General features: G+C 39.0%; 1 protein-coding gene across 1 annotated transcript; it reads left to right on the plus strand.

Annotated features, from left to right (window-relative positions):
• The first annotated feature begins 12,658 nt into the window (after positions 1–12,658).
• Positions 12,659–47,432, plus strand: LRRN1 (leucine rich repeat neuronal 1). Its single transcript, XM_059387879.1, has 2 exons — positions 12,659–13,127; positions 44,821–47,432. The coding sequence occupies exon 2, from the start codon at positions 45,094–45,096 to the stop codon at positions 47,242–47,244; it is 2,151 nt and encodes a 716-aa protein (XP_059243862.1). The 5' UTR covers positions 12,659–13,127; positions 44,821–45,093; the 3' UTR covers positions 47,245–47,432.
• Positions 47,433–72,089: the final 24,657 nt, after the last annotated feature.

Here is a 72,089-nt window from a genome sequence, read left to right on the forward strand (position 1 = left end):
TTTTTTAAAAAAATGTTTGTGCTTTTTCTCTGTGCCAGGTCTTTTTACCCATATTATCTCATTTAATCTGTTCAAACACCCAGGGCATAGGTATCCTTGCTTCTCTAGAGGAATGAGCTATGGTTCAGAAAGGTAATTTGTTGATGGTCATCATAATAGGGAGAGCTGGGGCCGTTTTTAGTTGCTCTCTGAAAACCCACTCCACATCTCTTTGCACATCACAGCTGCATCCCAGGGCAGAGTTCCTCAATTTGAATGAAGGGAATTAAATTCTTCAGAGGTAGAGAGACTGTCCAATAGGGGCTATAAAACCTGTTAATAGGACCAAGTCATCCAAGTTTAGTTAGAACCTTCCTGATTTTAACACCAAAATACCACATCCTGAGAAATAACTCAGTCCTGGTTTAAAACAGAAAATTGTGTGCACCCACAAGCCTTCAGTCCCAGGCAAACTAAGATGATTGTTTACTCTCCTTGTGGTGTCCCCATACACATAGGGACACAGTGAATCCTACTATCTGCTTATTTAACATCATTTCTCCATGTCACCACAACAGCCCACATCAGATGCTCTAGTGAACCCTCATTGGCAAAAATGGCCCCTAGAGTATAGTAGAAACCTAACAAATATTTGCTAAATCAGTGTCCATATTTGTCTAGTCTCCCAATTCATCGGCTACAGTGCTTTGCATGTATGCAGTCAATGCACAAACAGATTTGAACCAAATACCAGTGAAATCAGTCCCTAACGAATTGCAAGAGTGATCTTAAAGAGTTAAAGAAGACTTGGGGGGAAGAGAGATGATCCATCGTGGTGGTGATGGTGGAAAATGGATTGATTGCACGTTTATGAATATCACATCTCTCTGCCCTGGAGAATCAACTGGTGGAGCCACTTTTTCTCTCCTGGGCAGCAGCCTCCCCGAATCCCTTCTTGGCTGCCAACACCAGCTGAGCTTGCACAGGACCAAAGGCCAGTGTAGGTGTCCTAATGACTACACTAAACAACATTTCTTAAATCCCAGTGAACATGCCAGTAATTGAACATATATTATCCCAATTTAATACTTGCAACATGGTGCAGTTACTATCATTATTTCCATCTTCTAGGTAAGTTAGTTAAAGCTCCACAGGGGCTAAATCCAGAGCCCAAGCTCTTAGGCACAACGACATAGTATATCCTAAGTTATCAGACAGTTGCCAGACATACCATGTCTAGTAATATGGTATCTCACTGATTTATGATGTCTTCAGAGTGCCTTGGTGTTAACAAGAATGTTATTATTTTCTGGTCATTGAAGCATGTTATATTCCAAAAGAATATGTAAACAGGTATGTGTACAATTTAAGGTAGCTTAAGTTCGCTTGTTCTTTCTTCTGATGGTTGAAACTTTGTGCTTGGATTTTGTAAAGCTGAGCTTATGCCAAACACTGCAAGCAGTTTCCCCATAACGGCATCTGCAAATACTCGCAACATAAAAATGTTTCCCTTGAAAGTCTCAAAATACACCCTTCTGAAAAGAAATCCTATCCACCTTTGTCAAATGTTCCCTTTTTCTCTTACCATTTCCCCTCCTTTTGTGTGAATTGGATGTTCTTGTACTAATATGCCTAATTGAGGGATTCAACTAAAATGCAAATGTACATGAAGGCATAGTCCCTGGGTATAATATTCTTAACTACTGATAATTGCAGAGAATATATTGGAATTAGCCAAGCACGACAGGAAAAAAAAAAAAAAAACCTCTTTCAACACCTCTACTTTAATTTAATCTTGGAAATGCATAGAATCAAGGAATTTCAGCCCAAGAGAGAATCCTAGAAAAATCTAGTTTGGTGGTTTTCTAACTTTGGTCTACAGGGGCCTTGGGGCCTATTTAGTAAATGACCAGCCAACAAGACCCCATCATCATCATCAAGGAACTGTGATTGGTGAAGGTTGAGTAGGGGCTCAGGTTATTCTAAAGGAGCACTGATGGCAGAGACTGTGAGTTGGCCCACCCAGCACCCAGTCCAACCCTCTTCTAAATATGGCTTCCTGTCTTAAACAAGGCCTGTGTTGAGTCAAGCAACATATAGGTACAAGTGAGCTACATGAAAAGGCAGCCACAGGCTGGGGGTTCAAACATGGAAAGGACCATAGCAACATCTTAGGGAGGGCTGTGTAGAGTTTCTAGATTCCAAACCACAGTGTAGTAGGGATCGAGAGATGGATAGCAGTGACAATGGTGCTTTTACTAGACTAGGTGCCTGATGGTAGGGAATGTTCTCTGGCAGCTTTGTTCTTGGATGTAAGCATCCATGCCCAGCTCTCCAAAGACCCAAAGACTAACTGGTACTTCTTTGTAAATCTCTTTCTACCTAAACTATCTAAAGTAGATTTGATTGACATTACCAAGAATCTGGACAAATTTGTTTTTATGTACTCACCTGGTGTTTCCTTATGATTTAATTTAACTAAAGAATTCTGGGGGGAATTCACACATTTTATCAGCAACCGCATTTTTCACATAAAGAAATAGAGGTTCAGGGCGCCTGGGTGGCTCAGTGGGTTAAGCTGCTGCCTTCAGCTCAGGTCATGATCTCAGGGTCCTGGGATCGAGTCCCGCATCGGGCTCTCTGCTCAGCAGGGAGCCTGCTTCCCTTTATCTCTCTCTGCCTGCCTCTCTGCCTACTTGTGATCTTTGTCTGTCAAATAAACAAATAAAATCTTTAAAAAAAAAAAAAAAAGAAATAGAGGTTCAGAGAAGTGAAACTATTAAGGGTAAATCTTAGTCTAGAATCTAATTCTTTCTGTAGGCTCACCAAGTAATGTTCCAGGAGTGACCATTACTGGTCCTTGGCAAACTATATCCCATATGATTGTTCAGCCCTTAAGAATCAACTAGGTGGCCCATGGCTGGCCCTTCATGCACACCTGTCCAAAAGCTCTACTGTTACAAACTGAAGTTTCATTGCTTTTTACACTTCACCAATTTTCAAATCCCTAGCTATTTACTTTCAAATCTTATTATTTTGTGAATGTGACTGTTATTCTAATAAAACCTGAACAGTGTTCCTCATATTCTTCCTTTCTGAAAGTATTGAGATATTTGGGGACAGTTTCTTGGACACTACTTCAGTCTGTTTTATATTTTAATTTTAAAAATGTTTTCCCAACAGGTGTTTCTATGTCAACATAGTAAAATGATATATGCCTTTCATATTATATTATTATAGCATAGATACGATTGGACACTAGAGTATACCATAACTACCATAGCTAAGAGCAAGGGCTCTCATACCTGGGGCAAATTATCTAGGATCTTTGTTAAAATCTCAATTTTACCTTATCTTAAAAAAAAATAAAAAAGAATGATAATCATACCTATCTATTTCATGGTATTGTTGTAAGAATTACATGGAATTCATGTAAAGACTGCACCATGTAGCTATATTTGTGGTGAGCATAGCATAATATACAGAGTTATTGAGCTACTATGTCATACAGCTGAAACTAATGTAACATAATGTGTCAACTATACTTGTGCCAGTCTAGCATATAATACATGCTTATAATACATGCTTACTAAGAACTAGCTGCTATGTTTATTATTACTGTCTCCTGACTTTCAATCCTAGACTCTTAAGAGACTTTGAGAGAAACTATGCTATAGGACACTAAACGATTGTCCCAAGGTCTTCTGTTACCTGTTCCACCCAGAAATAAGGGGGAAGAGAGCAGGAATAGTTGGTCAGTGCACTCTATGTTAGACACCACCCACATCATGAAGGCTGTCACAATCTGCGGAAACCTACTTCTCAAAGAGCATTCCACTATCATGGCATCATGAAAAAATAGTCTACGTATCCCATAGTGTGCAAAGCTTTCTTGAACAGTTGATTTGATCTAAAAAACAACTCTATGAGGAGGCAAGCTGGACAAATGTCTTTACTCTGACTTTCCAGGGAACACATTCAAGCTAAGAGGCAGTTAGGGCACACTGAGAGGAATACCATTGGTCAGGGGCACACTCACATCTTCTGACGTTGGTCCAGGGCTCTGTAGAGATTTGTACACACATAATGTACGAATAACATATCTGAATAGCCAATTCTGAATCAACTTATAAATGAGAGGTTACACACTTAAAACCGTACAGGTGAGTAACATAAGTGTGTGAATCAAGCTGGGTATAAGGCAATAGGCATAGTGTGACTGAATCATCTAAAAGTTCGTACCTCCCTAAAGGGACTTGCCTTCAAGAGATTTTTATGTAAATGTGAAGACCAAGTGGGACAGTCATACACTACTTGTAGGAATGAAAAATGGTACCAGCACCTTGGAAAGCAGTTTGGCAGTTTCTCAAGAAGTAAAATATATATACAAATATTTATATAAATATGTACCGTATGATCCAGTCATTTCATGCTTGCATATCTACCTAAGAGAAACAAAAGCATATATCAAGCCAAAGACTTGAACACAAATACCCAAAGCAGGCTTATATGTAACAGGCAAAAACTGGAGCAACTCTAATGCCCATCAATGGTGAATTTATAAATATACAGTGGTATATCTATACAATGGAGTTCTATTCAGCAATAAAAAAAAAAAACAATTAATACAACAACAGGATGAATCTCAAAATAATTCTTCTGAGTGAAAGAAATTCTAGAAAATATTTTTTCATTATTAGTGACAAAAAACACATGAGTTTACTGAGTCGAGGGATGGGCAGCAAAGAAAAGGACGGAATTAAGTACAAAAAGGCACAAAGAACCCTTTGAGGCTGAGGGATGTGTTCGTTATCTTGATTGAGATGAAGTTTCCTCAAGTGTGTATGGTCAAAATTGTATGATATGTGTAGTTTATTCCATGGCAATTGTGAAAGTTTGTAGGGCAACTAGTATAAGTACTACAAACTGAGAAGCTTCAACAACAGAGATTTATTCTCTTATTGCTTTGAACACTAAGTTGGAGATCAAGGTGTCAGCAGGTTGGTTCCTTTTGAGGGCTATGAGAAAGAATCTGTTCCGTGCCTTGCTGCTAGCTTCTGGCAGTTTTCCAGCAGTCTTTTGTTTATTCCTTGGTTTGGACAGTGTCACCCTGATCTCTGCTTTTGTTCTCACATGGTGTTCTCTCTGCGTGTGTCTGTGTCCAAATTTCCCCTGTTTAATATAGATACCAGTCATAATAGATAGGGGCCCACCCAACTCCAGTAGGGCTGATCTTAACAATTATAGCTGCAATGACCTTATTTCCAAATAAAGTCACATTCTGAAGTAGAGAGGTTAGGACTTCAGCCTATGAATTTGTGGGAGACACAATTCGACACATACCAGCAATTACACTTAAATAAAGCGTTTTATGAAAAAAACTGCCAAACCAATTAAACCCAAATGCAACTGTCAATTTTATGTAATAAAAAATTAATTAATTAAAAAATAAGTCATCTCTCAAAATGTGAATATGGTACTGATGCCCAATCTCTCTTTCTTTCTCTTTCATTTTTTTTTACATTTTTACATGCTTCGACTACTCTATATTATAGGGTGACTCAATTTTCTATCCTTTGTTTCCCCCATCACTTTTAACTTGTGAAATTTCTGTGGACCTTTCTTTCTTAAAATGTGCTGAGACATCATCTGGCCTTCACTGGTGAGAAGACATCATTTATACATCAAATCCACTCTGTTTTTTCTCATCAACTCCAAGTATTTTAAGTGGCACTGCTCGGCATCCACATGTTCATAAACACAAATGTAGAACACTGGCACTAGATATCACTTCTCTGCATTCAATTATAAGAAAGTCACTCAGGTATTCAGAATACACTTATATTTATTTTTCATATTATTATTATAATTAGAACAAATTCAGATTTCTGATAGCATCCTAGCAGACTCTTGAGAGTATATCCACACACTTCTGGAAGGTCTGAGGATTCCAGGGAAGGTTACACTATATTAGAGAAAGATTCCTGATGTGAAAATGTAGAGAACTAGATTTTAGGCTTGGTGCTCCTATTAACCAGCACTATGACCTTGTGTAAGGGTTTAAATCTACCCAGATTTCCCAGATGTTCTCAAGTTCATGCTCTCAAGTACATTAGTGTTGTTGAGACTTGGATTTGCTCACCTGTAAAATGAAAGGGTTGAGCCAGATTATCTCTAAGTTCTTTTCAGTCATCAACTCCGATAGTACTTGCTAAATTGAACTGCAGTATGGACTTGCTTCTCATGACTAGCATAAGTTTATACATCACATGTCTTTCTGCAGGTTTTCTTTCTCCCAAAGTCACGGAACTCAAAAACAAAGTCCCTTTTCCAAAAGACAGCATGCGTTCAGTGCAAGGTTTTGGGCAAGGATAAAACGTCAAGGGCACAATGTGAATCAGATTTCAGAGAATAAGGTATTCCAACAGATGATCAGTCTGGTAGATGGGTACTTAGTTATCCATGAAAATGGAATTTGGGCAATGCCTCACTCAGAAGAGACTGTTAGCATGCTCAAAGATAAAAAGTGTGAGCATCTCTATAATAAAAATTAAATGAAATGAAGGCAAAATGCAGACAAACCTGACAGAGAAAGGTGTTCGATGAAATGTAGGGAAAATTCTGTGAGCTTCCGTGTTTCTGCGGAATGTATATAAACCGGCTGTACTTACTCTACCTGCCAATCTCTCTTTTATAGCCTGGTAGGCCCCCTAGGGCCAAAAGTAAATGTGGATATTAAATTTATGATAATAGGGGCACTGAATTCCAGTGCAGTCGTCTCTAAGCATTTTCTTAAGAGGAACGATTGTGAAGTCCCTTAAAGTTTTATGATTGCTGAAAGAAAAAGGGTGTTACTGAAAGAAAAAGGAGTATAAGCCGCTGATGAGGCAGCTGGATGGTCTTCCTCTCCCTGCTGGAGGTCTCTAGGAACTTCAGAAAAGTAATGTGTGACGATATTCAAACTGGCAATCACCCAAGACCAGTTTTAAAAGGAAAACGATCCTTGGAAAGCCCTGCCTAGGAGTTGTTTCAAGTATATTTTGTTTCCTATAATGATTGCCTCTTACGTGCCATATGATGCTGATAGAGTCATTTCCTCCCTCCTATTTTATCAGACTTGTGATTCGGACAAAGTAAGAGGAGAGTCCTCAGTAGGACAGAATGCTATATTGCTAACATATGTAGCTATATTTTAATATGGATCTACAGATATAAATCTATATAAATTTTTAATATGTTGCAAGATTTGATATGTTGCAAGATTTCTTCCATGCCCTTTCGGGCACATACCTGGTCTACATTCCCCATGTTCTCTGGCTTCTCTGCAGTCTTTCCTCGGGAGCTCTTGCTCACAGAAAGTGGGTGGAGGTGATGTAAGCCATTTCCTAGCCTGTTCCGTAAAATTTGTCCATGCATTCCTCTCTTCTTTCTCTCTTTCCCCAGCCTCTATGTGAAGGGGAAGAAGTCTGGAAATAGAAGAGGAAGAACCGACTGATGGAAACAGCCTAGGCCCTGAATGACCCTGAGGAGTCCACTCGGCCAGGAACATGCTCCCCTACATGAGGACAAAAAGACTTGCCTTCTTTAAATCTCCAGAGTTCTTTGGTTGATTTGTTCTAGCAGCCAGCATTCTATTACCTAATTTGTTAATATTTGGTGAACGCTTGCTATATGTTAGGCACATACACACCTCTTTAATTCTCACAAACCCCATGATATAGGTACTGTTATAAACGCAGTGCTTAACTTGTTCAAATTCACACAGCTGTGTCAAGCTGGCTTATAAACCTCAGACACACAAACCAGGAGCCCTAGCTCGTAACCATTGTATGATACCCCCTATCTCAATAGAGGAAACATTACTAAGTGTAGTACCTGGCACAAAGTACTTAATTTATGTTAGCTCTCTCTTATTATACAGGGGAAAAGAGAAATCAAAATGGAGGGTGAGTAACTGAAAACAAAGAAACTTGATTCTAAAATCCTGTTATCAATAAAATATTTACAATATAAAAGCAAAAAACCTATACGACCTTTTATTTTTCAGTAAGGTCTGATTGCCTAAAGGTAACTAGTAATAAAAATAGAAAAAAAAGTCAATGTTAAATTGCTAATCCAAACTATTGTATATGTTTTTATAACTCAATAACCAAAATGGGCATTTGTAACATGTATCTTATTATAATATGTCATAGCAAATAACTGATAAAGCCCTTATTTCTCATCAACAGAAGACTGGAATTATACAGTCATTAAGCATTATAGTTTCAAAGACTTTTTTTTAATGATATGAAGAAAATGCTTATGATATAATGTGTGCTCCAGTTACATAAAGACATTCATTTATTTAATTTACTCAATTCAGTGATACAAAAATGTTTAATGAGTACTTAATACATGCTGAATGCTGGATTAGGAGTTAGCCATCCCGGCTCTGAGCTCTGCCTTCAAACAGTATATACAGTTTAGCTTTTTAGTGTAGGCTCTATCTAGGGCTTAGTTGTCTTATCTATAAAATAAGGAAGTTAAATTAGATGCTCTGCAACAATTAAGTTCTGCAAGTGAAAATAGGATACTTGATCCCATCAGGTGTCCTAGTTCTTGTATCTGCAAGGTTATAATTCAACTAAAACGATAACAGGGCCATACACTTACTAATGTGAGTTTCATTTAGGACAAAGAACCATCTTGGTCTGCCTGGACTGAGGGGTTTCCTGAGATGTGAGACTTTTGGGACTAAATCCTGGACAGTCCCAGCCAAACTGAGACAGTTGGTCACCTTAGTTCCATGCCAAACTATAAGACTTAACATACATTACAGAAACCTCAAGTTTGTGTTTTGTTGGAATGATTTTGTGTTGGAATGACTTGATATGCAGAACAAAACTGGAAGAATAAGAATTACATATGAGTTGTAAACCCACTCAATTGTCAAAAATTTTTAGAGAAACAGGGGCACCTGGGTGACTCAGTCAAGCATCCAGCTCCTGATTTCAGCTCAGGTCATGATCTCATGGTCCTGGGATCAAGCCCCAAGTCAGGTTCTGAGCTCAGTGAGGAGTCTCCTTGGGATTCTGTCTCGCCCTCTGCCCCTCCTCCTGCTCACTCATGCCCCACCCTCTCAAATTAAAAAAAAAAAAATCTTAAAAAAAATTTTTTAGAGAAACAACACTTTTGGTATGAAATTTAACAATAATCACATCAGTCACATAATTATGAGCTGTAAAGTCATTATCCTCTAAGAGCTTTGTGGTGTTTGTTTTAAAACTACAATATTAATTCAGAGGCTGTAAAGAACACTGACTACCAGCACTCTATTAATATTTCAATTAGAGAGAGACATATTTTCAACTTTTAAAAACTGTCATTTTAAATGGCATATTATAATTTCATTCTCAAAATACAGATGTTCTTTTGAAGATTATTCTAATATGATCAACCATCTACAGTTTCATTTTTCTTTTTTTCCCCTCAGTTACCACAGAGATCAGTACAGTTAGGCTAATACCAATTATAATGTTTCTTCAAACCAAAGCTAAAGAACCTCAAGCGGATGTTGGGGGAACCCAGAGGAATCTGTAGGGTCTCAACGGGGCAAGAACTCTTCCTTACATCAGTAGTAAGATCCGGCTTTCTTGGGAATTCATAGGTCCTGCTGTGTATTTCCTCTGTCCTCCCAAACTTCCAAGATCTTCTACAATGCCCCAAATAAATATTAGGATAAAGTCTTTTTCCACTAATAGATTTAGGACCCCAGGACTGGGTGAGTTCACTAAGAGTAATTCAGATAGACTTCTTTTTTAATTGTTTTTAAAGATTTTATTTATTTACTTGACAGAGATCATAAATAGGCAGAGAGGCAGGTGGGGTGGGGGGAGGTTGTTGGGGGGGGGCAGTAGGACCCCGGGACCACCCCCTGAGCCGGAGGCAGAGGCTTTAACCCACTGAACCACTCAGGCGCCCCTCAGATAGTCTTCTTCTTCTTCTTTTTTTTTAATAAGTAGGCAGAGAGGCAGGCAGAGAGAGAGAGGGGGAAGCAGGCTCCCCGCTGAGCAGAGAGCCCGACGTGGGGCTCGATCCCAGGACCCTGAGATCATGACCTGAGCTGAAACGCAGAGGCTTAACCCACTGAGCCACCCAGGAGCCCCTCAGATAGTCTTCTAAAAGAGAAACAAGTGAGTTTGGTTTAGTTCTCCTGGTCCATTGACTGGGCATTTCCTCGTCATTTCCCCAATGATGAAGGGCTTCTAAGTGTCTATAGGTAAAATAATCCTGAAACCCTTTTACAGATTCACTAAACAGCAGTTTCTAAAACTTGGACCAGTTACCATTCAGGCAATTTATTAAATTTCCAACCACTAGACTAAATTTCAGATTCCTTTGTAATTGCTATGCGTACATTTGTCCTCTTCTGTCCCACAGCAATCTTTCCAACACAAAACATTCCCCATCCTTCTGTCCAAGACCCCTCTTCATCTCTGACACATGCATTTCTTCATAATGATAATACTCTGGAGCCAAATAAATGCACTGGTCGAGTAGAAATAGGCAGAGCTTCCATTCTTACTCTTGCCTTGGGGAAGAAGGAAATAAGTCCGAGTAAATGAGATGCTGACTTTAAAAGAAATGAATTGAAGAGTTGTGAGACAAGTCTTTTTTCTCTCATTTGTGGTGCTAATGTCTTTAAAATATTCTGTCACCTGTGTCAGTTTTGTGCATTAATTATTCCATCTGTCTGACCTGATGTTTGGCTTTAGTCTTCACTATCTGAACTAATAATACCTACTGCTTATATTTGTTTATTACTTACTATATACCAAGAACTGCACTAAGCATATTTCTCAATCAGCATAACCCTTTGGGATAGGTACTGTTATTAACCGCACTTTACAGCCAAGGAACCTAACCCACCCCCAGAGGGACACCTTTCATAAATAGCAGTGCTGAGATTTAAAGCAGTGTTGACCTCATCCGCTGGTGCCTGATTTGGTTTCTCCTTAGCTGGGCTTCATACCATTCTCATAAAGTCGCTTCCAAAACCTGGAGGCTATCTATTATCAATCTTGCCTCCTAGAAAGATAATCCCCCCCATTAATTGCTTCAACTGCCCCTGATGGCATACCTCTGTAAAACACCACTATGCAGTGTCTAGCATCAACTCCCCAACTCCATTCCCAGAAACACAGGCTGGAAAACCTAAAGGAGACTCCCTAAGAAGACTGTGTTCTATTGTTCCCTGATCATCCAAGTTGTGTATTTTTACCAGAGGCTTGCCTTCTTTCAAATAAACTCTAACTTACATATAATCAGTATGAGAAAGCAGAAAAGAGACAAAAATACGAATCTTGGGCAATTTTCTAGACTTCACTCCCTTAGAAAGTTCTTAAATCTTATTCATTTATAGGCAGTACCCTCACACCCCAGTTGCAAGGGGCCTTTTTACATAGCTGTTCTACTCTTCAACCTTCTACTCTAAACCCTAACATCTCCTTTCCCTGGAGCTGTGACCCCCTGGTATCTCCACAATAGTTCCACGATAACATAAAGGAGATGAACATTAGTAGCATCAGTATTTATCAGACATCTATGAAGGACATCAAGAAACACTACAGAGACCAAGATAGAAGATTATTGTTATTAAATTTACACTATGTCTTCAAGGAATTCCAAAGATGATTCTGCAATAATATATCCTTCCAAATTCTCCAAAAATTCTAAGCTTGGACATCATGAGGAAATGTCACCACACTCTTGCCTGAAGCTGTTCAGTAATGAGGGGTTAATAATTGTCTAGCAGATTCCCCAGTGAAAAGGCTTCTCTCCAGCTTGCTTCTAAACTGGTCACTGGAAGTTAAGATTCAGGTTCATGGGCGGTTTCCAAAAACCCATTTCCACCTTTTGCTCTCAGACACCCCCCACTTTGAATAGACTGCATTCCCAATCTTCCGGTTGTCTGAACACACTTTCACACCTAACAAACGGGAAAGCTGTAATTACAAAGTTTCGCAATCGTTTTTTCTGAAGCCTTCCTAAATCAGAAGTGGCTTCACCATTCATTTAAATGTCCGCAAATACTACTTCCCACAAGGGCACGAGCCAGCTCCACAGCCACCTAGATATGCAAACACACAACCCAAGTGATCACCCTGAGTGCTGCGTTGGTGGTATAGTGGTGAGCAGAGCTGCTTTCCAAGTAATCGCCATGCATTTTAAGACAAAGGTCAGATTTCATACTGAAACTTGGCTCTCTGTTGGGTTGATTTTTTGCCTGATTTTTAGCCTCTGAGCCCAAGTTCTACATTATGCAGAGATTGGGCCCCTTTGTACCTAGGTCGGTCCTTTTTTTTTTTTTTTTTTGGTATGTCTTTTACTAGGAAACGGCGGTATGCTTTGCCTCTATAACCCAGCCGCAGCCTGTCGTCCCCTAAACAAAAAGCGGCGGCCCACTGCTCCCTGCGGCGGTCGCGGCGGCGCAGGGCGGCCAGGCCACCCGAGACCCGTGGTGCTGCGCCTTTGTTGGGCGGGCTACAGATGGTGCCCCAGCACGGGGCTGAGCCGGGGGCTGGAGGCCGGGAGGGGGAGGCCGGGAAAGGGGTCGGGCGGGAGGGGAGGAGACCGCCGTGCAGCCAATCGGCGCGCAGCCCATCAGCTGACCGCTTTTGCTTACACCAGGTGCACGCCGGCTGCGGGGAGCACAAAGCGGGGCGCACGGAGGGCGCCGGCAGCGAGCTGGGGAGCTAGGCGAGGCCCGTGCGCCAGCGCCCGCAGCGCCCTCGGGTTGGGGAGAGGGGCTGGTGGCGTTAACCCAGGCGGCGGAATCCGCGCGGTGGCATCCCTACTTGCCCCGGGTGCCTTCCTCGGGACCTGGCGGCTCTCTGTCTCGCCCTCTGCACCCTACTTCTCCAACCCTTCTTCCCAATCCTGACTGCCTCTGCCCGACCCCCGAGAGTCGGATTGAGCCCAGGCCCGCGCAGCAGCTGTTGCTCGTGTCGTTGCCTCTCCTCCTGTCTTGGTGATCTGCTGGGAACCCCCCAAGGAGCCAGTGCGCGCTGCGGGCTGGGAGGGAGGCGCCGCTCAGCCCGTCGTCCTCCTGCTGCTGCCGCCGCGGGTCCGTGCGCACCCCACACCCCCGCCAGCCGGGCCTCGGGGTAAGTGCGCTCCGGTAGCCGGGCGGTGGCGTGAGGTTTGGGCTGCAGCTGGGGGAAGTCGAGGCAAACTTGGCAGCGTGGCGGGCCCGAGACGGTCTGGGGAACGTTGGGATAAGATCGCGGGCCTACGGGGAACGAGGGGGCGCGGCTCATGGAGCTGGGGGAAATGACCAAGTCGGGGAAACGGGAATCTAGTAACCCTCTCCCTACCTCCTCACCACACCCTCCCAAAAAACCCCACAGTGGTGGGGTACAGCGGTAGTTAGGAATGAAGGCCAGACAGAAATGGGCAAAAGGCAGTGACAGGAGACAAGCCCGCTGAATTTCAGGGACCGAGGCGAGGGAGGGTGATGCCCGGGGATCCAAAGGAAGGAGGGGCTGGCTGCTGGGATGTGAACCCGTGAGGCAGCCGGGGCCGGAGAGGAGCGCGTAAAGGGGGCCTGGGGAGTTGGAAAGAGAGCCAAGAGATGGGAAGGGAAGGTGGCAGGTAGTGGGAAGAGGTTAGAGGAGGGATTTCTTGGCGGTGGTCTCGGCGATAAAGAAAGGGTCAAGGAATGCAATTCACAAAGCGTTGAGAGTAATGAAAGAGCATTAAGAAGAAAACTCAGTTGCCGGGCAGTGTAAATGGGGGAAAAGACCTCACCCTACACGTTTTGAGTCCAGGAGTAGCAGCCTCAGGAAGCTTGCCAGGGATGCTGAAATGTCAGGGAAGCCTCCGTCTGCTCCGGGAACCGAGCCGGTGCTGAGTTCCCCGCTCGGCCGGGGTCGGAACAAGGAAAGTTTGCCAGCGAGTGTCCTTTGTGCTGTGTGGAGAGGGGTGTGGGCAGCCCCCGACTCGGCGTTCCCCGGGACCCATCGCGACAGCCTCCCGCGGCAGCTTCCCTGCCTTGGCAGGCTGGGGCGGTGTAGAAAGATCTCACCACGGGAGCGGAGCCACGCACCCAGGACTGGTGGAAAACCCGTCCCGGGACCCTTCTGAAGGAGTCGAGGTACCTACGCGGAGTGGGATACTCCGCGGTGGTAGCTGAGCTGGGAGAGGGGATTCTTGTCTGTTGGGTTCACCGCTGTAGACCCAGGGCCAAGTACAGTGCCTGGGAATGAGTGAATGAATGAACGAATGAATGGCAGGGTGTGAATAGTTTTGAGGCTTTTGAACTACACAGGCAAAGACCAAGAGTCCAAGAAAATGGATCCTTCCCTAAATCTTATATCACCGTTAGCATTTTCATTTCCAGACCTACATAATAAAGGAAAAGCCGGGTTAAGTGAGGGAACAGGTATCGCTGATTTGGGCTTTTGCTTGTAGAATTTTCTGAAAGACAATATGTTGTTCTGTTTTGCAGTATGCTTTGCTGCCACGGTCTAAATAATATAATAAGTGCTCATTACTTCCTTTTTTTAAGAGCTGGGACTAGAGATGTTGAAAGTTCAGGAAGGCACTTTGATCAGTCTAAGTCTAGAGTAAAAGTGGTGTTGTTGGTTCCTTGGCCATGTGTGTCCCAAAGTCTCTGATTTGCATGCAAATGTGAGCGAATCCTGGCAGATGTCTGGCCTCATCCATTCACATGGAAGGAATTTGAAAAGATGAGGAGTCTTTAGTTAACAATAGACCTTAAGAAAATGGAATAAAGGCGCAGTGTGAGTTTTTCTGTTTAGGAATTCCATGGCTTGCTGACACCTTTATTCTAGAGCCAAATTCTCTGAGTGCTATTGTGTTGAAAGCTCAAAGTACTACTTGCTCTTTACCTGGTTGAGTATTTTTGTGCGACATTCAAGCTGGATGTTCTGAGCTGGATAGTGAGGAAAATGTTTATATGAAACAGGCAGTAACTTTAATCCATTTCTGGTGGTTTGAGGTGATTACTGAATTGACCTTTTAACTTTAAGAGTTTTTCTTTTTCTTTTTGTAATTTTACCACCTGCTCACATTTGCTCTCCATCCTCAGAGATAGACAAATGGGAAAAAGAGCTGCAGTGGACTGATGTGAAGAATATTTACTGTTCAATCAAAATGATTTTAGTTGTTAAGGCATCATCAGACTTGCAGATGGTAATGAAACCATCATGTTCCTAGTCACCTGAGAGGTTCTCGGGTCAGAAGACCAAACAGTGAATGGGAGGCAGTCATGCACTGGACCCCAAACTAGGGAAATTTTGCTTTGTCTAACATTAGCTAATAGACCACTGCACAGCTTACCTCCTGGAGAAGTGTGACCACCAAACAAAAGGCCGGTGGTGTGGGCTGCACGTGAGCCCTGGGATTATACCTACTGACAAGCCAGCCCCTTTAGCCTCTTCTTTTGTCAGTCTGAAATACTGTTGAAGGGAAAAAGAACCTATTGACTAAACAGTGCTTGCCCCTGTCTTCTATATCTATACTGAAAGGGACATTAAAATACGGTCCCCCCCTCAAAAGACAACATTGTTTTGTGGGCTTAGTGTTTGCAGGGGAGGGGTGCACAACAGATGTTAGTCTGCTATTTTACGTGTTTCCTTTAAGTTATTTTTGCGGTTCAGTGACTTTTACACATAAGGCAGTATTTTCCCAGGAGGAGAGACATGAATTGAGTCAAGTTTAAGTAAGAAAATGTGATAGCCAAAATTACATTTTGTGTCTTAAAGCTATCAAGAAGTCAGAAAGTAACAAATCATTATAATAAACACTAACATGATGGAAACCTGAGATTCTGTCCTCATTATGGACTTGAGGGTTAACTATAAAATAATTGACTTTTCTAAACCAGGCTATAAACCATTTTACTGTCCTGTATCTAGGTATTGTTGAAACAAACCAGCTAACTTTCAAATGACCACAGCCTCACCTATGTGAAAACTCTGGTTATTATCCTGCCTATGTGAAATCTTTATTCTGCAGTTCTCACAACGGAAGATTAGAGCGCATTCCTTGGTAAATAAAAGTAATAAAGTACTTATTGTTTTGAGAAATCACTGTGCTAAATAAAATCCTAGACCAGATCTAACGGCAGACTGTGGCCCTGAACCATAATACACGTAGCTCTGCATAGTATCTGGGATTCAAAAAAAGCAAGGGAGAACTCGGCCATTGATCTCTCTCCAGTTAGGCCCTGCTAAAGGCTAGTTTCTTGACCTGAACTGCTGGAGCAATTACCACATATCCTAAAGCAGGGACACTCCTGGGAAAAAACTGGTAGTACGTAAAGAAAATCTGTCTAGCGTTCTATTGCTACTTTCCAAGTTAGTTGGGTATGACTATAAATACATAGAATGGTGGGCTTTTTATGCCACCATAAACAAGCCATGTACCATAAATAAATATAGTAAATTATAGGATCTGCATGTCACTTTTTACTAAACTTTCATAATGCTTTCTTAAAATGTATTTTCAGCTACAAAATAATAGTTCTTTGAATGATTCACTTGAACACTAATGTAAGGTTACTTAAATATTATATTTAATTTCTCAAAATTATTATGCTGAATATCAATTTGGGGTTAAGCCAGTCCGGAGATAAAGCAAATTCCATTTTAGGATCATATTTTGGCTTCTGGGAACAATGGAAGTTTCTTTGACTCATGAATAGAGCTTTGATTAATATTTTATTCAGGGTGAGAATATAATTATATAGATGAAGTCAGGAAAACATGTGTCCTCTTATTTTTGCCTTAAACTATAGAATGGAGACAAAAATTAAACCCTATCTATACAATGCAAAAGTTACTATCCAAGGGAATCATTCGCTCTAGAAATCTTAACCGACGTTTGCTTTCTAAATTTTTTATTTTAGCATATTACCATCTGCCTACTTTATAGATATATTACAGGGTTTGACCTCTAAGTCTTAAAACATAGACAGATGCATAATAAATAGTTGACATTGCATTTACAATATGTAAGAAAAAATATAATATGTATTTCTGGACCAATGGCACCCATAGAACTGTTATGCATATTATTCAACAATTAAAATATATGCTATTTTATGTTACACTTTTTAAAGAGAAACATTTGGGTTACATATTATTTAATTATTTACTTTTTGGATATTTTCAAAAAGTCTAGCAAAGGTAGGATATTATTAGCAATTTTACTCATTATTTGGTTTTGATAAGGAAGCTACTATCTAGTGCTAGCTGGCTTATCTTAGATGTTTCATAACCCCGCCAGCCCGAAGTTTTCTCTTTTGTAACAGGATAGTGTTGTGTGGATAGAGCTGAGAGGACTGACTCTCCCACTGAAACTGCTAAAGGGTTTGTGGCAGCTGTGCTTCCATAACATAACGAACAAACATTTAACCTGGATGGAACTATTACACTTACTGGACTGAAAATTATACCTGACATGCAAAGAAACTAAGCTTCAGCTTTCAGTGCTACACAACCAAATTCTGTCAACTTGGACTTGAGACGAGCTGCTTTGACTTAACCACACTTAGATTTGAAAGTTATGGAATGAAACTGCTTTTACAGTGGCTTATTGCCTTCCATTTATGCTCCTTATGGCCAAGGGTTTGGAATGCTATTTGAAAGCTCTGATTAATATAAATGAGTTGTAATTTTCTGAGCCAGGCCATCCTACCTCACATCTATTATACCCCTGGCAGACGTGTGGACTCCACAGCTGTCCCCTCATTTGTGTATGAAACAGACACATTGGTGGCATTTTTTGGTTCCCATAGTTACAATAACAATATACATGTGACATGACATCCTTCTGCGCGAAAGGTTTTTTGTATTTTGTAGAACTGGGAATGAAGGACAACTGTAAAGTTTGGGGGATACGTAAATTAATCTGCCATTGTTTTCTGGAGCCACCATTTCAATCATGAGAGCTGTCCCTCACTGGTATCCAGGACAGGGCAATTGCAAGACTTTGGCTCACAAAGATTTCCAAGGGAGGCATTTCCAACAATGCATCACCTCTATAGGAGAATGCCCATTAAATATTCATTTGAAAATATTTGCTCTTCCTATTTATGACTGCCCTTTGTAGAGATAATGTATTAGCATAGCCATTTTCAATTCATACAGGAAAAAAAGACAGTACCAGTATTAGCATCCATCTCCGTAAGACCTAGGAGACAAAAAAAAAAAAAAAATCAGTTTGCACTATTAAGCAGTAAGCACAAAGAGAGAATCTTCATTTAGGAACACTAAAAAGCTTTGCAAAGAAAGAAAGGTTGCTTAATTGGTTTCATGCCTATAATTTTCCCCTCTAGAAAAAATGTTAGCATGGCAATAAAGAATATCATTAACCTGCATTGTTATTTCACAATAGTAATAAGTCTTAATTTGCATCCATAATAATCACTGTAATCAAGTACTGTACAGGGAGTCAGGAAGGCATAGGCTCATTTCCCAGCTCTGACACTAATGACTGAATGTGTGACCTTCTAGATGTCCTGCAACCCTCCTGATGCTTCATGTCCCTGAGTTGTTATAAAGGATGCAGGAATGCTAGATGTTTCTAGCAATACCACTGCAAGGAATTTTATTTCTGCCCTAAATGCCATGATTAGATGGAGAGCCAAAGGTCTGGGGGAACATAGCCATGATGCTCTTTTCTGCAAGGTATTTTTTTCTGGCTGCTAATCCCACAGCTAAGAAAATTTTTTGTTCCTTTAAAAATTTTCTCCCCCTAATGTGACAGTTCCCTATCATTTCACCTGGGTCTTCTTGAGTGAGATAATTTTACCTGGGATACAGGAAGCTGTTTATGATCTTGGAACACTTGTTCACCCAATGAATATATACTGAGCTCCAGCTGTGTGCGAGGCGTTATAGGAGGTACTAAAACCAAAAGAAATTAGCTTGATTTTTCTGCAGCTTGTACATTAAATCCATCAGAAGCATTTTGTTTCCATCAGTCATGTATTCTTCTACAAATATTTATGTAGTGTAAAAGGCAGTCTGCTGGATCAAGAATAGGGATTTTTCAACTGGGGGGTAATTTTGTCCCCCCCACCCCACTCCCCAGGAGAAACTTGGCAATATTTGGAGACATTGCTGGTAGTCATCACAACTGAAGGTGGAGGATGCTACTGGCATCCAGTGGATATAAACCTGAGATGCTGATAAACATCCTAAAATGCATAGGACAGTTTGCCCACAACAATTACTTGGTCCAATGTTAATAGTATCAAGGTTTTGAGAAACCCTGCTCTAAAAGACACTGGCTCTGCCCTCAACTGACTTAAAGTCCATTAGGGGTTACAGAAAGGGGTGATGAGTGCAATAAAGTATGCTGTGGTGGTGAAAGTGTGAGCTACGAAAGAACAGAAGCAGGAGCCTTAATTCAGATTTTGGACATCAGCAAAGGCTTTTAAAAACCTTAGGGTTAATTCACAGAACAGGCTTTCACCAGGAGCACAAGTGGTTGGCAGGGGACAATTTTAAATCTAGTCATATTGAACACAAATGAGTGAGATGGTTGCTTATGAGAGGGTAGACCCCTCTAAACTGGTTAAAATTCAGTGTCTCCAGCAAGCCGTAGAGGAAGCTAGAAAGAGAATGAAGGTCAGTTGTAAAGAACCTTTAATAGCACATGCTGCATAAGGAGAAGATGGGCTTCATTGACAAAGAAAGGGAATAGTGCCTCATGTTTTAGAACTTCACTTTTTGCAGAGTTCTTAAATATGTATTTCATTTGACGTGTAACATTCTGAGACACCAAGTATCATTCTTTCTCTCTTTTTTCAATAACTAAGGGACCAGAGCCTCGGACAGGTTTGGTGTGACCTTGGGCAAGTCACTTAATACCTTTCTAAGGTTCCACTGTAAAAGAAGAAGGGTTGCAACTCTCACTTTTCTAGTGTAAGTTGAATTTATGTAAGGTCATACATCTAGCATAAGACTGGATCTGGGATGAGACCTGAGGCTCCTGGTGTGCGCCAAGCCTGCTTCCTGGACTGTGGTGACAGAACAGGTAATATGACAGTGACTCAGCACTCTAGCATTTGGGTTACTAAGGAGAGTGAGGATCTGGGATGTATCAATTAAAATGTATGATGCAGGGAAATTTAAGCTGGGTTTCCCAGACACCAAAAGACCAATCAGACTCTCTCTCTTTAATATCTTACCTCAACCTGATCTTAGAAGTTTAAAAAAAATACTTGTAACAAGCTGGGAAGGGTTCATAGGAGAGTGTTGGCGAGGAAAGAAAATGATTTATCCCAGAACACTGGCAAGAACTTGAGGGTCCTCTGCTTACAAAAGAGAAGCAATAGTGGCATGGTTTTTTGGTTCTGTTTGGCAGGGATATTTTAACTTTGTATGTATGTACACACATACGTGCACACACATATATACAAACGGGAGGCAGATTCCATACCAAAAACAAGTTCATGTTTTTGTTTTCAGTAATAAGACTTATTTATCAAAATGAGCTTTGTAAAGAGCCTTCTCTCAAGGTCTTAAAGATCTAACTTCTCACTTCTCTGGGATAGCGTAAAGTTTCCTTGTGAGAAGCAAAACCGAGAAGCTCCATGACCACAATTCTCAGATTTCCAAGTTCATGAGTGATAGTTACGTAGGACTTCGGTATACGTCCTGAGAGTTTCCCGAACACCGATGGAATCCACAGTAACTCATCCAACCATGATAGATGCACCAAAGACACTGGGGTGGCAATTAACTGGATTTCTCTGCTTGTTCTTCCAGCTCATTATGGTTTTGTGCAGTGAGGACTACATGTAAGGTTTAAAACCCCCCAAAGGACTAGTTAGTTCTGCTATGTCCTTTGGGAACAATCTCTCTCTGGAATCCCAGCCAACCTCCTCACATACTCACAAAGTCCTCATTTCTCACCTGGGAAACCTGGTTAAAAAAAAAAAAAAAACAAAAAAAACCCTGAGTGTCTTCAAAGTCATCTCAGAGAAAAACACAAAGTATGTAGGCAGATGCTGGTGATTTTTTCTCTTCATGCATGAAGAATAGCACCGTCAAAGTAGAACCCTAGTAAAGAAGCTTACAAATGGTTATACCTTCAGGAGAGACAATGGAGTGAGAGATTAGTAACGCAATTAGTAATTGGGAGGAAAATATTACATAGAGCTCCTGAATTATATACCCACTATATTACTGAATATAGTAGCGGTAGGGGAAAGGTAATGATACCCAAAATTATGTGCCTTTCTACTGTGTCAGGAACCATACCATCCATCTTATATGCATCAACTCAGTTAATCCTTGCAAAAACTCTAATATGGATACCCACTTTACAGTGCAGGAAACTAAGGCACAAAATAAGTAACCTGCCCAAGGTTATACAACTAGTAGTGTGTACTCAATATTTGTCAAAGAAATGAATGAGTATATATCTGTTTTAGATATATATATATATATATATATATATATATATTTCCCAGTTTAGAGCAGTCCTGCTTTCTAGGCAGGGCGCTTGTAAGAACCGGCTCTGGGAGTGTAGATGACAGTTTCCGAGCCGGTGACTGGTAACGCAAGGAGGTGAACTTGGGTCTGGCTGACTCTGAACTTGTGCTGTTAACATACCGGGTCTTTGTTTCTTCATCTTTAATTGCAGCTATAAAACAAAAGAATTGGACTAGACTAGCTCTCCTAGCCCATCTGGCCCTAAAAATTCTGTTATTCCATTATTAAAGTGAGGTTTATATAGAATAAAACATGATGTATTTTATTATTTGAATTTTGAAATCTACCTGGGATTTTTATTTAACCAGTCGTCATTGAATTGTTCTTTAAACAATTTATATTGGCATTATTAGCAGAATATTTTTTAAAGATCTATTTATTTTAGAGGGAGTGAGTGTGCACACAGAGGGAGGGGCAGAGGGAGAGGGAGAGAGTTGCAAGTGGACTCCTGGCTGAGTACAGAGCACGATGCAGGGCTTGATACCACTAACCCCAAGATCATGACCTGAGCCCATATCAAGAGTCAGATGCTCAGTGAGCTAGGCCACCCAGGTGTCTCATTAACAGCATAGTTTTAAATCATATTTAAGATTTTTAAAAATTTAATGAAAAAAATTTTAATGACTAGAAATGCATAAAGATGGCATTCTTCTAACCATTACCATCACACTGCATATTGTTATATCATCATTGTCTAAATTTAGAAGGTTTCTAAAAACTGAAAACCATCTTTCTGTTACACAGAAAAAAGACAGGAGTAAAATGATTAATTTTGAGAAAAGTTAGTATCTTTGATATTTGCAGAATTTACTTTGCTGACTCACAATGAAAAGTATTGAGTGATTTTTTACAAGAGCTTAAAACTGCTAGCAATATTAAAAACTACTTGAGTTTGCTTCTAAAGATTGTTTTGCTGTAAGGGATCTTTCTGACATGCAAGTCATACATCGGAACGATGTGAGTCATTACCATGGTGCTACTCGATGCATAGCCCAGGGCAGGGCTGAAAGTGAATAACTAGATAGGACTCAGAGTTGGGAGGAATTGGTTCCAAAACTACATCTTTGCTGTGTGGTCAAGAGTGATTTCAGTATCCTCATCTGTAAAAGAGAGTTAATGGTAGAACTTGCCTTATAGAATCATTAGACTCGTTCAATGAGATCATGAATTTACAGCCCTTTGCACAGTTCCTGGACCAAGGGAAGTACTTTGTAAATAGGAGCATTTAGTAGATTTTGAAATCTGACCTTTCTGAATGTACAGTGTTTGATTTCAAGGATGCTCACCCAAAAGAGAGTGGAGAGATTTTAAGAAACAAGATTCAGACTAGATATTTGTGAAGTCCGTAGTTCACATGGTTTTCACCTTTGTGGTGGACCCCAAGAGAGATTTCTGTTGACTCATTCAAGAAATCTTAAGTCAGCTGATGTGTTTTAAAAGGCAGACAGATAAATACATTACAGCCATTTTTGTTTGTTTCTACATTATGTTCTGTATCTACTTTCTTTTCTCACTCTGGAAGTATTATAATGCCCCGAAGTTGTAATTCATATAGTCATTATATATATATATATAGCTCTGAACCAAATCAGAGAAAATGTGATTAAATGAATTATATATGATACATATATCATTCATATATGTATATAATTCATATAGTCACATTTTCTCTGATTTGGTTCAGAGCTACCATTCCTCAAACAGGAACTGAATTCAAGACATTGTCAAAACTAGCAGACCCAAAAGCTTCAACTCTGAGGGATCCAGGGTTATGTAATAAAGTTGTTGGGGCCTGTAAGCGCCTAGAACAATGGTAATGTTCTACAGTGCCTCAGTAAATCATGCTGCTAAGATTGTTATTGGTTTTTTTGTATCGTCATTTTCATAACATCATTATTTTGCTTCTGGACCAAATTGCAAGGCTCCCAGTTGGGACCAGATTAGAACCCAGTGCAGTGTAACCAAAAGTCCTTTTGGCATCAGGGTCAATTACGAAGCAAGAGAAGGTCACCAGGCAAGCTAAATTGGGTAAGCTTAAGGAGTCTTAGCCTCTACCCTGTTATAGCTAGCAGATTTTCATGTACACATGAAGGAGAACATTGAGATAAAGCATTAACTGCCTCATTATTCTATGAATTTTTTTGGAGCTGGAAATGATAGTTATGTATAAAGCACTTCATTTGCATTGTCTTGTTTAATCTTCCTAGTCAAAGTTCCCCCATTGATAGGTGACTGCATTTATAGGTAACTGGAGATACCTATACCTATACTCTTAGCTCTTGGGGACAGCTGATACCACAACCAAGCTAGTCACCTCTGGCAACTTGGTAGGGCAGTAAATAGCATTTTCTAAGTATGCTGAGAGAAGTACGCAACTCTGGGAGGTATTATCACCACTTTAAAGATGAAAAACACCTGAGATAAGGAATTGGTCTAATATTTAGAGTTAATAAATATATAGGACAAGGTACTTTGGTTTCCTCCAGGCTGAGTTAGTCACAATGTCTTTGATTTTCCCACATGTCCTTGTTCTCATTTCAAGTATAGCATGTGTCACTTTAATTTAGGATTATTTATTTTCATGTCCTTAATACCACCAACAGCGGCTCTGTAAGGGAAGACTATGACTTACTTAGACTTGGGCCCTGGCACCTTAGAAGAACACTTGGCACATAAAAAGTGCACTTAATAAATAGTCAGTGAATGAAAGAGGAAGGAGTTTTCATATCCTATCTATTTCATTTTGTCATACTACTTTTTCTAAAAAAATTTTACAAAATTATTTCCTATATAGTTTGGTAGAAATGAGTTGATTATAAATCTGTATTATATCAGAGATGTACTGCATTACTGTTTTAGAAAGGTTATTACAGAAAGTTGAACTCATTTGGGGATGCTTTTATGATATTAATGCCAAGGAAGTGTTATTAATCAAAAAGTATTCATTAAATGCATGTAGAATATCAAGTGCTATTAGAAGGGTGATGTAGGGGATGAAAAAAAAATGTACATGGTGTTACTTCCCTTCCCAATGAGTTTTGAGACTCATTGGGGAGAGAGAATGAATAGAAACAAGACAGAAAATAATTAAGTGATCATCTATGGAAATTCCACAACAAAAAAGAAAGAAAACAGAGCTCAGACGAGATGGGCCTGAGTATGAATCTCACCTCTATTACATACCAGCTGTGTGATCTTGGCTAAAAGCCTCAATTTATTTGATCCCCCCCCAAGCTCTCTCATCTATAGAATGGAGGAATAATATGAATGGGTTGCTGTGTGAATATGTGGGAAAGCACTTGAGACAGTGCTTATTAGAACATGACAGTTGTTCACTTCAGCCATTTGGCAAATAGCAACAGATCTTTTTCTGTGAGCTGGTGATACAGTAGCGAGCAAAACAGATGAAATGTGGTCCATTCCCATGTGGGGAGTACCATCTGTTGGGGGTAAGAGCATTAATCCAATTACCACACAAGTAAATGTGGAAGTACAGTCATGTTAAGTCCAGTGAAAGAAAAGTACACAAGGCCAGAAGAGAAGAGAATATTACATGGAGTATACTAAGAGAAATCCTTCCTACAGAAATGACATTTCAGTCAAAATCTCAAGAATGAGTGAGTTACTTAAAGCATAGGGAGTGCAGAAGAGCTTTGCAACCCAAGCCCTGGACGCTGGAAGGAGCTTGATGGGTTTGAGGAACAGAGAGACCAGTGTGGCTTAGAATAGAAAAAAAAGGGAGATCTGTTCATCTCAAACCTTCCTTTGCCCCTTCCTCCGAAGTGTACTTGGAGTTCAGAGAAAACAGAATTGCTAATTAGTAGGAAGTTCCACAAAAGGTGAGTGTGCATTATGCCTGGAAGTGAGGAGATGTACTGAATCTAGTCATGGAAGGGGGAAGATGACAGAAGGCTTGAATGTCTGGAGAAACGAATCACACAAGCAAGGTTTCAGGGGCCTTGGCTGGGTGAGTATCATGCTAGTGCCTGGTATGTTTGGACTGGCAGATGCCAGCCTCCTGGAGCTAAAGGGCACACTAGGAAGAAAAGCTCTCCTTCATTTTCTGTGTGACCCTTAGTTAAAGATAGAATGTATGTGAAAGTGGCACATAATGTCTACTAATTTAGTTTACCTTCTTTCATTATTTGCTCTCTATTGCTTATTAACCCCCTTGTAGTACATTTTTCCTTTATTGTAGATGAACCACTAATTAAGGTCCTGGCTACACGATATAGAATATCACCTGTGTTGCCCACAGATGTAGTTTTTAAAAATACTAGTTTGGGGATATCTTTAAAAATCCCACTTGTTTGGCATCCAAATGCTTCATGTAGGATTTATTATTTTTGTTCATGATCTCTGTTAGTAAATTGCACTTAGCCACATCTGGCTGGTGTTAACATGAAAGAGGTAATGGATGTTGAATGTTCAAGATCCTCCAAGAGATTTAGATGGTAAGTAATTTTATTGGGGCACTAATGACCATAAAACCTAGTTGTTATTGATTTGTCCTCCATGGAGAGATCTACTTTTCTATCTCAATTATCTGGGTTCATAATGCAGAGATCATTTCAACACCGAGTTGCTAATGCATGTCCCTGTAACAGTTTGTTTTAGCTCCATCTTTGTATTGACATATAACTAAATTCACACACTATCACCAAGTAGTTATCAAAGGAAATGGTGGAGATTATCACTTACTTTTCAGTAAGGTGCAGAGTTAACCTTCACCTTGTACTGTGTTTTATGGTAGTACATCTCTGGTTCACCTGAGCCCTTTCATTTTCTCTCTATGCCTCTTGAGATCTTAAGTGTTCTATACTAGCCCTTCATGAGAAGGACATCCAACTTCTGTAAATTCACTCCCAAACTCCAAATGCCTGCTGGTTATTTTCACCCTAAAATCACATCACCAAAGGGTTAAATGGATGCAGTGGTTTCTAGGATCCAGAATGAGCTATGGGTACATAAGAGTATACCATAGCCTTCTGCAGAGGAACAAAGCCACCATAAACTGGCCCAGCAGGGAGAAGACTGGAGGAAAGTGTACTCTAACCTTTCTCTTCCAACCCCCTAATCACAAAAATGGAAACCCGCCCACTTTCAAAGTAAACTCTTGCTCTTGCATGCCCCTGACTTGTTTTGGCAACCACTATCCTCAAAGTCAAACAGGCTGAATACCTTGATATTATTTTTAACTCTTCCCTCCCCACTTCTACATCTAGTCAAGTGTAATATCTAACAGTTACCTCTCTACTTGGAAGCCTCCACTGTTTCCTGAATATGGTCCTTCTCTTTTCTTGTCACCACAATCCCAGTTCCATTACCTCTTACTTAGATTATGGGAGTGCTTCTTAATGGGCTTCCCTGTATCCATCATGTTCCCTTTCCAGTCTGTGTTAAACATAATGGATGGATAAATTTTTGTAAATTATACAAATGAGCCCTTAATTTCCACTACAAGACATTTAGTGGTCCCCACTTGCTGTGGGATTCCTTTCCAGACCCATCCTGCCCTTCTCCACTCTTCTTTGTACTTGGGCATCAGATTCAAATGGACTTCATCAATGGGTCCTTTGCCACCTGGCTTCTTGTTGGCTTTTGCTTCTTGCAGCAGCTAGCTCAGAGCTGTGTGGCCATCCTTTGTGAGCCTTCCTTAACCTTGTCCATGCCTCATAAATGGTCCCTTTTTAAAACTTGCTTTAGTCACTCCTTTTTAAATGTAGCATCTGTTTTATGCTAGGACTTAAACAAGGATAATAAATAAACAAAAACTCCTCAGTGAAGCCTTGAAGCCCCTCCATATCTAAGTACCATCCAACCTTTCTTTTTATTTTTATTTATTTTTGTTTTGTTTTGTTTTAAGATTTTATTTATTTTTCAGGGAGAGAGAGAGAACACAAGCAGGGGGAGCAGCAGGCAGAGGGAGAAGCTGGCTCCCTGCTGAGCAAGGAGCCTGATGTGGGACTTGATCCCAGTACCCTGGGATCATGACCCAAGCTGAAGGCAGGCATGGCAGGCATCCCCCATCCAACCTTTCTGTCTTGATTTCCATTCCTAGCTTGGCAGATCTTAACTTCCATTCAAAATGAAATCGTTCCTGCTCCATGTACCTATTCAAGCTCTGCTGCTTTGGTATCTTTACATCTGTGCTGTGCTGGTAAATGTTTAACAGCCAGCTCTCCAAAAACATGAAGCCCTCATTTGTAATGTTCACCAATTTCCGGGGCATAAATGCACCCACCAGGACCAATTTTAAGCTATTGACATGATGTATCTGAACTTGGATTTGGAAAGAAATACTGACCGTAGACTCAGGACACCACTGCTTCACATAAACCTTCCCCTTCACCAAGAATGCCCTGTTTCCTGCCCCATGACTCCCAGGACCTTACACAGAATTCCTGCTCAGTAAGCCATTCTGATTGATTTCTATTACTCCTGTGGGCATTTAGAATGATACTGAATTACCAGCCACATGCTGATGGTAATACTGCTTAACCTAGAATTTTCTCTTGAGTGCTAACATGGGTGCTAGTTAGATTTTTGAGATTTCAAAGCCCTGAAGCAAATATAAGCTACGCATTTTATGCTAAGTTGCCGAAGCTTACTACTTCAAGTTGCTTAATTCTCCAAGAAAATGAATCTCATTTGCTGGGCTTGTTTTCAAATATGGTCTTCATTATCCTCATTTAGATATCATTTGAAGTAATAAGCCACCATTAAAATATATTTCCTGTCCATTATAACAATTTGAAGATTCTACAGTTTAAATTATGCCCCCTTAAACCTAAAACTCTACAGAAAACTTTTAAGGTGCATGTTATTAGTCTTACATAGGTAAGATTCCACTTCAATTTATCTAAATTATATTTAGAAATAGCCTTTTTACTTAGTCGTCTACCTTTCTAAGAGATAACTTCAGTTTTGTTTCACTCACAAAAATGATTCCTATACTTAAAGTTTAAAGATAACTACAATTTCTATTAGACAACTAAGAGGTAAATAATAAAGATGATCTAATAGTGTTGCATTATGTTATGTTTTTAAGGGCTCTAAATGACATACGGATATTCAACTAAAAATGTTCTTTTTACTTTCAATTTAACAAAACACATGAGTTAAAGAAAGACTATAGAAAGCACTATGATTTATAACGCCTGCTGGCATTTTAATGTTCTCAGCTGTTCCTTTGCACCATTTGATTACACAAAGCCTAAACTGTATAATTAAGGACCATCCCACTAATGTGCTCTGTTGGATTTATGGTGTCCAGGTCATCAAGGATCTGAGCACTTTGAGTATTGGACCATTAGTTTCAAATGCATACTAACATAGGGGAATGCACTGGCATCAAAAAGAACCTATAATAAGAAACAATTTCGAATTCAAGGAGGTAGCTCTCACCTGATCTTCATTTACCAAAACAGCTTTAAAACCCGGTTACCAAAAATTCTAATTAACTAGGATTTTTTTTCCTCTGGAGTGCACTTTTAGGAGAAAAGGGAAAACTGGAAGAAAATAAGTTAATAACCAAGACTTTACATTTGGGAAAAAAAGATTTCCCATGTGCATTCATTATCAGGGCTTGAAGAAAAATGTCCTTTAAAAAAAAACCTAAAGCATAACTCCACCCTTACCAAAAGCAAGAAAGTGGATATTAAAGATTGAAACAAAAGCTTTCTACGAAACCTTCCAGCTATCCAGAAAATTAAATTTGCAAATTTTCTTAATCTTCTGGCTAACCCCAGTTTTAATCTAAAAGTTAGTTTTCTTGTGTGTACATAAGAGAATGCTGTATGCACTCAGAATCTTTCTGGAGTTCCAATAGGACGATTGAAGCAGGTGGTATCACAGAAAAGGCTTTGACTTCAGAACACAACAAACTTGAACTTAATCTCTGCTCTTTGACCAGTTAGCTGTGGGAATTCTGATAGGTCACTTAATCTCTGAGCCCTGAAGTCCTTTATAAAACGAGAATAAACCCATCTGCCTCCACTGGGTGCTGTGAGAACGGAAAGCACTTTCCATGGTGCTTACCTCTTTTGTTCTATATCCTCTCTATTCCTGTCCTTTGGCCATGTGACACTTCCTTAGAGAGCCAAAGTGGCCCCAAGCCTTCAGAGGGCCTTCATTATATTTATTCTCCCAGTGTTGAAGTAAATCAAGATCTTGAACTCCTTTATTAGAACAGTCACCAAAAAAAATTTGAGAAAAAGAACTGGAAGCCAAGTTTATTTTAAGAGGTGAGGGGCAGATGGCTTTATTTTTAAAAAGAGGTGGCAGTCTTTAGAAATACAATGTGCTTGAGGTCTATTAGTTGAAGGGCAAGTACTGTCATTTACCCGAACAGGGCTGTCTTTAACCTTGAGCAGCTGGAGCTTTAATGCTAAATATATGTACACTTCCAGATATCAGTCTCCTCATGTTAAAGGAACATTTCAATGTAAAAGGGATATGTTTTTGACATTTTCTCTGTCTAAAGTTTAAACAGCCACTTAGGCTTCTAATTGGCAAATTCTAAGCAATCAGACTCTTTAGAGAAATATCATCAGATCTGAGCTAAAAGTATATAGGCTCTCATCTTAAGGACACTGGATGTTTAATATTTTTAAGAAAAATGTTTGAATGTCAGTTAATAAAGATTATTAGCAGATTAAAAAATAACAAAAGATGGTATAGAACTATTTTTGAGCAAAGAAAGATGCAAAAAATAAATGAATGGGTGTGAAGGATGTGAAAATGTTTGCCATTTTCTGGATGAGAAGTTATTTTCACTATTATGAACTAAACTTTAATTTGGTCTGGGAGCAAAAGCAAGTCTGATACTAGTCTCATGGAACTTCTTTACTTGGTTAGCATCCAAAAATCTACTGTACTGGTATTAGCAGCTTACATTTGGGCACTTTCAGTACCAACTATGATAAGTCTGCTATTTCATTGGTCTATCTGTAGTTTTGAATGTATAATCAGGAGCCATTGTAGCAACTGGCTCCTTATGCAACATTTATTAATGTGGTATGGTAAAATCTATGTCTGCAGTGAAAATACCAAGCAATATAATGTGAAGTATTTAAAAAGAAGTAATGAAACTGAGCCTTCTAGGCATCTAAGGCTGCCAAACTGAAGATTTTACATTTATTTAACGTTTAATCATGTCTGTAATTGCAAAGCAATTATTTCATATAGACATATTATGGGAGGAAAATTAAAATAATTTGTAAAAAGAATAAAAGTAATTGATTTCATAGTAGTTTTTATATCACTACACTTGCTGGTACTAAAAGGGAGCAATAAAAGTAGCCCAATTGTTGGTTCATGCTTTGTTCTGTTTAGCCTTCTGTCAGTTTCTCAGTTCAGTAATGTTAAATTGCTACTTTATGATTCCAGCAATGCAAATAGCTAATTTCTTATAAAGAAAAAAAAAAGTTTTCTTGATCCTATAAGTGATTTAAACAGAAAAAACACTGGATGTTTAATATTTATAAGAAAAATGTTTGAATGTCAGTTAATAAAGATTATTAGCAGATTAAAAAAAAAGGATTGTCTTTCTTGGTCCTACTTTGCATGTCACAGAATATCAGGGTTTTAAAAGGGATTTGAAAGACCACAAGTTCAAGAATTCTTCAAAGTATATCTGGTATATGACTTTTAAAATATTGAAGGAAAAATTATTTTGGCTAGCTCTGAGATAGTTCATAAAAAGTATTAGTCTTGCTTTTTAGGTCCTAGAAGAAGAAGCTGCAAAGATCATTAAGTTTACCATTTCTTTTAAAATTAAGAAATGGGGGGCGCCTGGGTGGCTCAGTCATTAAGTGTCTGCCTTCAGCTCAGGTCATGATCCCAGGGTCCTGGGAACAGAGCCCCGCATCGGGCTCCCTGCTCAGCAGGAAGCCTGCTTCTCCCTCTCCCACTCCCCCTGCTGTGCGTTCTTGCGCTCTCTCTCTCTCTCTCTTGCTCTCTCTCTCTTTCTCTCAAATAAATAAATAAATAAATAAATAAATAAATAATAAATAAGAAATGGGTGTCCAACCCTCCATAAGATTACAGGCAACAGTAGAAAACATCTCCTTTCATGATCAGTTCTCATGTGTAGTAGGTATGCAGTGGGGAGAAGGGGGGTGAGGAGAGTCAGCCCATTAAGTATTTAATAAGTATTCATATAAAAATAATTAGGAGAGTAGCTGATGCACGTGGAGCACTGTTTTGATTTCCTAAAACTGCTGCAACAAAATACCAAAAATTGGTTGGCTTAGCAGATAGTTATCATCTCACAGTTCAGAAATTTTAAACTCCATGTCTCATTCACACCAGCCACATTTCAAGTACTCAGTCCTTAGGAGCTACGCAGTCAGGGAGTGTCAACACAGAACATTGCTGTCACCGCAGAGAGCTGCACTGGCTAGTGCCAATGGAGCCAGCACAGGTTGGCAACTCTGCTCTCCTTCCCAAGGATCCATATACCTACTCATTCATTCCTCCCTTTTGACATGTTATTTTCTTTTACAGAGTCACTTGTTTATTTGTCTTCTCTCCCCAAAGGATTATAAACTCTTTAAGGGTAGGGTCTGTTCTTTCTGGTCCTGTTCTTTCTGGTAACACAGTAAACACCCAATCAGCATTCAATTACTCTAATGAAATTAGACAGCAGTTTATTGGACCTCTTTTGCATTTAGTCGGAGTCTAGATTTCACTGGAGTCTGGAGAAAAGAATGAACCAGAGACCAGGTTTTTCCTAAACCACAAGGATTAGGATGTATGGGGAGCAGATAGGTTTAAGCAGATGTGCTTAAATGGCAAGGGTTTTTATTTGTGCTTAAAATTATTGTTCTATTTGGGTACCTGGAAAGCACATTTTAACTGATTTGGTTATTTATTTCTTGAGTGCCCACGAGGTAGATGGCAGGCTAGTTGAGAACTCCAAAGGAGATTTATGATTGTTGAGATTCTACTCTGGTGCCAGCACTGCTCAAGCCTTGTTCTCTCATGAGGAAAATCTAGAGCCATCTCCTAACAGATAAGGCAACCAAGACCTAGGGAGGTAAACAATTTATCCAAAGCACCATTGGTAGTGCCAGGATATGGACTTATTTAGCTCTGTCTGCTTCTTGAGATCATGCTTTTTCTTTAAAACAACAACAGCAGCTAAACAGTGTTTTTAGTCTTTTTAAAAGCCAGGAGCAAGTGTTTTGCTCCCAGCCATAAGAACTGCTGCTTACATGGGTGCCTTTAAAAGTAGAAACCCAGAAAAGAATAATCAAATGCCTAAAATCCTGGAGCTGGAGAAGCACTAAGACATCATCTGGATTTACCCTAACCTCAACACTTAGAGATAGGGCAGATAGCCTGTAAGATCTGAGTTGGAGGCAAAACTAGAGAGGTAAGGATCCCCTCACTGTTGGTCCAGTGCTTCGGTCTCTGTACTGCTATACCTCTCAAACTACCTCAAAAGCAGATAGGGATTCTAAGTTAGACCACTTTAGGGCATGGGCCATATGCTCTTGACTTGCTATCTTATTTGAGATCTTGAACAAGTGACAACTTCTCTGTGAAAAACAGGGATGCTATACTTTGCACCATACACTTGTAGTCATTCACCATAGCAGTTAATACATAGTAAGTCTTTTATTAAATTAAAGCTGTTATTAAAATTAGCTATATTCCTAGTAGTATATTATTCATAAGTCCTCTTCTATCTTGAATGCCCATTCCCAACTCCTACTAATTATTCAAATCCACTTTATATTTCCTACATTTGAATTTCTATGCCCTCACAGAGTTTGCGACACATTATCCAGTGTCAAATTAAGAGAAGTTTAATTTATACATTCTAAAAATTAAATTTGTGATTTGGCCATGCTTATGTAGAATAGATCAACTATGATCAATTCACTGCCACATTAAAAAAAAAAAAAATCAATGAACATGGTTAAGCTCACCTGACTTAATTTTTTGGAATAAGTTGGCCATCAGGGTGATCAGTTGAGCTGTCTACCGTATCCCTGACTTAACCTAATCAAAGGTCAAGATGGTGGTTATTAAACAAGCCATTTCACTCCCTAAATTGAATGATGTTTTCTTATGCTTCTAATAAAGGTAACTGATTAATAGAGCATTAGAGACTAACATTCTTCAAAGAGTTTTAGTTCCTGCCCAGTGATCAAGAATATAAATTTCAACTAACCCTACACTAAGTGAAGCATTGTGGGGTTCATGTGTTTGGAGAGTAGGATGGAGTCAAGTTTGGCTTTCAAATATGTAACATCACCTCTCTGAGGTATCCTCTATAAAATGAGAAGTTGTTTAAGATGTGCTAGGTGATCTCTGAGGCCTTTTCCAACTTAAGCAATTTGTGTGTGTCTCATAATTCGCAGGGAAATCAGCTTTCTTTGCCTTTGATCCGTTGAAGCCAAATGAGAAACTGAAGTAGAAGTTCTTCCCAAGGGCTCTTCCATAAGCACCCTTCCCCACCATGCCAAGCCACCTCTTGAATTTGGATTGATGCCAGCTGGTTGTGTCTGGGCTTTTTTGCTCTTTATTTTTCTTTTTCTTTCTTTCTTTCTTTTTTTTTTATGGTTTCTTTTGTAATTCTTAGTCCATCTGGGCTGGTCTTGCCGTTTACCATGCCTGGCCAACCCTCCTGCAAGAACTAATGTGCTGTCCATGCCCCATTCCTCTTAGAAGCTGAATGAATTGTGACCCCCAGCTTCTATGCTCAGTTTGGAGACCAGCTGCACCTTTGGGTTCTTCCCAGAAATGCTGGCCGACACTGTACCTGCAGTGTGATGGATTTGCCCTGGACTGAAAGGGGAAGGAAAATGAGGGGGAATCAAAAGATCACTTGTGTTTACCCTTTTCTTTGCACAGTAGTGCATTTATACTACCCAAGTATACCAGAGGATTTTTGAGACTTTATTAATTAATAATAATAATAATAAATACAAGAAGAAACTAAAATAAAATTAGAGAATGCACACATTTTTCTCTGGGAACCAGGAAAACCATAAACATTTAAAGTGATCAGATTAGGAAATGCTGAATTAGGGATCAAGGCATTTGGGTTTTATTTTGTTTCTCTGCTAATTAACTGGGTCATCTTGGATCACCTAGGGGATCTATAAGGTTCTGCCTGCCTTTAAAAATAGGTCTTCCAAAAGAAAAGAGTATAAGATGAATTTTTTGTAAATGCAAAACTTCTTTTTAAACCACTAAAGTTTTCTTCAGAGCAAAGATTCACACTGTAATATACTGAGCCTCTAATTATAGGCTTTCACATATGGAGTATTTGCCAATAATAGTTTAAAATTGATATTTAATCATCTACTTATCAAACATTAACTCAGCATTATAGATGACATGATTATTATTATATTTATATACCATTCAGAGGTTGCAAACTGGCCACGGGCCATAAAAGGCCTTGGAAAGCATATGGTTTTTTGTCTGGCCTACACAGTTAACACTTTTGGACACTTCTGGAGTCCATGCACATTCCAGCTTTTTACATGACTGTGTTAGATGCAGCTGACTTCACCTATCTAGCCCCTGAAAGCCCTGGAATTTGAGATCTTGGCATCATCAAGCTTGTTGCCTCCATAGCAATTTTATTTTAAAAAGGAAGGGAAGAAGAGAAGGATTGCCTCTCAGAAAATGGCTAAGAAGTAGTTTTGCATGACACCAGGAGAATGGGTTGATAGAGGACTTCCTGAGGTTCCTCTTAGCCTGGAAAGCTGTGACTACATTTCCCCTCAACCTACTTACTATAAGATAGATAAAATAGGACACAAAGTTACTAGACATGCTCAAGGTCACTTAGGAAGTTTTTGGTGAAGCCAAAATTAAGAATCCCTTCCCTGGTGTCCTCATTCTGTTGCTCAGCCCACTCAGACATGCTGCTACACGGCTTGCTGATGAATAATGTGGGCTCTCAGGAACAGTTCCTTATGCAAAAGAGCCTCGGCAAGCTCTATTATGTCCTTGCAAGGGGATAGACTTTATTGTTTCCTTAATGCGTTATGGAGACTATTATAGCTCTTCCTCCCATACCAACCCTCCATCTGTGATCACTAACACACACTACAGGGTGTTTTGCTTTAGATAATGTGTGAACAAGGAACATAATTTGGGGAAATGGTTGAAGAAAGGAATCTAAGATTCAGAAAGGGCTGGGGACCAGACGAAAGTCCAAGAAACTAATGTCCTTAAAAATAATCCCTGCAGGGGCGCCTGGCTGGCTCAGTCAGTAGAGCATGTGACTCTTGATCTCGGGGTCAAGAGTTTGAGCCGCATGCTGGGTGAAGATTATTTTTTAAAAATAATAATAAAAAAAAAATAGAAATAGCCCATGCAAATTCAGTTTTCGCAATGTACTTGCAAGATCTTACTTCCTTCCCAAGGAAAATAAAATATACCCTCCAGAAAGACTTTGCTGTGATCTGTCTCTTTCTGGTTCTACCTACACTAGCCATCTGCATTGTTAGAAGGCCTCTGGCCAGGCTTTTTTCAGAATTTATAGTTGTTAATACCACAGAAGGTACCCTCTAGCGGATTTCAAACTCCTACTTCTTCCTTTCATAATCAATACCCATTGAAAAGACTAGGTCCAATGAGACAACAAACTTGTAAATAATAATACCTAACATCTACTGGGGACTTGCTATGTGCCAGGCCCTCTGTAAAAACCTTTACATTTAACATCTTAAACTAATTCTCTCACCACCTTTGCAAAGTAGGTTTTATGATCTCCATTTTCTTTCTTTCTTTATTAAGATTTCTTTCTTTCTTTATTTGACAGACAGAGTTCCCAAATAGGCAGAGAGGCAAGCAGAGAGAAAGAGAAGTGAGCAGGCTCCCCGCTGAGCAGAGAGCCGATGCAGGGCTCAATCCCAGGACCGTGAGATCATGACCTGAACTGAAGGCAGAGGCTTAACCCCCTGAACCACCCAGGCACTCCTGATCTCCATTTTTTAAAGAAAAAATTTTTAACTGAAACTCAGAAAGAAAGCTTCAGTAACTTGGCCAAGGTCACAGAACTGAACTTGAAACCAGGTTTGTCTTTCTAGAAATCACACGCTAAACTCCTATTTACAAAAGCTTACAGCCAGGTGCCTGGGTGGATCAGTCTATTGAGCACTGACTCTTGCTTTTGGCTTAGGTCACAATCTCACCAACTCTTAGTTTTGGCTAGGTTCATGGTCTCAGAGTCATGAGACCATGAGAACAAGCTCTGCATCGAGCCCGGCACTGAAGCCGGCCTTGGGCTTTGTGCTCAGAGGGGAATCTACTTGAGATTCTGTCTCCCTCTGCCCTTTTCTGTCCCCCACCCCTGCTCTTGTGTTCCCTCTCTCTCAAATACATTAAATCTTTAAATACAAAACAAGGAGTGCCTGGGTGGCTCAGTTGGTTAAGCAACTGCCTTCAGTTCACCTGGGATGGAGTCCTGCATCAGGCTCCCAGCTCCATGGCAGTCTAGCTTCTCCCTCTGAACTTCTCCCCACTCATGTTCTCTTTCACTCTGTCTCTCAAATAAATAAGTAAAATATTTTTTAAAAATTAAAAAAAAATAATAGCAATGAAATGTATAGCCGTTTGAGCCTAACAATCAGCCACTTGTTCCTGCAGCAGAAGTCAAGGTGGCCTTCAGCCCAGGAAATTCCATCTGTGAGGTCAATCCAATGAAAGCAGCCTGGCCCCACCATGCTCCCATCCCCCACAACAGAGCAGCTACAGGGAAAATTAGCATTGAGACATTGCATTTTTTTTTTTAAGATTTTATTTATTTATTTGACAGAGAGAGAACACAAGTAGGCAGAGAGGCAGGCAGAGAGTGAGAGAGGGAAGCAGACTCCCCGCTGAGCAGAGAGCCCGATGCGAGACTCGATCCCAGGACCCTGAGATCATGACCTGAGCCGAAGGCAGCGGCTTAACCCACTGAGCCACCCAGGTGCCCCGAGACATTGCATTTTTTAACCAGAAGGAAAGCTTCACTGAACAAAAATCCCATTGTCCGCATTACTAAGCCCCCTAAAAGAAGATAAGCAAATTTGAATGCTGCATTAGCTCTGGATCTATCTGGGGACCAGTAAAGCTAAAAAACGGAGTTTCCTAAACATGTACATAGTGTGAATTTGGCCACCAAAGACAGTATGCATAAAAGCACATGTGCTAAGAAGGCATTTTTCTTCATTTAGTTCTTCACTGCTATGACTACTAGGTTTATGGAAGGATGCTAATTCCAGGTTAGGAGGTTTTCCTACATTCCTATAACTAGTAACTGTATTCCATAGTTTGCTTGCCTGCATAGGATTTTAATTTAGCACAGTGCCATATTTGGTCTCTGGATTTCTAACACTTAATTCCAATAGTACCGGTTGAAAATAAAATGGAAATGGTAAAAAAATAACCATGATTTTTTTCCAAACACATGTCATGCCCAAAGGTCTTAAAGAGATTTGCTTATTCATTACCTCCCAATACTCCTGCAGGGTGAAAATGAAATTTAATAGCAAACTTATTTTAATCCAGAGATTCAAATAAGTATCTGAGGGCTCACTTTGTGCTGGACTCTTTCCCAGGCTCTTTAGTTATCATAATTTTCATATATGAAGTATGTATAATTAGACTTAATTTAGACACAGAAACTGAGACAGAATTTCCATAGTTTATATAAGGTAATAAGTGAAGAAGTCAGAATCTGAATACAGATCCTTTGATTCCCCTCATAGAAAGACAGAATTCTTTCTACAAACTGAGAGCTATCTGGGTTTTAATGTAACTAGTATTAACTTAATCATCCTGTTATTGTGATTGCTTATTTCTTTCGCCCAACTTCATAAGAACTTATAATGTGGAAGGATCCAACTCCAAGTCATACTAAATACTGTGATGTTGTTAAAATAACATCCCATCTCCTATGATTCTATGGGGAAAATGGGGATCAGTGCCAAATTCACTGATGGTGATGACCATGCAGTCTATTTCCTTTGGGATTTCATATTCAGAGCAGAGTGTCCTAAACATATCTTATTGGAAGAAGCAGCATCAAATGTAATTATATAATTGTTTGTAGGCCTCTTTCAAATGCATCCCTTGCCAACCCTGGGCCTTTAAAGCTATGGGTTTTTATTTAAGGGATTGTTTCTTTAAACAGCCAGACCCGTTTATGGAACATCATTCGCATAGTTAGGACATTTTCTTCTCACATTTGACCAACTTAGTCAAGTAAGTCCTAGAACAAAGCAATTCCACTTTTCAGAAAAAAATCTGCTAGCCATTTTTTATTAGTTGCAGAATTTAAGTTAATCAGTTGGTATGTAAGTGATAAAAGTTGGACTGAATTATAATGGATTTGTGTTTTTTTTAATGATAAAAAATAACATTAAACTTACCAGCTCCCATTTTTAAGTGTAAAATTCAGTAGTGTTGTACAATAGAGTTCCCAGGTTTTTTCAGCTTGTAAAACTTAAATACCCATTAAACACAAATTCCCTCTCCCCTTCCTACAACCCTTGGCAACCACCATTCTTCTTTCTGTTGCTGTAGTTTTGACTACTTTAGATACTTCATGTAAGTGGAATCATACAGTATTTGTCCTTTTGTGACAGGCCTATTTCATCTAGGATGATATCCTGGAAGTTCATCCACATTGTAGATATAACAAGTTTTCCCTTTTTTAAAGTTGCATGATATTCCATTTTGTATATATGCCGCGATTTCTTTTTCCATTCATCCACCTATACACATATAGATTGTTCCCACCTCTTGGCTATGGTGAATAGTGCTACATTGAACACTGGTTTGCAAACATCTCTTCAAGATTGTGCTTTGAATTTTTCTGGATGTACACCCAGAAGTGGGACTGCTGGATCATACAGTAATTCTATTTTTAAATTTGTTTCAGAACTCCCATACTCTATACCAGAGCGGAGGCATCATTTTTATATTCCCACTACTTGTTACTTTCTTTTCTTTCGATGGTAGTTATCCTTATGGATGTGAGGTCAGATTCCGTTCTGGTTTCGATTTGTATTTCCTTGTGATTGGTGATGTGAAGCATCTTTTCATATGCTTACTGTTCTCTCACATATCTTTGGAGAATTGTCTATCTAAATCCTTTGCATAATTTTTAATCATACTATTTTTGGTTTTTTGTTGTTGTCGCTGTTATATAGAGTTATGGGAGTTCCTTATGCATTTTGGACATTAGTCCCTTATCAAATAATAAAGATTTGCAGATATTTTCTCCTATTTTATAGATTGTCTTTTCAGCCTGTTGATTCTGGATGTGCAGAAGTTTATAAGTGTGCTTTAATCACATTTGCTATTTTTGCTTTATTCCTGTGCTTGTGGTGTTATATTCCAAGAAATCATTGTCAAATCCAATGTTCTGAAGCTTTTCCCCTATGTTTTCTCCTAGGAGTTTTCCAGTTTAAGGTCTTTAATTCTTCTTGAGTTAAATTTTGTATATGTTAGAGGATATCCAACACTATTTGTTGAAGAGACTGTTCTTTCCTCATCGTTTTGTCTTGGCACTTTCATCAAAGATCCCTTCATCATATATGGGAGAGTTTATTTCTGTGTTCTCTCTCTTCCATTTGTCTATATTCCTGTCTTTATGCCAGTAACCCACCATCTTAATTACTGTTGCTTTATTGTATGTTTTGAACTCATGAAGTGTGAGGCCTCCAACTTTGTTCTGTTTCAGGACTGTTTTGGCTATTTAGGGTCTATTGAGATTCCATATGAATTTCAATACATTTTTTAAGATTTTTATTATTTGACAGAGAAAGCAGCAGAGGGAGAGGGAGAAGCAGACTCCCCTCTGAGCAGGGAGCCTGATGAGGAACTCCATCCCTAGACTCTAGGATCATGACCCGAGCCAAAGGCAGACACTTAACCAACTGAACCACCCAGGCATCCAAGATTTTTTTTTTCTATTTTTGCAAAAACTGTGATTGAGCTTTTGATAAAAGATGGCAATGAATCTGTAAATCACTTTGGATAGTATGGGCATTTTAACAATACAATTCATGAGCATGGGATACATTTCTATATATTTGTATGTTTTATTTCTTTTAGCAGTGTTTTGTAGTTTTCAGTGCACAAGTCTTTTACCTGCTTGGTTAAATTTCTCAAGTACTTTTGTCTTTTGATGCTATTGTAAGTTGGGATTATTAATTGCCTTTTTGGATTAGTCACTGTTAGTGTACAAAAACACAATTGATTTTATGTATTTATTTTGAGTCTCACAATTTTGTTAAAATTGTTTATTAGTTTTAACAGTTAAGGGTTTTTTTTTAATTTTTTATTTTTTATAAACATATATTTTTATCCCCAGGGGTACAGGTCTGTGAATCACCAGGTTTACACACTTCACAGCACTCACCAAAGCACATACCCTCCCCAATGTCCATAATCCCACCCCCTTCTCCCAAACCCCCTCCCCCCAGCAACCCTCAGTTTGTTTTGTAAGATTAAGAGTCACTTATGGTTTGTCTCCCTCCCAATCCCATCTTGTTTCATTGATTCTTCTCCTACCCACTTAAGCCCCCATGTTGCATCACCACTTCCTCATATCAGGGAGATCATATGATAGTTGTCTTTCTCTGCTTGACTTATTTCGCTAAGCATGATACACTCTAGTTCCATCCATGTTGTCGCAAATGGCAAGATTTCATTTCTTTTGATGGCTGCATAGTATTCCATTGTGTATATATACCACATCTTCTTGATCCCAGTTAAGGGTTTTTTGTGACATTTTAAGGTTTTCTACATGTGAGATCATACCATCTGCAAACAGAATTTTGCTTCTTCATTTCCAATTTGGATGCTTTATTTCTTATCTAATTGTTCTGTCTAGGACTTCTAGTTCTAAGTTGAATAGAAGTAACTAGAATGGGGATCCTTACATTGGTCCTGATCATCAGGGAAAAGCTTTTACTCCTTCATCACTGATTATGATTTTAGCTGTGGGCTTTGTGTGTGTGTGTGTGTGTGTGTTTTTCTTTTATGCCTAGTCAATTGAGTGTTTTTATCATGAAAGTGTGTTGAATTTTGTCAAGTTTATTTTCTTCATCAACTGAGATGATGATGTGGGTTTTTTCATTCATTCTATTAATATGGTGTACTACTTTGAATTATTTTCATATATTGAACCATGCTTGCATTCCAGGTATAAATCCATTGTTAGTCATAGTATATAAACCTTTTAATAAACTGTTGAATTCAATCTGCTAGTATTTTGTGGAGGAGTTTTGCATCAGTATTCATAAGGGACATTGGATTTACTTTTAAAACTGTTAGTGAATAACTTCAGAGGCATGCCTTATGTTTTAAACATACAAAATGGTTTAAGCACTCTGAAGCTTTGTTCTGTGTATAATGTCATATTCAAAAAGTAGGCTGGAAAATATGCTAATGAGAATTCAGAATGGCATACAACTAGAAACATCTTAAAACATCTCCTTTTGTGTCAAGAAAGGTTCATTCTCCACTCCCAAAGAAGCCAAATGCAGGTTTGGGAAAGGAAAATGTCTTCTGAGTAACATTCTCAGTTTGTGTGGTTTGTTTGTTAAAAGAGGAGTGTGTATGTCAAACTGAAATTTGAGTATTGCAATCTAATTACCTCATCATATATTTTAAACCAAAATGGAAGCATCACTCATGAAAATATCCGAAGTATAGCTCCACAAAAGATATTTTTCAATGGCAACATACGGTTTTAGGAGTCTCACACAACTTCAATGCATACTTACTTTTTGCTATGTTTCCTTAATTCAGTCAAAACATAAATATTAGTTGAAATTCCATCTCAGAGTTATGAGAAGTAGATTTATTTTTTTAGTGTTTTATTTTTAATTAAAATTAAGCAATAACATGTGGCAGAAATCTTCTTAATGGGAAATTTACTGTGGTCATTGTATGTGTTTTAGGATTATAAATGGAAACAAAAAGAGTGGAATAAATTTGTGGAGGCAGTAATAGTTGGAAAATTATGTACTTATTTTATGGAATTTCCTGATAAAAGTCAGAGTCGAGTAGTTTTATAATTTTGAAAAGTTTTATGCATACATATATGGTATGGTAAAGTAACCAGATTAGGTATATTTACCTTATATTTTAATATTTATTATATATTTATATTTTAATATTTATTATATATATTAGGTATTTTTACCTATAATTAGGTATATTTACCATATACAGTAAAGTAACCAGATTAGGTGGAGGAGAATGCCAGTGTGTTTCTTCCCCACAAAGAATAGCAAGTATCCAGCATCAGCATGCAACATATTCATTTCCTTCTTCCTCCAACTGCCAAATCTCGATGGGTGATTTTTTTTTTTTTTTAATACCATCTTGTTCGACCAGTAAACAGTAAACAGTGAAACAGGTTTGCATGTTTTATATAACAACAACAGAAATGTAGGACTTTTCTTTCTTTCTACTAAAATATAATAAATATAGAACTTTTAGGTCTGGCTAGTTGTATTAGTTTGCTTCTTGGTCAATCACAAGGATGACTATGTTTTGCATAGTACAAAGTAATAGCAGCAAATATGAATTGAAAGCTTGCTATGTGTTGGATACTAGATTTCAGGTGCATTATATGCTCTGTTTTATTGAACCCTTACAGTAATTTTATGAGGGTGAAGAAAACACTAGTTACTGAAGATCCTTTATTACTCAAAGCTAAAGTTCATTCCAGAAAGAGAAATGAAAAGAAACATATAGCTCTACTTTTCATAGTTTAGCAAGCGACAGGCCTAGTTTTGAGAAACCAAGATAGACCATGAATCCACGGTAGCTTCTCTGCGCACCACACCCCACCCCCCCCCCGCCGCCCCCAAGAGTGCCTTTTTAAACATGATTGGAATCCAGGGAACTAGAACCTTAACTGCTAATACTGTCTTTATAAACAGATGAGCAATACATATTTGACCTCAAAAGACCTTATTAAAACCAACAGACAATGACTATAAATGCCCCAGTTTTCCTTCATTTACTTGTTCTCTAATAACCACTATTCAGCTAAAACTAATATGGATGAGAGATATAATAAGAGGAGAATAGAGATGCCTGGGTGGTTTAGTCAGTTGAATGAGCGTCTGACTCTTGATTTCAGCTCAGGTCATGAGCCTCACGTCAGGTTCTCACACTGGGCATGGAGCCTGCTTAAGATTTTCTCTCTGTCCCTCTCCCTCTGCCCCTCAGTCGGGAGTTGGGGGGAGGGAGGGGAGGATGACAATACAAATAATTAACTTTTGTGAGCCTTATATAGATTCCTTTAATTCTCTTAAGGATCAACCCTATCTTATATAGTTGAAGAAGCTGAAGCTTTAAGATAATAAAGAACCCAAAAGAACATATCCCCAAAAAAGAACATATCCAATATATCCATGCTTTATAGCTACTAAGTGGCCATTGAGACTCCCATAAGATTGTTGAAATTAAACATGTGTAAGTATGTTTGTGTTTTTCATTAAAATCAAAATCAGTGATAATTGGAGGATAAAATCCTTTGACTGTTTTATTCAGTCAAGATTAGCTATGATTGTTGGAATATAAGAAAAACTCATATTTTCTCTCTGTAGTTGTATTAAACTAATTTTTTGCATAAGAATAACTGAGCTAGACAAGCACTGGCTGAATATGTCTACAGAATATATAATCCTGTATTTTGGAATCTGGAAAAAGAACTGCTGAAAAGAAATAAAAAGTTATTCTTTAAAATATAAATAACTAGGGGTGCCTGTGTGGCTCAGTTGGTTAAGCATCTGCCTTCAGCTCAGATCATGATCCCAGACGCCTGGGATTGAGTCCTGCCTCGGGCTCCCTTCTCCATGGGCAGCCTGCTTCTCCCTTTTCACTGCTTGTGCTCTCTCGTGCTCTCTCTCCCTTTCTCTCTCTCTCTCAAATAAATAAATAATATCTTTTTAAAAAATAATAAAAATATAAATAACTAAGAATTAACTTTGAGTCTCTTATAAACTGTGTTTCATGTTTTGCTTTTGATCTTTTGACTTCTTGGAGCCTTCCATTTTTTTAAAGTCAACCTTGTTTTTAAAGAAATGACATCTGTTTTTCTGAGTGTCCCTATTATGTGTGTGCATTTGATGATTTTACCCAATTAAATAGCAAGAGTGGTAACTATTTTTAGTGTAGTAAGTGGAATATAGAAAATATACTGTAATTTAAAAGTTTGTGTAGTTACTTTGAACATTCTGTTAATAGATTTGTGATTATGCCGTTTTAGTAGACAAAAGGAAGTCTATAATATAGAAAGTATATGAAAAAAACATAACATCTGTCCTAATCTAATTTTCAGGCACATCTCCAGTCTTTGATTTGGCTGAAGTAACATACCACAGAGCTGTGGGCATGCCTGGAATTGAGAGAAGCAGTTAAAAGACTCCCAATTGCTTCCTGCCTTTTGAAAACTCCTGAAAATCATCTCTTCGGACTCTGGAATTTTACACATCTCTACTAGGACTTTGCTTGAATGTTTACATTTTCTGCTTGCTGTCCTACATACCACACTATCTAGTGTTCACCTTTTGTTAAAACATAGGGGTGTCGGGAGCTTACTTGGCAAGCCAGCATGGCTAGGATGAGCTTTGTTTTAGCAGCTTGCCAGTTGGTGCTGGGCTTGCTAATGACTTCATTAACTGGGTCTTCCCTACAAAATAATGAGTGTCCACAACTTTGTGTTTGTGAAATTAGGCCCTGGTTCACCCCGCAGTCAACATATAGAGAAGCTACTACTGTTGATTGTAATGATCTCCGCTTAACAAGGATTCCCAGCAACCTTTCTAGTGATACCCAAGTGCTTCTCTTACAGAGCAATAACATCGCAAAGACCGTGGATGAGCTCCAGCAGCTTTTCAACTTGACTGAGCTAGATTTCTCCCAAAACAACTTTACAAATATTAAGGAGGTAGGGCTGACAAACCTAACCCAGCTCACTACTCTACATCTGGAGGAAAATCAGATTACAGAAATGACTGATTACTGTCTGCAAGACCTCAGCAACCTTCAAGAACTCTATATCAACCATAACCAGATTAGCACTATTTCTGCTAATGCTTTTTCAGGCTTAAAAAATCTTTTAAGGCTTCACTTGAACTCTAATAAATTGAAAGTTATCGATAGCCGCTGGTTTGATTCAACACCCAACCTGGAAATACTCATGATTGGGGAAAACCCCGTGATTGGAATTCTAGATATGAACTTTAAACCCCTCTCAAATTTGAGAAGCCTGGTTTTGGCAGGAATGTATCTCACTGATATTCCTGGAAATGCCTTGGTGGGCTTGGATAGCCTTGAAAGCCTGTCTTTTTATGATAACAAACTGGTCAAGGTTCCTCAGCTTGCTCTGCAAAAAGTTCCAAATTTAAAATTCTTAGACCTCAACAAAAACCCCATTCACAAAATCCAAGAAGGGGATTTCAAAAATATGCTTCGACTGAAAGAACTGGGCATCAACAACATGGGGGAACTTGTTTCTGTGGATCGCTATGCCCTTGATAACTTGCCTGAACTCACAAAGTTAGAAGCTACCAATAACCCCAAATTATCTTATATCCACCGCTTGGCTTTTCGAAGTGTTCCTGCCCTAGAAAGCTTGATGTTGAACAACAATGCCTTGAATGCTGTTTACCAAAAGACAGTAGAATCCCTTCCCAATCTTCGTGAGATTAGTATCCACAGCAATCCTCTGAGGTGTGATTGTGTCATCCACTGGATTAATTCCAACAAGACCAACATCCGATTCATGGAGCCGTTGTCCATGTTCTGTGCCATGCCACCTGAATACAGAGGGCAGCAGGTAAAGGAAGTTTTAATCCAGGATTCAAGTGAACAGTGCCTCCCAATGATATCTCACGACACATTCCCAAATCATTTAAACATGGATATTGGCACAACAGTTTTCCTAGACTGTCGGGCCATGGCTGAGCCAGAACCTGAAATTTACTGGGTCACTCCTCTTGGAAATAAGATAACTGCGGATACACTTTCAGATAAATACAAGCTAAGTAGTGAAGGTACGTTAGAAATATCTAACATACAAATTGAAGACTCAGGAAGATACACTTGTGTTGCCCAGAATGTGGAAGGGGCCGACACACGTGTGGTAACAATTAAGGTTAATGGAACCCTTCTGGATGGTACCCAGGTGCTGAAAATATATGTCAAGCAGACAGAATCTCATTCCATTTTAGTGTCCTGGAAAGTTAATTCTAATGTCATGACATCAAACTTAAAATGGTCTTCTGCCACCATGAAGATTGACAATCCTCACATAACATACACCGCCAGGGTCCCAGTAGATGTTCATGAGTACAACCTAACACATCTGCAGCCTTCCACAGATTATGAAGTATGTCTCACAGTGTCCAATATTCATCAGCAGACTCAAAAGTCGTGTGTCAATGTCACAACTAAAAATGCCGCCTTTGCACTGGACATTTCTGACCAAGAAACCAGTACGGCCCTTGCTGCAGTAATGGGGTCCATGTTTGCCGTCATTAGCCTTGCGTCCATTGCTGTGTACATTGCCAAAAGGTTTAAGAGGAAAAACTACCACCATTCATTAAAAAAGTATATGCAAAAAACTTCTTCAATCCCACTAAATGAGCTGTACCCACCACTCATTAACCTCTGGGAAGGTGACAGTGAGAAAGACAAAGATGGTTCTGCAGACACCAAGCCAACCCAGGTTGACACATCCAGAAGCTATTACATGTGGTAACTCAGTGGACATTTTGCTTCTGGTAGTAAGGAGCACAAAGACGTTTTTGCTTTATTCTGCAAAAGTAACAAGTTGAAGACTTTTGTATTTTGACTTTGCTAGTTTGTGGCAGAGTGGAGAGGACGGGTGGATATTTCAAATTTTTTTAGTATAGCGTATCGCAAGGATTTGACACGGCTGGCGGCACCTCTAGGCTTCCAGTTTGTGTTTGGTTTTTATTCTTATCATTATTATGATTATGATTATTATTATAATATTATTATTATTATTATTATTTTGTTTTAGTTGTTGTGCTAAACTCAATAATGCTGTCTAACTACAATGCTCAATAAAATGATTAATGACAGGTTGGGGTTCCCCTGTGCTTTTACCAATAGCATGACCCCTTCTTCTGAAGCCATCAGTAGAAAGTACCATGTCCTCCAAAAAGCTAACACACAGTGTGAAGCAGCATTGAACCTTTTGTAGCAATCTGGTCTACAGACTTTTAACTCAAGAAGCCAAGGCTAGACTTGTTACCTTCGTTGAATGATGTTAGTTGACTGTACTGTAATGTTGTATCAACTGAATTGAATGTTTGCCTTTGAACAATGATTTCTTTTTTTTGTAATAGTTAAAGAGGCTTAGAATAAGCTAACAGGCAATAGAAATATGTATATCAGATTTTTTAATGTAACAAACTACATGTTAATTGTTACCTTATTCTTTTTATCTTTAGTAGACACTTTTAAAAGAAAAGACAATTTTGTTGTGTTTAACTCACCAACATGTGGTGTATAATGAAGACAGAACTATAATAAATTAGTTTTGTTCTGATTTTTTAGAACACTTGCAATAATGTATCATTTATAGTTCTTGCTAGTTGCAGTGGTGATATATTTCACATCCCTTAAACAACCACCAAAATAAATCAAGTATAGCTTGATGCTTTTAAAACTAGGCCCACAAAACTTTTGAATTCTTTTCTAAGGGAAGAAATATCTATTTTCATGAACATATTTTAATGAAAAGGATTTCTATATTTTAAATATTACTGATGAGATCTAATGGAGGGAAACATCCTTATGAACAAAAAGGCCTATTACTGTATCCCAAGCATGACTAAATGTGGTTAAAAAATTGAAACAGACACATTGATAAAGAGATAGATATGTCACATTCCTTTTCTGTAAGGGTTTTCTTAAAATTCTGATTTTTTTTATTGTATCCCCACTCTCCATCAAAGTCTAAAACATACAGTTAGGCAGTATTCCACAATATATTATGTTATTCCTTTTTAAATGGCATTCTATTTGCTTAGACTCTTATTAGCCCATATATCCATGTGAAGATATCTGCTGAGACAAGTAAATGGTTAATAGAAAACAGAACAACTTCTGTACATTTGGCATTTTCGGCCAAAAAATATAGAGACCCAGTTTGGCAGAACTAAGTGCTTACTGGAAAATGCATGTGTGAACTTTTGGACAGGAAAAAAAAGATTTGGGTAGAAGGTCAGTTCCACAAAGTTATGTGTATTGGGGGAGGTGGAGGGAAATGAAGATATACTTAGAGGAAAAAGGAAGCATTTGAAAATGCAGGTTAATAATACAGAGAAATAAAGAAAAGCTGCTCCAGATGGCACCTGCCACCAGGGATACGCAGGCATACCAGGAAAGATAAGATTGTAAAAAGGGACTGCGCAAGCAGGTGGCAGCTGAGCAAAAGGAAGAAGGGAGCAGAAAGAACACGCAGGTGAGGCAAGCAGAAAGGATTTCTTTCTTTGTAAAATTCCTTGTTTCATGAATCATTTAGTTTTTCCCATTTCTAAAGGGGATTTTTTTTTTCATATGCTGAAGCAAATGAGCCGCAGCAGAAAAACAAGTATTTGAGCTAGAAGCATCTCTTCCCACATCCCTCATTTCTTGAGAAAAACCTGTACCCAGAGAAGAATGGTAACTTGCCCTGGTTAGACTCTCCTGCCCATTGAGAGCTCTGCACTCCCATCTATAGCTCTGGGTCCTGAGTCTTCTGGACTCCCATACAGAGCTCATCGCTCACAGTCCTCAGCAACCGCTAGCACTCTTGCTTCAAAAACGCTCTGTATCTTCAAGTTCTCATTTACTCAGGACAAAATTCAGCACCAGGGCAGAACCGGAGGGTCAGAAAAGCTTCTACATTGTTATTACCAAGTACAAGTAGGAAACAGAATTGATGTTGCTTTGGATACAACCTTGGAGAAGTTTCCTGTTGGGTGATTCTTGTCTTCAAATATCTACAGAGTAGGACACCATCTAGCAAACTCTTGGTAATTATGCAAACAATGAAAGGAGATTGACACTGAAACATCAGGCTTAGAGCAGGGAGGAAAGAGGAGGCATTGTTTATCCTATAAAGCAATGATCTGGACCTGGCACATTATCATCACTCAAATATTACTGGAATAAGTGAAGGAACACAACCACTTCTCAATTCTGGATACAGACTCCAGTCAGGGACTCCAGTGTTTTTGTCAACGAACTTTTGCTAGGCCAGTTCGGGAGAAACAATCCCTTTAAACTTTTACTCCTCCAATAAAATATTTTGAGCTTATTTTTCCTTGTCTGTGCTAATTGGGTTGGTTTTCAGTTGACAGAAAGCAAAATGGCATGGTACTTTTTTCCCTAGACAAGTATTTCTTCATTTGTGCTTAATTCAATTTGATAAGTCAGACAGTCAGTGAAATTAGGCATCAAAGTAGTTCCTGACTGATAATGGAGGTTACATCACCTTTACCAGTGAAGTGACAATTACAGGACATTTTCTAATTTCATATTTTCCCTTTTGCTTCCTGCTGCCCTCAGGACATATAATGTATCTCAACCTGATTTTACAAGGTCATTTTTTGAGATACTACTTAAAACGGGCATTCTCAAATTGGCCTCTTTAATTAATGATAAATTGAACTGATGCCATGAATATAAAAACATGCAATGTTTGAATATCAATTTTTCTAATTTGGCTGTGGGTTTAGTTTAGCAAAAAGGAATCATCTCCATTCTTTAGCAAACAAACCCTACCAAGGTCCATTATTTTCTCTCCTGTGGTTTTCTACTCATTCATTCATGTGTTCATTCATTCGTTTGCTGAAAACACCGCAAGCAACTCTACCTGTTGTTTGCTTTCCACCTCTGCTTTCATCTTCCCAAGCATTTTCTTTTCTTCATTCCTGTTTTTATAATGGGGGAAGAAAAATACTTTGTATCTCTAGCACTTTGCCAGCAAAACCATACTTTCTGCTTCACGAGTCATTGAAAAGGGGAATCTAGCTACTTCTGATGCATTCTAACTACAGCTGGAAGCGCTCTCTTCACCTCCATCCTTTCACTCATAACCTGGTTGCAGATAGACTTTATTAGTATTACTTATTCATAAGGGGTTAACTGGAGGGAAAACATTTCTTTAAAGATGAGTTTTAGGGGTGCCTGGGTTGCTCAGTGGGTTAAAGCCTCTGCCTTCTGCTCAGGTCATGATCCCAGGGTCCTGGAATCGAGCGCCGCATTGGGCTCTCTGCTCAGCAGGGAGCCTGCTTCCTCCTCTCTCTCTGCCTGCCTCTCCACCTACTTGTGATCTCTGTCTGTCAAATAAATAAATAAAATCTTAAAAAAAAAAAAAGAAAGAAAGAAAAAAGAGGAGTTTTAGAATCACCCTCTAGAGCTATAGAATTATCTTGACCTAAAACCTCTGTAGGACTCGGTGGGCATGCTTTCTCTGCCTTCCCCACCTGCCCCCACATGCACTGAGATGGGCTCCTTCTTTCTGAACTCTTAAGTCAGAAACTTGGGGCCTAGGATAAAAATAAGGAGATGACAATGGAACTCGTTGTTTCTGTACTTGGTTTGGCATTGTCCAGCACATGTTAACAGAACCAAATGGTTGTTTTGTTTTGTTTTGTTTTGTTTGTATTGTAGAATTCCTCAGAGACTTGATGGCACTCACATAAAGTCAACAGCATTGCCCAAAGCCATTCACCACTGGTGTGTCTCAGTACTATTACATCCTACAGATCCTGAGAAGTTGAGGATTTAATTTGATCCCCAAAACAATTCTGGTGAACTGGGTATTATTCTTTACAATTTACAGATAAGATAACTAAAGTCCCTAGGAATAGTCATTTGCCTGACACCATAAAGCTCTGTAACTGGGTGACCATTAAGGGGCCTTCACTTTTAGCTTCCTCTTCCTCTGTCCAGGATCCTCCTAAAGTGGAGAGAGGAACAGTGAGGGCAGAGGCTGGAGGTCACAGGGCATGTGGATAAGGCAGAATAAGTAACGCCAAGGAGAGCTAATGGGCGATGACATTGGAAGCTTTCTTTATGTCTTAAAATGCACTTCTCTCCTCCCTGTTAAGAAGCTTTCTTTGCTGGAGATCTGTGGGCTACACATCAAAACTGTTCACATCAGGCTAAACTTTAATTCTAATCTTCAATTCCCTCTATACTCTCCTTACTGTTACCTGCTCAGAAAATGGAAGTTTTAAAGATTCTGTGGAGGAGATTCCAATCTCATTCTTTCCTCAGCAATAAAACAGAGAAGGCGAATGTAAAATCTACTAACAAACTCGGTGTTTAGCTCAAAAGCTAATGTGAGGAAATGTGAAGTTCATGTAATAGGGTAGTTGTAAGGGTGGTATGTGACATACCTGGAAACAAAAGGCTTTGGTACAGTCACCAAGCTTGTGGAGTTTGTGGAACATTTATACTCAGGAAAATGTTACCTCCAATAAGTCCATCTGGAAGCCATACATAGGACATTAAAAAGTTGTCTTTTTTTCTTTCCTAATAAATGCAATAGCCTCCCCAACATATCCCATTGTCAGTTACATGCTACTTTTTATGCAGCAAAACCAGTCTCCTGCACCTCACCGAAGTAGCTCCAGGCACAATGTGGCTCAGACATCGCCACTTTTCTCCTTCCCTCCTTGGCCTCCCTCTTTGTCCATGGGATTAAATGACACGGTAAATTTTAGCCTGGGCCCTGACAGAATGGTTGTGAATTCCTAATAAGGGGGCTGTCCTGAATTAAGCGGTATTTTATTGCATCAGTCTTCTTATTAGCCTGTCTCACTAATATAATAAACAGAAAACGGGGTAGTCATGGGGGAAGGAAAACAAACCATTTACCATAATGACTTCTGAAGGAATACGGTGGGAAAAGCACTGTATATAGCTCCCCCCTAGGAGCCTCACATAGATCATTTACATTTAATCCTCTTGATTGCCCCCAGGAGGTGAATCTTATTGTCCCTACATTAGAGAATGATAAAAACGGGTACTCAGCCTCAGAGATGGAAGTAACTTACCTGAAACCAGCTAGTATGTGGCAGAATTTTAACCTGATGTCTACATGACTAAAATTTAGAGTTGTTCACTTATAAAATGGTCTGCAGGCAAAATCTGGATCAGGCATGTAGAACACATACCCCAAAAGTCAGTTTGTCCCTTGAGACAGAAGGGAGAAAAAGAAGCACAGAGAGGGATGCCTGCAGTGAGGCATCTGAGTTACAGGGGTCTAATGTAAGGCCTAAACCTGAGATTAATACATGGAAATAACAGCAAGCCAAAGAGAGGGAAAAACAGAGGACAATTTTTCAAAGTTTGTGACAACATCTGCATACAAACCAATGGAAGACAGTGAAGCTGCAGAAGAAAAAATTGTTTAAAAATGGTGGGGTGGGGGGGAGGGAGTCTGAGTAGATCATGTATTGCTCCACATGAAACACGAGGCATATTCCAGATGTCCTAAGCACTTGACCTGTATTATTTCATGTAAACTTTAATAACTTTATGAGTAGGTAGTGTGGAGGCCAAGAAAAACAAGGCTGTACCCACCTTGAGTCTAGCCCTGACATAAGTACAGCCATCTCGACAAAGCAAAAGCTGGCACCTTGTACCCCTTCTCCACCCGCTCCCCTCCTCTCGGTAGTATATGTGAACAAATAGTTACCTTGTAAAAAATCACAATCCTGCAAGACAGGAGTCTCTCTCCGTTTACAACTGTCCCAGTGCTAAATCTCACTAACAAGGATGCTTGATAGGAGGAATGTGACATTCCACCAGGAAACTCCCAACTGTCTTCATGCTAGTGCCTCATTAGAGGGAAAAACGGCCTTGGCCTGATAGTAACCAGGCCTTCAATATCCTGACAGTCTTCTTTACCCTGATAGTCCTTGTGAATATCCCCCTTTGTTCTCACCCACTGCAGAGCCCACCCCTACTCTGCCTTTAAAAGCTCTGACTGTAGTCTGGTTCAGGGTCCAAGTCCCAACTCTGCTGCGTCAGGTATACTTGGACCCAAGCTTAAGCTTGTCAAATAAACCCTAGAGTGACTGCATTGGTGCTTGGCTCCTGGGTGGTCTCTCTGTTGTACCTTGGGCACAACAGGTAGATCTTCGTTTTTCACATGGAGAAGCTGAGTTTCAGTTCACCGGTCATTACGGATGAAACCCTGGCTGTCGGATTCTAAGACCCAAGATTAATCAACCCCTAAACTCTTTTAGCGGAAGAGGCTCTCAGAGGGCCGGGCTGGCCTTCTCATTTGGTTGATCGTTTAGTTCTTTCCCGAGAGTGGGAAGCATGGAAAAGAGTAGGTTTCCTGACCTGTCTAGGATCTTTCATGGGCCTTTCCACAAAACGTTTGTTAACATGGAATTAATGCAATAGGCGTAAGTAAGAGGAAAAATGCTGCCTTGGTGTTTTTCTTTTGTAATCCTTAGCCACACGTTTTAATAACATCTCTGATCTATATTTTAAAGCTATTCCACATTATTCAAGGCAAAGATTTGTTCTGATTTCTTATCTAATCTTAATTTTCCTGTCAATCATTCCAGAGTATGGGGTACAGGGAGGATACAATCCCCAGAGAACTGTTAAAGCGGAAAGTTTTATACCTAATCTCGCATCTTTGTGATCTCAATAGCCCTTAATTAAAAAATATATTCTTCTCTATTTTCTAAGAGGCAAACTGGTTTAAGTATCTTCCATTCTACTGAAGAAACTGAAAAGAAGGAGACTATGACTTTTAACTGAAGTGTATGATTCCATATAATTTTCTTTCTTGTTAGAACATTACACACTTAAAAGAATGCTTGATTTCACCTAATGTTATTCTAACTGGTTTAAGTGTGGCTCCCCCGCCAACATCAGAAGACAGTTCCTATCTGCCATTCATTTTGAAATGCTATTTTTTTCTTTCTGATTATAACAGCAATACATATTTACTATAGAGAATCTGGAGAAAAATATGTATTAAGAAAAATAGCACATAATTCCACAATTCCAAAAAAAACAAGTGAGATTTTGGTATATCTTCTTCTAGTCTTTTATCTCTCTGTGCATATAGTTATTATATATGTATATATACATATAGTTATAAAAATAGATGTCTTTATGTATACAGAATTAGAATCCTGATATATATAGTTTTATATAGTGGGTTTTTTTTTCTGTCACGCACAAAAAATAACCATTTTTCCATATTATTAAAAATTCTTGGAAAGCACAATGTTATCTACTTACGTAGATATCCAGTATTGAACAATTCTTTCTTTTCAGGGACATTTTACCTTTTCTATGTCAAAAACTAGGGGCATGAAAATGAGCCTACTGTGCTTATGCTCTCCAGAGCACAGAGGAAGACAGACAACTCCGTAAACGACCACCCAGGATGTGAAGCATCACCAAAAGGTTGAAATGGTGGCACGAAACCACAAGGAAGAAGAATGGGGTCAGGCTGAGAACTCAAACTTCAAATCTCACAATTTAAGCTCAGGATTAAAAGATGAAGTGAGTGTTTACCAAGTGAACATCCAGAGGGAGGCATCTTGAGCAGAGGGGGCAAATACCCCTGATCACAGAGCTTTGGAGGACATGGAAGAAATCTTCCCAGAGAAACTGGAGATTCTGGAGACATTCCTGTGACAGGGAAGAGACTACCAAAAATACAGAGTAACTACATAGGAAGCTGACACAGAAGAGAAGATAGAGCATGGTTTTGTGAAAAGACAGGAGGGAGAGGCTGAGTAATTCAAGGAGGCTAGGGGTCCCAGAACACTTTGCTCCCAATTGTATTTATTTATTTATTTATTTATTTATTTACTAGCCTTTCAATGTAATCTCTGGGGAAGTACCACCCTGGTGAGAAAAACGAAGCTTGCAAGCTTATGAGAGCCATTTGATAAACCTCCCAAGCCCTGGGGCCTCTGTGTGGAATCTCAGCTGTGGTAATATGTAAAACTTGAGTTGTAAACAGAAGAGAGATTGCCCAAATTGCTTACATCTACCCCAGGCAGGGGGCTGCAGTCAGTATAGGTTTCCTTTGGTATCTGTAGTGTCCAAAAAATAAGAAGTGCATGGTTAGAAAATGGAAACTGATGATAATGTGAAGTTTTAAAGCACAAATTAATCCTCTGTTTCACTTGCTCCTTGCTTACTAAATACAAATATTTCTGGTTCACTTACTTGGAAAAAAAAAATCTGACTTTTTTAGTAGTATAACAAGATCTTACATTGGGAACAGCAATAAAGGAAGAGCCATACTTTGATGCATCTACTCCCAAACTCACACACTGCGCCCTCTTTGTCCCCAAAAGTAAAATAGGTCAAAGACATGGTAGTGTAACCTAATACAAAGTGCTTCTCAGTGTAGAATCTATTCCTACAGGATTTCTTTTGGATTCTCAATTTGATTAATTCCTGAGAATAGAAATCCATGGTAGCAAGAAGAAACTAGTACAAAAGTGTCTTTTCCCTAATTCTGCTTTTAACATACAAGAATATATTGGTGCCATTTTTACCTTTGGGAGATTTGTCCAAGCCTGTTTTCAGAATCCATCAGTCCACCCTGTGAAGTATTGGTCTCTCTCTGTACAAAGATTCAAATAACCACTCTACAGATATCTGCATTCTATTCCATTTCCCCAGACAGACAATGTAAATTACAGTTAGCTTCCCACTAGGAACATAAATTGAGACAAGCCGTTTTGTAGACAATGAAAAACACTGGACCATCCAAAAGTCAATAGAGCTTTATTGAATGAATGAAGTCATTCATAACTTTGACTTTGGAGTGAATAACAAGTTTTTGCTAGAAGCAGATTCATCTTTCTAGTTAGATTTTGTTTTGTCTAGTAATAGATTTTTAGACTGCTGCAGAGAGCAAGCTGGCATTGGGTTGATTTGAGAAACAGCATCTTTCCTTTTTTTTTTTTTCCTTCTGTATTGAGGCCTGGGAAATTTTCCCCTAACTTCAGTCCAAGTTTATGGAAATCGTGTAACCCAGGACATCTGGTGGGGCTGAGCCATTCCTGATGATCCACAAATGTTGTGTTGGGATTTGTGTTTGGCCCCCAAGGTGCTATTCTGAACACACGACACAACAGTTCACATTTTCTGGACATCTAACAATTTTTCAGTAGGTATGGTAGCCTCAAATACTCCCTATGCAGATGAATGCATATTTTTATAATTTAGTGAAATACACTTTCCCAATCCCCAAACTCTGAAAGCTTTATTCACAACAGCACTTTGTTTTCCCCCAGAAAAACTTTGCACTTTAAAGACTAGCAGGGATTCATACCCAATCTCTCACACATTCCATAACTGCCAATGACCCCGTTGGGGAGGAGTTTTGGGAAGAGTAATGATACTAAGGGAGGAATTGGGGAAAAGACCCTGTAGCCACTGCAGAAATGATAGACACTAGGAACAGAAAGCTTTGTAGAGGCAGAGTGCAGACAGACACCTCCCTCCCTCTTCCCTCCCTAAAAACTCTGTACCATGCAACCATGGCAGGACTGGAGAAAGGACAATTTAAAGTTGCCTGAAAGAAGAGCCTTTTAAACTGATCTTTTCCCTCTCCATTTCTCATTTTCTCAAAACAAAACTGTCTACTGCTCCTGCAATTTCTTCTAACCCTTCTCTCATTTGGATACCATCCTTCACAGGCAAAGTGTACTCTGGGGAGTGGGGAGAACTTCAAGTCAGACCTGGAAGAGTGGAGGAAATTTCCTAATTTTTACATTTCATTTAAGTTGCACCAGCCAGTTCCCCAGGAAATATGAAAAGGAAAATCCAGAGCAAAAGTTCTCCCCATGAATTCTATAAAAATGCACGTGGTTGGCATGAGCATCCCTTGGCTATTCCTCTCAGAGATTAGAGAATGAATGATAGGGTCTAGAAGAGCCCGCAGTCTGGGATTCTTCCTCTTATGAAAAGCATTAAGCTGCTGATCTTTCTAACTCACTAGATTCAACTTTCACATTCCTGCTTCTTGCTCTCAGCACTGCGCCACACTATACTGCTTTTCAGATCCTTGGTCAAACCTTCCCACCTTCACATAGGATAGCCTCTCCCTGCCTTAAATACCTCCTCCTCTTTCCTTACTTATTCTTCCCTCTCTCCTTGCAGCTTCTTTAGACAAGCCTTCCCCAAACCCTCGGGATAAATTAGTTCAGCCTGCTATGCCTTCTCTCATTGGTCTGTTTTCCCTTCTCAGCAATCATGAAGGCTGCTGGCCTCACGTACCACCAGAAGATAAATACAGGGGAGCGATCACATTGCCCTTACTCACTAGTGAACCTCCAGCATCTTCATGGCTGTTTTCTCCTCTCCTCCCCAACCAAATAATGAGTAAATATATGTCCAACTTCTGTGTCAAGGACTGAGCACTTAGGCACGTGGTCTTCTTTCTCTGTGTGTCCGTGTCCCAATTTTGTCTTTTTATATGGACAGCAGTCAGAATTGATTAGGGCTTACCCAAAGGACCTCACTTGAACTTAATTTCCTCTTTAGAGACCCCGTCTCCAAATCCAGACTCATTCTGAAGTATACTGGGGGGGTTAGGTTCCACTATATGATTTTGGGGGGTATACAATTTAGCTCCCAACAGTCCTGCATGGATGGGAGGCTTGCTTAGATGGGTACATACAATTAGCCAGCTGTCACTATGAACTCTTTCTTCCCAATGACATATAAAGGGAGTTTTGCTTTCCTCTTTCATCAAATGGGTGCCTCTGACCTGATGGCATCTCATGGAGGCTTAGTGAGAAATGAATGTTCAAGGAACAGAGACAATTTAGTTTTAACACCCTTCTCTTATAGTTGGAGAAACTTAAAAAGATATCAACCTGGCCAAGATCTCCCAACCAGTAAGTGGAAAAACTGAAACTGAATTTCAGAAATAGGAAAACCAAGATTTGCCCCCAGATCTTCCTACCTTGCATTATCAGGATAATTGCCTCAGGTTTATTTAATTTAGTCTGTCAAGGATGAATAATCTGCAGTGATATATAGTCCTTGTTATGAAAATCTTACTTTTGGTTCCTATACTATATGTGGAAAGTTTCTTTCTGTTTTTACCTCAACATCTTGTGCAAATCAGTGTGCTAAGCATAACCATAGGCAGCACCTCCCTAAGGCCATTTCTATTCTTCTTAAAAAGAGACATTTATTCAAAATACAGGGGGACTTAATTTTGTTCTGCCATCTTGGGAAGGAAAAAGATGGCAAGACAGAAATAATCCATCATAATCTTTTCAAATACCAAAGCCCTCTGCTTCCCATGCAGTGGTTTTTACCCTGGGCCATGACTGTAAATGATAGCTGTCACAGAGAAAAGAACTATTAATCCAAAAAGATTCAGCTCTCTCATACTGAATCCCCAAAACCAACTTAAATTCATGAATCATAAATTGTATCTGACGTGTCACCAAATCCTCCCAGGCTCAAAGCTCAAAGGCTCTCAGAATCTTACTATACACACTTCCTGAGGAATTTCAATTTAGGCTGAAGTGAGATCTTCTGTTGGAGTGGTACAGGTAATAGCCCCCAAAAGTTCCTTTCATTCCATAAGATCCTTTCCCTGAATACATATTGAGCATGTACTATATGCTGGACATGATCACAGGAAGGGTGTGTTTATAGTTAAGGTCAAGTAGCATGCTAGGAAGGACTGACATTACTTCACCGTTGAGATGCATGAGAAAGGAAGAAATTTGCTCCAGATTTCAACTACCTAAGTGAGAATCCAGAAGAGCATCCTTGATTCAAGTGGATACCCACTTTCAAACTCAGAAAAAAATGTCAAGGGAATTTAGAGAAAGGAGAGATCACTTAAAACTGTGGAGAGCAAAAAGTAGGAATTACATGCGTGGATGCATTTAGAGAGAAGGCAGCACTGTGACAGGGCATCAGAGAATGAAGAACACTTGAACTGGGAAAATGGGGAAGGAGAAAAGAAAAACATGAGGCAAAGACATTTAAAGAAAATGTAAATTATGGGGTACTTGCAATAGTGCTTGCCACAGTAATTAGTTCAGTTGCTGGATCAGGAGAGAGAGGTGGTAAAAATGAGCTTTTATTGAGCCTCTGTAGTGTTCTAGGCACAATAGTGAGCATTCTATATGCATAATTTAATTTAATCTTCAAAACAACCCCATGAGCTGGGTTCCATTATTTTCTCATGAGATAATAGGTTAAGCAATGTACCCAAGGTCGCCCAAGAGGCAGAATCAGATATTTAATTCCAGAATCTATGCTCATAACCACAGCACTATCCTAAAATTTGATTAGGAGAAAAACTGAGTGCCAGAGTTAAAGCCTGAGACTTTATTCTGCAAGTGTGGGAGAGCTGTGAAAGGTTCTGAACAATGAAAATGTCATAATTAACATCATTCTTCAGGAAGACAAAGGGATCTGTGACCATATATCGTGTGTCCAAAATAAATACAAAAAGATCTCCCTAGAATTTATACAGAGAGTACAGCTTTCCAGAACAACGGCTATTTCCCAGTCTCAGCTACCATTAAGGAATTGATGCAGTCACTAAAAGAGTCCCCCATCTTTCCTCACCCCCATTTCATGCATGGCTTCAGGTCATCAGGCTTTGGGCACCACAACAATGAAAGCTATAGGGACAGATGACTCAAATCCTCACAGGTGGTTGTTAAAAGGTTAAACACACAGACTGTCTCATCTTTTAAAGCTGTATAGAAGCAAAAGTCAATCACCCATAGAAGAAGCGTACTGGTTGGGAATTATCCAGGGCAAGTGATTAATCCCAAGTTGTATCCCTACTGCTTCCTCACCACCTTTCTGCCTTCCGTAGTGTTTTAGCTTATCAAAACTTACATAAAATTGATGCACTTTTTATAGCAACTTAACAAAATAAAATTTGAGAGCCTCTTCACCGAAAAATAGAGATAATACAAATTACGTTCCAAACCAAAAAGAACCCACGTTCTGTATTATCCATTTTACTGCTACCAACTATACATGCTAAAGCTCTTCAAGAGGTTCCCACAGCTGTATGAGAGGCCCACTTATTAGGTATCATGTGTCAACTATTTCTTGTTCATAACTAGTATATTTAAAACCACAGAAATGGGAAATTGCCTATTTGGTTATTGGAATGTGAAAGCTCAAATCCTGTCGTAAAGGAATAGCAAGATTGTATCATGTATTACATAATTCTTTCACTGACCACTTAATAAGTCTTTATGGAACACTTACTATTTGTCAGGCACCCTGCTGGGCACTGGGGACACAAGAACAAAGCTGAGTTGAATAACTAAGTTAAAGAATATGTTAATTAATTACACATATGATATGTGTTATGAAGAAAAAAAAGACTGAGATAAGAATAACTGGTGTAGCAGAGAGCAGTCCATTCCTTTCTTCCTGCATGACTAGCTACAGTACAATCTAGATCACGCTATTATGAAAAATCCCTTGGTGTTGGCTTTGTAGTGAGAGCTAACTGTACTCTGATGAGGATGCTTTGTTACTTAAATATCTCCCTAGCAAAGGACTCACAGCAGTTTGCAGATGGCATGCTCATTCATCACCGCAGCACTCCTGAGAGGCAAGAGAGAGGTTCAAGCCTCATTACATCTATTTAAGAAAGAGGAAGGGCAATGACCAGCCAAATATCAAGGAACAAAGCAGCTCCAGGGCTGATGCTGTAGCTGAGCTCAGGGCCCCTGTTCCTAGCTTTTTCCGCTAGAATATTCATTCTATCCTTCAGCATAAGTTGGCAACTCACGCATGCCTGGAGGTTCTGGAAGCAAACCAGCTTAATCCCAACTCAGCAAAAGGGCTTATCTGTTACACCAAGAAAATTGTTCCCAATAGTCATTAATATGAAGTTTGTTTACCTAAACTTATAAAATTTCCTATGTGAGAAATCTAGTAAAATGGAATCACAAACTGAATAATTTTGTTGAATGTTTCAGCTTGCTTTATCCTCCTTACAACAACAGACAAACAAATAACCTTACATTGGAAATTCCTGTGATGGAAATTCATAGTAGCCACATTGAGTGGAATTTATTATAAGGCAGAGTCATCATGAACCACATCCCGAAGAATAGATTCAGCTACTTAAATATTCAAAGGACATGAGAGACTCATAGAGTGTTCTGGAAGGGATGAAGAAGAATCACATAATTCAAACCTTTAAAATTCCAGACATGGTTTGAAGCCAAGGAAATTAAAATGACTTTTCTAAGGTCTCACAACTATTGAGCCAGAACTCAAATTACAGGTTTTTTATTCTAAATCCAGTGCTCTGTTAAAGGTATCAGAAACTCTACTCAACAGTGAACATATCCTTGGGACACAGGGAAGAAAGAAACATTGTGACTTAAGAATGCTGAGGACATTTTAGGGGTACCTGGGTGGCTCAGTCAACTGAGCATCCACCTCTTGATTTCAGCTCAGGTCATGATCTCAGGATCATAATCTCCAAGTCATGGGATGGGGCCTGCCCTGCATTAGGCTCCATGCTCAGTGGGGAGTCTGCTGGAGATTTACTTTCTCTTCTCCCTCCCTCTCTGCTCTTCCCCCTGCTCAAACTCTCTCTTTCTCTTTTTCTCTAAAATAAATAAATACATCTTTAAAAACTAAACTAAACTAAAATATTTTTTTTTAAAAAAGGAATGCTGAGGACATTTTATTTATAATGACAAAATAGCAGCCTGCAGGTAAGCAGGGCAATGACTCAATGATCTAAAGCCCTTATACTTTTTTTCCATCTTAAAATTTTCTCATGACTAAGTCATATATGAAAGTTGCAAGAATAATACAAAGAATTACCGGATACTTTTATCCAGATTCTCCAAATGAGAACATTTTATTATATATGTTTTATATCCCAACCCTCCTTTACTGAACTGTTTTAGTGGCTAAGTTTCAGATGTGATGTCCTTCTATCCTTACATAATTCAGTATGCATGTCCTAAAAATCAGAATATTCTTTTAGGTAGTTTAAACATAGAAACATAAGAATATTCTAGTACATGATCTTAGCCCAATTTACAAAATCAAGACAATTTAATGTTGATAAAATACTATAAATCTATAGCCCTTACTCAGATTTTTCTAGTTGTCCTAATAATATTATTTAGAGCGAAACAAAAAATCCAAGATCACATGCTTCATTTAGTTTTTCACATCTTTAATCTGGAATAGTTCTTTAATCTTTCCTTACATTTCATGACACGCACAGGTTTGAATAGAACGTTTTATAAAACATCCCTCTCTTCATGATTAGATCCAAGCTACACACTTTGGGCTGGAATGCCATAGAAGAGATGTTGAGCTCTTCTCACTATATCAGAAGGCACATGCTATGAATATACCGCCTTAAACAATCAGATCATTTGGTTAAGGTAATTTCTAACAGGTTCTTTCACCATATAGTTACTCATTTACCCTTTATAGTGATCTTGTAGGAAAATACTGTGAGTTTATGTTAACTTCTGTTATTCCCACTTTCACTCCCTGGTTTTAGCATCTATTGAATAATCTTGCTTGAATCAGTCATTACTGCGTTTGCCAAATAATGATTTATAATTCTGTCCTCCCTTCACATTTATTACATTTGACCATAATGAAGAGTTTCCACTTTTCGTTTGTTGTTGTTACTTTTATTTGTCAATGGATTCATGGATTCATATTTTATCAATAGGTTGCAATCCTTTATGATCAATATTTATTTTAATGCTCCATTTGTCCCCAATTTGATCAGTGGGAGTTCCTTCAAGCTTCTTCTTGTATCCTTTTAATTTGTTCCCATCATTCATGGAGAATTCAAAGATACTCATTCTCCTAAGGTTTTACAGAAGCTAAAGAACTGAGCTACAAGAAGGAGACTTGAATGCAAGTATCTGAATCTGAGAGAATATTCCAGGAAATAGGGGAGCAGTGAAACACGAAATGGAAGAAAACTAAAAAAGAGGTTATCATTGAACTAGTAACCAACGTGGATAGCTAGAGTTCAATCCCACTGGGAAACTCTGGGCACTGTGTAGAACATATGCTTAGAGTTCTCGCACTCAATGAGTGAGGAAACTAGGATGTTTATACACTGAGGTAAATGATGACGCCCAAAGATATCCACATCCTAATTCCCATAGCCTGTATACCTTAAAAGGCAAATGGGATTTCACTGACGGGATTAGGTTAAGGATAGTGGTGTAGGAAGATGGTCCTGGATTATCCAGGCAGACCCAAAGTAATTAGAAGGGTCATGATAAATGGAAAGCAGGAGGATCAGAGTTAGAGAAGAAAATATGGCCATGGGAGCAGAGGTCAAAATGAAATGGTGCTGCAAGGCAAATAATTCCAGAAGATGGAAAAAGTAAGGACATAGATTTTTCCCTTAGATCCTCTAGAAAAAACACTGCCTTGCTGATACCTTGACTTAAGCCCCATGGGACCACGGTTGGACTTCTGATGTCCAAAACTGTAAGATAATAAATCTGTATTGTTTTAAGCCATTGAGTATGTAGTAATTGGTTATAGCAGGAAGAGGAAACTAACACATAATACCAACTCACTGGTTAGGGACTATTCCTGGAGTGTTAATTCTCCAGTATTTCTGGCCTGGTGGCGGGTAAGTGAACTAAGGTGAGAAAAGCCTTCGGGCAAAGAGATATAGGTATAGGTATCTATACCTCAGGCTGGTGTGCATCCAACACAGAAGGAGGAACACTAATGGCCTCTATTATATCACCAAACTGCAGCTTATTTCCTAATTTCCTCCCAGAGCAGCAAACACCCTCTTCTTTGCCACAGCAATTCAATCATTAAGTAAGCAACGAAGACTATTATTGGAAGAGGCAAAATCACACTTTGATGTCTCTCTGTGAACCTCATCTTAGACTGTTACTTTCTTGCTATGGATTCTTGGCAATTTGAGATAAATGGCCTTATCTGTTATCTGCAAAAGGCCCCAGATAAGGACAGGGGCTTATAATACATTGATGTTGTTTATAAAACCTAGCTTTGGAACATCCCCTGTGATGTTTAATATCCAAGTATCACAGATAAGACGAAAAACATCTACAGAACAAGCCCCAGAAAAATAAAGGATCTTAATTTATACTATAATCACAAAAGAACTCTAGAAAAATATTCTAAAAAAATTGGAGAATTAAAAAAATTGGAGAATATTACTCTACGGCACTATCTATAAAAGGAAATGTAGGATATAAGCATAAGCAGTACATAAGGAAATAACACAAAGGGAAATGAAGGCCAAGGTGAGTTTGAAATATCCACTGTCATCCTCTGATTATTAAGTGCTCAGTATGTATCCCTGAAGTTCCTTGTGAGCATTTTCCACTAATCAATCCCTGCTGTCTTTTTCTACTTCATCTATGTGCATGCACGTAGGTCAGTATTATAATAAGATTCTGTTGTTTGTGCCATGTGGAGACCACTGCATATGAAGGAAGGAAAAATAATAAAAAGTGTTAGCCAGGATACAATGAAGTCAAAGTTTTGTATGTCGCTGGTGGAAATGTAAGATGATACAGATGTTGGGGAATATTATTGGGCATTTCCTCAGAAAGTTAAGCACAGAGTCAGCATATGATCTAGCAGTTCTCTCCTAGGCACACATTCAAGGAGATTGAAAACATAAGTCCACACAAAAACTTATATAGAGATGTGATGTTATTCATAACAGACAAAAAGTAGAAACAACCCAAATGTCCATTAATTGATGAGTGGATAAAACAAATATGGTGTGTGTGTGTGTGTGTACATACATACACACACAGATGGCCTTTGAACAATGCAGCATTAGGGTGCTGACCCCCGACACAAAAAGAAATTCATGCATAACTTTTGACAACCCCAAAACTGAACTATTAATTGCTTAATGTTGACTGGAAGTGTTACCAACAAGATAAGCAATTAACACATATTTTGTAGGTAACATGTATTACATACTGTATTCTTCCCAAAAAAAGTAAGATAGAGAAAAGAAAATGTTATTAAGAAGATCTTGGGGCAGTCAGTTAATAGTCCAACTCTTGATCTCAGTTCAGATCTTGATCTCAGGGTCATGAGTTCAAGCCCTGCATTGGGCTCCATGCTAGATGTGGAGCCTACTTAAAAAAAAAATTTTTTTAATTTTAAAAAAACTTAAGAAAAATTATACTTACAGTACTGTATTATGAAAAATCCATGTATAAGTGCACTCACACAGTTCAAACCTGTGTTAAGGGCCAACTGTATACACAAACATACACACACATGCACCATGGAATAATATTCTGCCATAAAAAGGAATGAAGTACTGACACAGGCTCCTGCATGGCTGGACCTAAGTGAAAGAAGCCATTCACCAAGACTACATATTGTATGAATCTATTTATATGAAGGTCCAGAATAGGCTAATTTCTAGGGAAAAAAATCTACAAAAAGTAGATTAGTGGTTGTTAGGAGCTAGAAGAGGGAGCAGAGAATAGGGTGTGACTGCTCATGGTATAGGGTTTCTTTTGGGTTGATGAAAATATTCTACAATTAGTGGTGATGGAGGCACAGCTTTATGGATATACCCAAATAAAAACCAATGAAGTAGACAGTTTAAAAGGGTCAGTTTTATGGTACATGAATTATATCTCAATAAAAACATAAAAAAATGAGAGAGAATAAGTGAACTATGCCTTTACTTTCAAGTCTGTGGCTTTTATATACCACATGTGTAATGCATTGTAGTTGTCTAAAAACAGTGCTAATTTTAATAAAGTATCTGATTTTCCAGAAGTTCCTGAAAGAAAATATACATACATCATTGGTAACTTATCACTGGATCTAGTTTCTGTTTTTAAGTCCATTAGCTTCGTGTTTTTATATTCGCAGCACCAACCTGACTCTATGTGATGGTTTTAAAAACAGTAAAGGGAACATTATCTGATCATATTATTTTCCTGCTTAAAACCCTGCAGTAACTAAAGATAAAGTCTGTCCTTCTAGGTATACCATATTACACCCTTCACATTCTGACCCTTGACCACAGTCTTTAGCCTCTTTGTCTACCACTCCCCAAGCAGCTGCCCCCCTCTAGATGACCCACCACATCCTCACACCAACCTCTCATGCAGCACACCACTGCCAGCCCATCCCTCTGCCAGAGTGTTCTTTACCTCCCAGTGTGTCTGGGAAACTGCTGCTCAGGTCATTGTCTGGGCACACACAGAGGCCCTGGGAGAATTCTGTATACATCTCTGTTAATGCTCACCACCTGTGAAGATGCACCTGAACTCTTTGAGGGGGCACCACTGTTTATTCTTTGTACCTCAGTATCTACTGCACTCATGGCACATAGGAGACATTCTATAAATGTTAGCTAAATGCAAGAACAAATATTTTAAGAGGTTTTTAAAAATCGAATTGAGGAAGCAGGAGGTAGTTTGATCTAGTGGTCCAATTCCTCATCTAACAACAAGCAGACTTGTCTTCCAATTCTAGCTCTGTCACTTGCCTGCTACATGAACTTAGGCAAGTCACTTATAGTCTCCCTCTTGAAAATTTTAGAATTTTAGAAAATTTTACAGGTAAGAAATATCTAGAAAATACAAAGTCAAACACTACATTGTGTAATCTAGATTCCGACATCATAATTCAAAGACAGAGAGAATGGATGGGAAAATTCCTCAAAACAGCAAAGAAAACATCAAGCAAGTTTCTTCTATGACCGTCTAGAATCTGCTTCATACTAAACTGTACACATAGAAACAGGCTCAGCTACATGATATGCTAATTACCCTATTCTTCTAATTTTTCCTTCATGCTTTGCTCTTTTTCCCCTGACTCTTCAGAAACACAGTACTTCTGGGAGTTGAAAATTAACTTTTCAAGAAGAGTTTAAAAGAAGTGACTCAATTTTGCCTATAGAAATAAAGTTGAGAGGCAGCAGTAACTGTGCCATGTAAGAGAAGACAGCAGACTTCTGCACTGCACAGTTTCAGCAAATCCTATTTTTCACAAAAGTGATCTGCAAAGTTGGCAGTTGAAACATGAACTTGAGACACTCAAGACAAGAGTGCTGTATTTAAAACGTTCATTTTAATTGCAAATTTCTCAGAAGTAGAGGCTCCAGAGTCAAACTATCTAGAGTCGAATATAGGCTCTGCCACTTACTAACTGAGACCTTGGACAAGAACTTAACTTTTTTGCGTCTTTTCATTCATTTTAAAAGTGAAGATAATAATAGTAATTACCCCCATAGGATACTACTGTAAAAATGTGAAATATAGTACATATAAAATAATCCACACAGAGCCTACTTGCAACCTGTATACCTAGCCAATATTTCTCAGGCGTGTACTGCTTTTGAGGTATTTTTTAGACTGGACTAACCACTGAGAATACAGTCATAATGAGACTCATCTTGCTCATAAAGAACAATGAAAATGCTTATTCCCTCACTCCCCCACTATAATATGACATATGGTTAATACAAGCATAACTGCATGTTTAGAATACCTTGGAGAGAGAAAGCAGGGAGTGAACAACTTTTAATAAAGACAATGGAGAATATTTCAAAAAGGAGATTAATCCTATGGCTACCATTTCTTGTTCTAAATGTCATAGTCCCCACCTCCATCCCATTGGTTAATCAGGAAATTCTTTAATTTTTTCATTGCTTAGGGACTGTACAATTTCAACACAAATTCCTCAACTATGATAGTTGCAACAAAAATAACAAGCCAATCTCTTAAAAATTCTGAGAAATGATCAGGCCCCACAATTTTGATCTGATCATATTTGTCTTTTTTTCTTCCTGCCCCTGTTACTTTCCTCTCCAGGAGCAGCGTGTATTTGTCTGTAAATTTGACGAGCGGAATGTACCAAGTTTCAGAATCCCATTTTTCCTTCAAAGAAATGCTGAAGAATAGGTGTTTTAATGTTTTTGTTTTATGAAATTTCAAATAAGCATCTGTTTGTATCTGCTCTTAGGTTTTCATTTTAATCACCCACTTAGTGGAACAATCAATAATCCTGAAAGGCGGAACTGCCAACCACATAGAGATATTATTTTACACCCCATTTCCCTCTGTAGCTCTTGGGTACAATGAAAACTATACTTAGCTTTTGTTTTTGTTGTCATTGTTAAGTCTTAAAGTGTCTGAATAAATCCATCTAGTCACATAATACATTAAAAAGGTTATTTTATGATTGGTCCTTAAAGCAAAGTAGAATTTTGCCATTTGGAAAAGCTGGGGTAAAATGCCAGTTGATAGAGCAATGGAAGCAAAGTACAAAAGGATTAAAGTAAATGGTATGTTCTTAGAAATGCAAATAGTCCGGGTATGACAAGAGCATGGATTTCCAGATGGGGAGCAGTGCGAAAAGAGGCAAGCTGAAAAGGTAGGTTTCCTCCAAGTACTGAGCAACTGACTGATCAGTTTAGTGACTGATTGACTGATTTAACAAGTATTTATTAAGCCCCTACTATGTGTTAGATATTATGCCAAGCACTAAAAATAAAATGAGGAACAAGACAGACATTGTCTCTGTCCTCATGGCACTTGTCTTCTAGTGAACTGTTAGCTACAAGGTTGCCATCAGAGTTTTTGTCTCTTTGAGATCTACATAATGCTTTCACATGAGGATAAGGGCAAAATTTGATCAACCCAAGTTATAAAAACATTAGTTTTGTTAGATTTTTGAGGGAAAACTCATTAAAAATGAGTGAAGGACTAGTGTTATAATAACAGTATAAAGCTCATATCTACATGAACAATATGGTTTACCTTGTAATAAACACTTGTTATTTGATTCTTCGTATAATTCTGTATTTGGTAAAAGAAGTGTCATTACCTCAATTTACAGACATAGAAACTAAAGTGCAGTAGATTAAATGGTTTGCTCAAAGTCAGAAGTGAATTCTTGAATCTTCAATAGAGGACATATAATTAGCTAGGCCAGCCTGGGGAGGTGTATCTGGGAAATCTAATAGGCCCTCACTTCCTCTGATCGCACCTACCTGAATTACAAGTACAGTTTTTGAAAGGAGTGAACCAATTCCCAATTTAGGAATGCATTTTGTAAAATAAATCTTGCTGAGTAAAAATAAACATTATAATCTGAATATTAATAATAGTAAAACTCATCCAATACAAAGTACATTCAAAGCCCTTAACTTAGATTTAATACTTGATCCTCTAATCCTCATCACAATCTGATAAAGCAGATACTACTATTAACTCTTGTTACACAGATGAGAACATGGAGGACAAAAATAGGTTAAGTGATTTGCCCAAAGTCAAATAGTTAATAAGTAGAGAAAGAGGAATGAATACAGGATTCTCTAGTTCTGGAAATGAAACCTTTCACCAATGGGCTGTGTTCCCTCCAACGTCTCCTACAATCATGTGTTTATTTAACCTTGGGACCCAAGAATGTATAACACACAGTTATTGTTCTCAACTGACAAAAATCATGAACAATGCCAACTCTGTCTGGTGGGAAGCAGAACCTAGCCTTTTTCCTTCACCTAGAAGGAACTTCTTATTTATGGGAACTAGGTGAAGACACAAGCATTCATAAAAGAATAGGGCTCTGATGTGGTAGATGCTTCATTCTACTTAAAGACCATTCTCCTTCCTTCCTGCCTTTATAAAATACCCCAACATCTGGCTATACCACTTACCACTTCTTCTTGTTACTGGCTTCTACAGACACTCAGGTCACTCTCTATTATTCTTGGAGATTTTAAGTCCTGACTCACTTATCACTTTCTCCAATACAACTCCTATCATAATTCCTGATGACTTTAATATCCATATGTGTTAACCCTTCCAATCATACAACATCTTAATTCCTTGGTTTCCTTCCTCTCTTTTTTGTCAGTCTTATGGACCTAGAGGTCTTTGGAAATTGTTTTGCATATTAAACCTTCCTTTCAAAGTACAGGCCCTTAAAAGGATCTTGGTGGTCACCTGTAATCCTACTGTATTTTTTATTTTCTCTCTTCACCCATTCCCACACTCCTCTACTCCCTCACTCTTAGCTAATGCCCTTCCTCCCTATTTTGCAGGGAAATCAGACCCAATCAGAAGAGAAACTCCATTATGTTCTCACCACCACATCTATACACCCATCTGCATCTGTGTCCATATGCTCTGTTTTTCCTCATGTTACTCCCGTTTGGTTCCTGGAATTACTCTCCTTGCTCCTACCTAAATTTATTCCCTCTAATCGTATAGTATAGATCCCCTCTTGCCTACTTTTGGATAATAGTCCTTGTAATTATTCCATCTTTCATGCATTATGAAAATTTCCTTCTCTACTGTATTATCCTTGCTATAAGTTCTTTCCTCTCAACAAAACAAAGCAATCTTGACCCACTCATCCCCCTGAAAACTACGACTTCATTTCTCACTCAGCTGCACTTTACAGCAAAACTCCTCTCTACTTTCTCCCATTCTCTTCTGAATCTGCCTCCCTGAAATTAGTCTTGACAAAAAACAACAATGGCCTCCATGTTCCTAAATCAAATGGTTGATTTTAACATCTCCTCTTACCTAAATAGTGAGCAACTTTTGACATAGTTGACCACTGTAGGAATGCTGACAATAGAAACTCCATCTTTGACCTGCTGCCCTGTCCATGTCCACACAATGACCTCCTTCAGGGCTACATGTTCCAGCCCCCTTGGAGATTAGTGTAAGCCCTGACTGAAATACAGGGAGGCTTACTCTTAGGTCTTCTCTAAATTTGTTCAGATAACTATTAGAGATAATATAGTTTCTGCTCCCTGCCCTCCTCCTGACACACAGATGCACCACGAGGTCCATTAAATGTGAGCTCTCAATTAAGTGTATGCAGACCCTTTGACCTCACCACAACATCCTCCTATATATCCTCTTGCTAGATAAAATCTGCAGACCATGGTCCAGATTTTACAAAGAACAACTGTACAGCTTTCTGACCCTCTCTGTCAGTAAATTGCCCTGAAGAGAACTGTGTAAACCGTGTGGAGTTAGTTGCCTGTTTGGTTTTTCAGTCTCAAAATACCCTATCATTTGAAGGATACTTTATGGTCCCTCCCCCACCCCCCTTCTAACAATCACCTCCCACTCCCAGAAACTATTTCCTCCTTGGTTTCCACAGCACCATACCTTCTTGGTTTTCCATAACAAGTCCTTCTCTGTCTCTGCTGATGATTTCTCCTTATCTCCCTGACCTCTTCAAAATGTAGTACAGAAAGCAAGCTGGTGCAGCCACTCTGGAAAACAGTATGGAGGTTCCTCAAAAAGTTGAAAATAGAGCTACCCTACAACTCAGCAAATGCACTACTGGGTATTTACCCTAAAGATACAAATGTAGTGATTCAAAGGGGCACCTGAATGTTTATAGCAGCAATGTCCACCATAGCCAAACTATGGAAAGAACCTAGTTTTCCATCAACAATGAGTGGATAAAGAAGTTGTGGTTCGTACATACAATGGAATACTATGCAGCCATCAAAAGAAACAAAAGCTTGCCATTCGCAACGATGTGGATGGAACTATAGGGTATCATGCTAAG

Source organism: Mustela nigripes, chromosome 2 (genome assembly GCF_022355385.1).
Source record: "Mustela nigripes isolate SB6536 chromosome 2, MUSNIG.SB6536, whole genome shotgun sequence".
Lineage (NCBI taxonomy): Eukaryota > Metazoa > Chordata > Mammalia > Carnivora > Mustelidae > Mustela > Mustela nigripes.

Coding starts and splice junctions, on each gene's coding strand:
- LRRN1 (XM_059387879.1), top strand. CDS start 45,094: ATGGCTAGGATGAGCTTTGTTTTAGCAGCTTGCCAGTTGGTGCTGGGC.